This window comes from Desmodus rotundus, chromosome 2 (genome assembly GCF_022682495.2).
Source record: "Desmodus rotundus isolate HL8 chromosome 2, HLdesRot8A.1, whole genome shotgun sequence".
NCBI lineage: Eukaryota > Metazoa > Chordata > Mammalia > Chiroptera > Phyllostomidae > Desmodus > Desmodus rotundus.
Window position 1 is genome coordinate 187,070,066 of NC_071388.1, and position 68,806 is coordinate 187,138,871.

Below are 68,806 nucleotides of genomic sequence, written 5' to 3' on the forward strand. Positions count from 1 at the left end.
TATGTAGGTCACTCCAAGACTTTCCTTGAAGAGATCAGCAAGTTCATTGGCCCTACTTTTTTAGACACTTCATGGTAGAACAATCCTACAACTTTGCACAGTAATTTCATCCCGGGGTATACTCATTTTATCAATGGGAAGTCCTTACCAAACCCTAAATCCTTCCAGTCACATGATTTCAACTCCAAGGAAGAAGAACTCATGTTCTGCTTTGAAGTTGTCAGGGTACTGACCTGAGAAATCAAGGCGCTGCCTACCCGTGGACCCCACACCCTCAGCTCTGTGTTCCTAGCACTGGTAGAAGTGGGAGCTGATTTGCCTACTGATTAGTAGAAGTGTTTGCTACGTGGTGTGGCACAAAACAAGTTACCAGTTTTCTTTGGATTTCGTGGTGGGCATCACCTGGTGGCAGGCCGTGAGTTGTTTTCCCTGTGTGGAATCTACAGGGTCTGGCAGAAGTAATGCCACTGAGTGTGGCTGGTAGGGGATGGGAATGTGTTGCATGAGAGGGACAGCAATTTGAACATGTCACCTAAAATGTCATCTGGTGTGCCTGAGTGTGATATTATTATGTTACAGAAGTACATGCTTATGATTTTGTAATAAAAGATTTTTATGTAATAAAAAGGGGGCGTTCTTTGTGTCAGACCCTATATTCCATTTTCTTACATCCTTCTTTCTCTTCGTTAACATTTCTTCCTCATCCTCATTCCATGTGGCTTAGGTTTCCTTGACGCCATCCTCTAACTCCAGGGTTTAGCCCAAACTTCATTGTAGCCACTTAGAGTATTGCATTGTACTGGCCACAGTGACCAGCTTGGGAAAAGGGAAATTAACTCAAGTAAGGCCAATGAGACTCAATGTCAAGACTTTATTAGAACTCTCCACTGGGATTCTGAGGTACGGGATGCTCTAAGCCTGGTGCTGTTGGAGAGTAGAGCCAACCCAGGGGCAAGCAGAGCTGAGGAGGACGAGGAGGACGGGGGCTCCAGAGAACCACTCTTGTTAGTCCCACTTGAACTCTGCATCCAGTCATGCCTGAAGCTTTTACATTATGTGGACTGATACATTCTCCTTTCATTTAACCTCATGTGAGTTAGTTTCCAGTCACCTGCAGTTGGAAGAATCCTGCCGAGTACAATGTGACAGTGACCTCAGTTTACAGTTATCTGTGTTCTGACCCCCATGTCGGTTGCTCTTACCTTTCCCATTTTGCTAGAAGACAGAAATGAAACCCCAGTATAGGTCAAACCTAGTAACTACTGCTAATCTACTAAGTGCTCTCTGAGCAAAGCTGGATCCAAAACATTTGAGAGATTAAGTGTAAAGCATTGAACATGTAGCTCTAGCAAGTGAGATATTTGTTCATTTCAGGCTCTTTGAGCAGTCAATTTTGCCTTTAATTTTAAATTTAGGTTAGGCTATTAAAAATGTCTCCCAAACTCCATTATCGTTGAAAAGGTAAGCTGGAGAATTTCTTCTGAGTTAAAAACTCATTTGCAAGACCTCAAAAGAAGTGAGAAAAAGAATGAGGCCCACTAAACAATGTAATCAGCGCATATTCTTGGGAGAAAGGCTCGATGAATTTCAGGTTTATATTTTCTGGTTTGTTTTCCAAAAGGACAGAAAAGAGGGTAAATAATGCCAGTTACATTATTTTATTTTCTTACTCCTATAGGTATTAAAACTAGGGAAAGATAATGTTATTTGTGCGTGTGTGTGTGTTAAGGTTGTCATGGTTATTTGTGGTGCCTTAAATCTTAAAAAAAATAAAACCTCAACTGTAACTTAAGAAAAGGAGAATAAGGCCCTGACTACAGAATAACACAACGTACAATGCACAGTAGTGATGATACCATAGCTGTAACAACCTAAGCTTACGTAGATTAAAAACTGCTTATATGCCAGGTCCTGTACTAGATGCTTCATGTGCACTGTTTCGTTTATCCCTCAGAACTATCCTGCCCATCATCTTGTATGATGAGGCTCAAAGATACTACATACCTGTCCCCTGGCCTCCAGGTTGCTTAGCTGGGAAAGCCAGAATTCAAACCCAGGCTGTCTGTTTTCAGGGCTTACTTACCAAAGGATACTCTCTGGAGTTTCAATCCCTCCTTTGTTCCTAAATGTACAGAAATCTGCCTGAGGATGTTTTGCTTGCCCTACATGATGATTTTTCAAAGTTGAAGCCAGTATTAAAAGTCAGGGTGGTGGAAGGATCGTTACCATCAGAATGTACAGTTCTAGATTTTCATGAAAGTTTGGCCCTCCTTTCCCCAGAGAGGTAGGGATTATGTCCAGCTGACCCTCCTCGATGGGGCAGGTCCACATGTAGTTGTCCCGCTTCTCTGCAAGTGCTCTTCTGGTTCCCTGGGTTCCCTGCATGTGTCCCTCCTCCCATTTGTCTGTCCTTTGTCTTTCAGGAAACACAGGTCCAACTGCATCAAGCCTGCTGAATGCCTTCCATGGTCCCGTGACCTGAAAGTACCTCATGCTCTGCTCCACCCCACCTTGCCAGTGTCTTCTCTGGCCTTTCGCCTGCCCCGCTCCCGCTAGCCTGTCCTCCAGCCCTGCTGGCCTCCTCACCACCTGCCCGAGGCACCATGCCCGCTCACAGATCTGTGTGTTCATGCCTTTCTCCTGCTGTTCTCGTGCTATCAACGTCCTTCTGCTCTTTCTCAATCATTACTTAATTTTTAAAAGATTTTATATATTTACTTTTAGAGAGAGGGGGAGGGAGGGATAAAGAGAGGGAGAGAAATATCAGTTGCCTCTCACAAGGCCCCTAACAGGGGACCTGGCCTGCAACCCAGGCATGTGCCCTGACTGGGAATCGAACTGGCAACATTTTGGTTTGCAGGATGATGCCCACCCACTGAGCCATACCAGTCAGGGCTCCTCCTCATACTTTCAAATCTATCTCCAAAGTCAGTGCCTTGGGAAATAGAACCTCCTCGCCTGGGATTCCCCTTGCATACACATGGAGAATCTATGTGTTTCTTCTTCTGTGCCTCTGAAGCCCTTCACATCCTCAGCTCCTCCCCAGCTAACCACAGTTTACCTCCAGTGAACTGTGGGTCTGGCTCTCCTGCTGGACTCTGAGCTTTTGAAGGGTAAAGGCCATGTCCTACTCCCTTTGCATTCCCAGAACCTGCTACTATGACTGGCACAGACAAAGGGCTGAAACAACGTTAGTCCTTCCCTCATCCCTTAATGGTTGTGGCTATCTCACCATCTCTGAAATTGCTCTGCTTAACTCAGCAGCGCTGGAACCTGGGACATAATAGGTGTTCAATTAACCTGTGTTGCACTACTGATTGAGTGAATGTATGGCAGGCATAGCAGGTCTTCACCTGTGTCTGAGCCCACTCTGAGTTGGGCCTTCCTAGACCCTTCTTCATCCCTACTCGCTCGGGTGTCCCAGCTGCCAGCAATACTTGTTGCCTGCAGACTCTGCTCTTCTAATTATTAAACCAACGAGAAAGTCAACTTGCCAAAAATATGAAGAACTTTGTTTACTCAGGAACCCACACAGATTATAGCCAGTGATCTCAGACACAATGGAGTTGAACAAAATCCCAGATTTCCACGGGACGTCAAACTCCTTCTGCCTACCAGCTTCCTGTCCATCTAGTGGGGGTGACGTCTGACTGGCCTCCCCCTCTTGCCTGAGTTCCCTACTGGCCCAGCAGGTGTGGGTTGCTGGCACCTGGCCAGCTCCTCCATGTCCATCTTCACAGCTCCTATTGTCCCTCTGATTGACATAGCACTGGCTGCTGCTATGAGAGTTCTGCTGCCACATTTTGTCTGGTCTCGAACACTGGCGGGGACTCAACTCACTAGCATGCATACTTCTCTCTGGAACATGGTGATTTACATGGTAAACACTCCATTGGAACAGGGTGGGGAGGACGGGGTAGGGGTCCTTCTCTGCTCCCGCGCTAGGTACCGACTGCGAGCTCCAAGGTGCCCAGTGCTGCCAGGAACCCCTGGCATGTCTCCCGAGATGTCTTTACTTCTTCCTGGCTCTTCCCAGCTTCTGCTTCCAAGGTGAAGTTGTCTCTTTGCTTTGTCTTCTGAAGACAGATCTCAGGCTTCCTAGTGCTTCCAGTAACTATCTAGGTAAACTAGCCCTTTTACAAAAAAACAAACAAAAAAGTCCCTAATATTTTCAAGTCAAGATAATAATAATCTTATGACACCCATTTGGGTTTTCAGTTCTTGGCTGACACACATTTTTTTTCTTTTTTAAAAAAATCAAGCAGGGATACAGGCAACAGACTGATGGTTGTCAGAGGAGAGAAGGGTTGGGAACTGGGTAAGAAAGGTGGAGGGATTGAGATGTATAGATTGGTAGCCACGGGCATGTAAAGCACAGAATAGGGAATATAGACAACGATATTGGAATGACTCTGTGTGTGCCATCCTGGAGAGGGGCAACACTCGGTAAGTGTATGACTGTCTAACCACTATGATACACACTTGAAACTAATACCAAATAATAGGGATGTAAACTGTACTGGGAAAATACAAATTTTTGAAAATGGCAAAAAAAAAAAATTCAACAGGGAGACCACCTCCATTCCTAAATGTCCACATCACAGAAGGAGTCCACGGCCTACTCTCGTGAACCCAAACTAGTCCCTCCCTCTCACCCGGTAAAGCGCCCAGCTCCCTCCTCGAGAATGAGGCGGTTGCTTGTGGTGGCATCCTGTGCTAACTGTCCTTCTCTGAGCAGGGGCACAGACAGGCAGGCTTCCTGTGCATTCGAAAGCATCCTTCATGTTTCCTGACGGAGAGCAACTTACTGGGAAATTGCAACACTTCTTCAGGCTCTTTCCTTGGTTAACGGTACAAATGATCTTCGTGAGAAGACGCTGCTGATGCTTAATGGTCTCGGGCCCTGAAAATGTGAATGATGGTTTATCAAACCCATTCCTCCCCAGACGAAGGCTGGGTTGTCGCAGGAGGGCTAATCACTAGCCGTCCAGGCCTGCAAAGGTGTTACAGGAATATTTTTTTGTTTTGTTTTGTTTTGTTTCTGATGCAGGAACCTGATTGGCCACACCTTTTTTTTTATTGTCTGGCTGATGATCTTCTCCAAAACGACAGAAACAACAACATCCAGTCTGATTTCTGAGTCTTACAGGCCTGAAATCTCCCCAGTTGTTTCTTGTTTCAAAGATCTCTTCCTTCCCTTCCCAGTCCTCTAGGTGGGGCACTTTCTCTGCCTCTCCCTCTGCCCCTTTCCTTTGGGTAAATTACTGCTAGAAATGTCATGTCCAGGAAATATACCCATTTCTGTCCCTCACCCCTATCTTCCTGTGTCAAAGTGCGTCCCTATCTCACACAGAGGTAGTGTAACTTAATGGTGAAATGTGAGGATTCTGAAGTTAGAGAAATCTGGCTTCAAATCCGGGCTCAGCTCCTTCTGTCTATATGTGGCACTGGATTATTCCTTTAACTGTTCTGAACTTGGCATCCTTGCTAACTGCCGATAGGACACTACGAGGACCTACCCGTGCAGTTGTTGTGAAAGGACTGAACGAGCAAATGGACGTGCACTGATGGGCGCCGTGCCTGAGGCGCTGGGACACTGGAAATGGTGTCAATTATTGTTACTGGCTTCATGACGGAAAGAACCATTGTGGGAGCAGCAGGCCAGCCTTCCAACGCTGCTGTGCTTTCAGCAGCTGCTCAGTCCTCACTCACTGATGTGTGGGTTGCGGGACGCCGTGCCAGCAAGTCGGCTTTCCACGTCTGCAAATATATTCCAGATGCTTAAGACCTGCAACGGTTTCCTGCGCAATAAAGCCTCAGGAGAGAATCATCTCAACAGTGCCAATTAGGTTTTATCTCTAAAATTATAATAACGTGTATTATACCACACGGGGAGTTTTTTTGTTTGCCTCGGAGCCAATAGAAATGTTAAAATTGATAGCTCCAAGGAGGAGGGGATAGGAAAGCATCCCTTCCCACTGTGTCGCCATTTTAAAAAGCTCCCTGTAGGGTGGCAGTTACACGGAATCCTCATTAGCCCCGGGACAAGCTGAGAGATAGCAGTTTAAATTGTCCCAGCTTTTGTCATGAGGAGCACCATCAGCTTGGCTCCTGTGTCTCTCCCCTCTTCACACCCCCTCCCTTTTTTTTTTCTTTTAGCGTTTTCTTACTTTCTGGTACCACAGAATGTTCCAGACTCATTTGTATTTCCTCTGCTCCTGCCCTGGAATGAACCACTTCTCCTTAGGAGCCCTGGTTTCTTTTATTGGAGAGTGGTGCTTAGATGTAAAGAAAAAACTCATTATTGTTTTCCTTGACACTGCACACAATACTCTGAACACTTCTATGTTGCAGACACCAAAGGTGGGGAGATTTTTCTATGCCTCAGGCATTCTGTGTCACCAGGTGGGTGTCCTGCGATTGAATTCAATTCTGACACGATCTACCTGGGAATGGTGTCAGATCCTACAGGTTAAAGGCTTAATTCTACAAGACCGCCTCCCACCACACTTCCACCCCCAACCACAAGTCCAGATTGTCCCCTGTGCTGCTGACCAACTAGCTATCGATTGGAAATTCCCATGACCCTCTCCTCGGGTTTGATTGATATACTGGAGAGGCTCTCAGAAGTCAGAAAAAGTTTATTTACTAGATTACAAGCTTATCATTAAAAAAGGATCAACAATTTTTTTATTGTTGTTCAATTACAGTTGTCCCCATTTTTCCCCCATTGCTCTCCCCTGCCCTGCCCACCCCCCATCCCATTCAATCCTCCCCCCACCCCCATTGTCCTTGTCCATGGGTTAAAAGGATTTTTTATAAAGGGATTTTCAAGAGGTTTTAGTTTTAGTTTTAGTTTTTATTTATTTGTTTAAAGATTGTAGGTAGTGGTTTAAAGAAAAGACTTTGTGAAAAGCAGTCAGTAAAATGGCTACCAAACCAGTTTCTTTCACAGAAAGTGTCTCTTCCTTTAAGTGTTTCTGAAACTTTCTTAGACTTTCTTAGCATTCCAAAGAGTCTAAGTTATACATATTACTACATATTACTTGCTGTCACTTAAAATCTTGGGCAGAACGGCCCAGATGGAAGAGATGCCTCAGACAAGGCATGGGGAAAGGGACTGTAAGCTTCCACACCCTGTCCCCGGGTGCCATTCCCCCAGCACCTCCGTGTGTTCACTGACCTGGCATCTCTCCAACCTCCTTTGGGTTTTAAGGAGGCTTCGTTACATAGCCGGGGTGGGCTAATCATTGACCATTGGTGATTGAATTCCATCCTCGGCCCCTCTCCCTTCCTCAGAGGTGGGTGGTGGGGGTGGAGCTGAAAGTTCCAACTCTAATTTTAGAGTGGTTGCCCTCACAACCAGCCCCCACCCTCAGGGCTTTCCACAAGTCACCTAAGTTCTCGGGACACAAAATGAGACAAGCAGGGAAGCAAGAGCTGCCCCTGGGAGGGAAAAGATCAATAACCAGTGGGTCCCCCAAAACCAAATTCACAAGAGTCACAATTGAAAGAATTAATTCTTACAAATGTTTTTCTCCTGCTAACGTGAATTTGGGAAGGAAAAGTCAAAGTGAAGTTTTATCTTGCTCTCTCAACTGGGCATTCCCAGATGGAGATCTGGGAGAGCTGACTTTGCTGAGAATTCTCATCCTCCGCCAGCTTCTGTCAGATTTCCGGGATCCCATCTGCAGTCGCTGGGGCAAGTGGTGTGTCCCAGAAGGTCCCATCTGAGTTGCCAAAACTGTAGAGGAGAGAAATTTTTCTCTCTATCCTTCTGAGGTCTTGGTTGAGACTCCCTGTAATAAAAGAAAATTTAGCCCTGGCTGGTGTGGCTCAGTGGATGGAGTGCTGGCCTGTGGACCAAAGGGTGGAGGTTTTCTGGACTGCTTAACAAAACCCAGAGGATATGAGAACATGCACTACATCACCGAGTTAGCTCAACAGCTCCCAGTTCTCACCTTCCACAGCAGAGTATTCTGGGAGTAGGAGGGTTCAGGCAGAAAGACAAACATCACTTGGAGGATACTATTCAAAGCAGCCTCCAGACACACAGCTTGGGTGTTGTTCTAAAGAACCAAGGTTGTGGCTCTTAAACGCAAGGACGGGCAGCAGGGGAGCCACCCCGCATACTGTTTATTATCCCCGTACACCCTTAGGTTGATTGGGGATAGTTTAAGACCAGAGGGATGAGAATATCATTTTGTGCCTGAAGACACTGGGAGAGGGATAGCAGAACACAGGAGTTAGCCAACGAGATTTGGACTGGGCATCCTTCTTTCCCTAAAGGATATTAATGAAGATGTCTGTAAAACAACAGCTCACATACATACAATGATAAGAAAAATGTAGACTCTAAAAAGAGTTGGTTGAGAAATCGTAGGTGAACAGGAGTTGAGTTTGAAAGTGAGGTGGAGGAAATATTTGAACAAGAATGGGATCTCTCTTACTCATGAACTCAAAGGTTTACAAATTAGAAGCGGGTCTGTCAGGGGCTGACAGACGGAGGAAGATGACAGGGGGCTCTGTTAAGGGTGAACATGCTGGGTTCCCCACTCGAAAGGGCCACACCTGCTGGTGAACACAGACCCCCTGTCCCGCCTTCCTTCAGCTGCTTTTAGGAAATGCTTATGATGTGTCACAAAGCTCTTAAAATAATATTTACACTTGCCTAATAAACACTTTTGCTAAATTATAAGTATACCCCGAGTACACTGCATAGCAGAGTAGATTTTAAAAGCTGCAAAATCATCTCAGCGTTTGCAGGAGGTTTTTAAACCACACTTGCCTTCCTTCTGGTGAGCGCTGGGTGGAGCTCTTAGCTAGATTAAGTAAAAGTGTTGTCTAGGAAGAAAAGGAAGCTACTTTAGAGTTTGCATTTATGGAATATCTATCCATTTAGTCTCTCTCTGGCACAAAGGTCATCCAACTTCTCACTAAAAAAGAGAGAATAAGAAAAGAATTACACCAACCCTCAATCAGTAATAAAAGGAAGATGTGAGAAGCAGGGTACAAAGAGAAGAAGCAAGGATTTGGGAATGGAAAGCTGTCCTGTTAGTTATAAATTCAGCTGACAGTGAATTTAAGCATAGCTGGGGGCTACAGCCTTCTTCATATTTTAAAAACCTTGTTCCTCAGCAAGGTGAATGTCTCTTGGGCCTTCAGGTGGTTGAGCTGGCCTAACCAACAAAAAAATCTGAATGGGAAAAGGCCATCGCTCCCAGGGTCTCTCTGTGAGTTCCCTGCGGGGGGCTGTCTGCCTAGGCCCTGCACTCTCCCTGCTGCCTGCGAGTCTGCCAACAGGGCAGGCCTGTCCTTGGGAAGGGCACCCTCAAGCCACAGCTGCTCTGTCTGCGCCTGGTGGTTAGTTTGATTTGAAGAGAAGTTGGGAGTCAGTCCCATCTGGGCCCTGGATTCAAATCTCGTTTACCAGTTAAGCTTTTTTATTATTAAAATGTTAGGGATATTTGAATATCTAGACCCCCCCAAATAAAATAGCATGTGTAAGTTGATACATTTTAAATCAGAAGAAATTCTTTGAAAATTATGTAATTAATTCAGAAACTTTGAGAGTGTGGCTCAGGCATAACATTTTTAAAGATTTTATTTATTTACTTCTAGAGAGAGGGGAAGGGAGGGAAAGAAATATCGTTGTGCAAGGGATCGGTTGCCTCTCACGCCTCCAAGTGGGGACCCTGCCTGCAATCCACACATGTGCCCTGACTGGGAATCGAACCAGCGACCTGTTGGTGTGCAGGCCGGCGCTCAGTCCACTGAGCCACACCAGCCAGGGCAGGCATTAGCAATTTTAAAAGCTCCATGGATGTTTCTAATGTACAGCCAGAAGTGAGAACCAGTGATCTACACTGCACTGGATTTAGGGGACACCAGCCCTCTTTGGCCCAGGGCTTCTCAAATACGCAGGTACATAACAGACCTTCTCTGAACGTCTGCAGCAGCTGCGTAGCTGGTGTCTCTGTTTTCTTCCTCACATCTTCCTCTCCCTTTTTGTTTATAAAGCTTCTTCAAATAACCTTAGTTAATAGTGACAGAAACAACCCATATACCAAAATAATGTATTCAAAATTCTAATTTACTTTTTAAAGAAAATATTTTGTTTTTTAAAGAAAGCTGGAGGGCCCTGACGGGTAGCTCAGTTAGTTAAGAGCATCATCCCAATACACCAAGGTTGCAGGTTGGATCTCTAGTCAGGGCACAGACAGGAAGCAACCAATGAATGCATAAATAAGTGGAACAACAAAGCAATGTCTCTTTTTCTCCTTCTTCTTTCTCTCTAAAAAAATAAAAAAAAAAAAGAAAGTGGGAAGGACCTAGGTGAAAGTAACTAATTTAAGTCAATTGCATAAAACTCACCTAAGAATCTGCATTTTAACAAGTGTCCTAGGTGATCCTGCTGCAGGTGATCCCCAGCCCATTATTGATACCCTGACACAACACTGATTTCTAAGGTCCAAAGACTCAGTAATAACCAAGGAATATTTATGTTTTAAATACATATTAGCCAGCATTTACTTCATGCCTCAAATCACTGTAGGAGAATTAAAAATAAAAACTAATAATAATTAATAATAATCCCCATTACAACCTTAGGAGATGAAGTGTGTTGTTGCCCCAATTTTTACAAATTAGGAAACTGAGGCACAGAAAGGCTAAGTCACTTGCCCCATCCCCTACAGCGAGGAAGTGGATTTGCACCCAGCATTCTGACTGCAGAAGTGGTGCTCTTAGCTCTTCCCCTGTACCACCCTTTGCACCAATACATGTAAGAAAGGGCGCCTTATTCCCAGCTTGATTTTCATTGTGCCTTTCCAAGGAACCTGAAAGGAAAACAGGACTACACGACCGTGTGAAACACACAGGAAATATTTTACTAGCTTCCAGACAGAGAAAAGGGTAGAGTAAAAACTTTTCAGTAGAAATCCACAGCCCTCCTCAGTGAGCCCACTCGGGCACTTTGTAGCCCCAGTCATGGTAGCTCCTGCAGCCTCTCGGCCTCAGCAGGTACTGCCACCCCCAGTGGCCGAGCATCTCACAGAGGACCCAGGAGCCCTCCAGCACGTGCAGGGAGTGGATCTCACTGGAGTGGAAGTGGTCGTAAAGCGAGGAGCAGTCCTCAGTGAACTCCACCACCTGGCCTCTGTAATCTTCCCTCTCGTACAGTCAGATCCTGCGGGAGCTGGACTGTGGATTCAGCAATCAGTGGACGAGGAAAAGTCAGGAAACCCAGCCTTTAGCAAATAATGATACACAGCCCTGGGGGGATGGACATTTCTTTGCCTTTTCTGTATCAAATGTGACCAAGATAAGGAGAGAGAGTTCCAACGCCAGGGCTGCCGTGCACGGTTGGATAGGTCAGACATAGGAAAACTCGAGAAGGCACATGGACCGTGGTATGAATGATGCTCTCTAGAGTTTTGTAAGCCACAACCTATATCGGCCATGCCGGCTCTATTCAGTACCATTCTTAACAATTTCATATGTTTGTTTTGCTCTCTCCTTCATAAACTTATGGCGGTCTGGGGCTCTCCATATTAGATGATATAAAATAATAACACATTAAAATGAAAAGACAAATATATCACTGCCAAAAAGCATTATTTTGACTCTTAACAGCTTCGTGGAGGCTGAGGAGGGAGAAAGTCAAGTTGCTTTTCCTTAAGTGGGGGCAGACTGGGGGCAAGTAAGCGTAGGCAACTCTTTAATGTCCTTCTTTCTGCTCTAAGTCCCGTTACTCTAAAATTTTGAAAAGTGGGAGCCATCGTAAAGATTAGGTTTCAGTTCCTCATTCTACTATACGGTTGGGCAGAATAGTTTTAGGTAAATTAATAATATTGGAAGCTGAAGCTCACGAAACAGGCCTTTACGGATGGATAGATTATAAAACCTTTGGAAAAATGGAAAGGTAATCTCTTAGTTCCTGTCTGTCTTTCCTTGAGCACTTGTTCTTTTATCTGCTTGTTCCTTCCCAGCAGGTACCCATTCAACATCTTCCTTCTTCCACCATTAAATCCTCTTTTGGGGAGATTCTCATAAGGAATTCATTCTGCGGTATAAAAGACTGCTGATAATGCATCGCCGTGGCTCGTAAAGGACTTACGTGCACATTTTCTAACTTGATCTTCACGGCAGCCCGGAACACGCGGAGCGCCATTTTCAGCCTTTTCCTTTTTTATGAGAAACTAAGGACAGAGCTTGCAGCCTGTAATTAGAAGTGTCAGGACTGGAAAGGGGCAGCCTGGATATTCAGTCTGAGCTCTAGAGCAAGGCATTAAACCCACTCTGAGAGGGTTTAAAACTTCACCAAAAGTGGTACATTTTCCCCAGGACTCTGTCATAGTCTAACTGGAGAGTCCCTAACGGTGGCATTCAGGGCTGCTGGGGCGTTATTTGGGTAGGAGTGAGCTCTATAGGAGCTATTGGAGTCACATCGTTGGTTACTTGTTTGGCCTGATCAAAAGGGGGGACTTGAGAGACCCCTGATGTTTATAATAAGAGTTTATATTTGGGTGAGGGATGGCTTGTCCTGTGCCAGATGAGTGGCTTTCATCCTCATCACCACTGTAGGAAGTAGCTACTCCCATTAGCCCCAATTTACAGACAAGGAAAAACGGAAACAGTCGGAGTAGCTATCCTAAGGCAACCCGACGGTAAGGAGTTGCTTAGCTGTCACCCTGGCCTTGACAGTCTGAACCCTGTCATGCACTACTTCTTCCCAACAGAGGCAAGTTTAATTTTAACAAAGCAAAATAAGATGTCCAATTAAGAGCATTCCATCACATACTTTCTCAGCGTAAGAAACGTTAACGATACTAATAAAGGGGAAAAAAAAAACCCACAGCCAGAGAAAGAAGGCCACCATCCAACAGTACCAGTGAGTACCCGTGTGACTGCAGGGCGCAGAGGGACCAGGGGGACTGGACTCACGTGGGGGATGAAACAGCAGGAGCGCACGGAGTCGCTGAGGCCCATCCACTGCTGATAGTCCGGGTAGTCGCTGCACCGCAGGAAGTACTGGTGGCCCTGGTAGTTGGGGCGCTCATACAGCATCCAGCAGCCGCTGTCCACGCGGATGGAGCTGCAGCGGCTGAAGTAGGGCTGCAGGTTGGGGTGGTCGCTGCTGGACTGGTAGTGGTATCCCTGGAAGCTCTGGTCCTCGTGCAACAAAGGGAATGAGAGGCTCAGAGGCCTGGGCCCTCGCCTTCCCCGTGGCTGGTGGGCAGCACGCTGCGGGGCCAGTGGCTGGGCGGGCTGGGCGGCGGGTCTATATAGCAGACGGGCTGCTGTGTTGGCAGGAACAACACAAAAGGGGCCCGGGTAAGGGTGGGGGGCGGGGTAGTTGCTTAATGTATGTTTTCTATAAGGTTCTCCAGGCCTTTCAACCTGATGACCTGGGTTAAAAGCAATTTGGTGTCCCTCAGGCTTTTAAATGGAATCTATTCAATAAATTGGAACTGAGCAAAGGCACTTAACCGAGTTAGTAATTGTAATCAAATATTTTGTCTTTTTAAATTTCAAATTGATCTCTTTTTGAGTAACAACGCAGGGGAATGACCAGGTCTGGGGTCAGAATGAGCTCTAGCGTGAGGCGTTTAGATCAGAGAGCGTGTTCTCGGTGAGAGAATGTGGAATATGGGGGTGACCTGCCTTCCCCACAGAACGTTTAAAGAAGGATGGGGTTTCCTCCGAGAGAAAGTCTCTGGGCTCCTACCTGCTGCTAAGTGGGTGTAGCAGCTATCGCTGACAGCTGAGGAGGGATAGCAGGGCGTAGACCCCGGGGAAGCCTCTTTGGGCGCCTGGCTTCAGCTCTGCTCCTGGAGACTGAGCGGGCGGGGGACATCTGCAGACACGTCTGCCCGGCCTCAGCGTGTGCCCCCCACCGCACAGGCCAGGAAAGCCTTCGGAATTCATGAGGTAACTCTGGTGGTTGTGAGTCACACTGCAACTATCTAACTAATAATTTTGCAAACGAAGCGCTAAACTTAGTTCTAGCTGCCGACAATGGCAAGATAACATACAAATATGACAGATTTAAAATTCTACAATTCTGTCTTCTCTGCTTTTTCCAGTCCTGGTTGCTCTCTAGTTAAGTTTCTGGTTCCAGGGACTGGGATCTTCCTTCATTCCCCCAATACCTGCCCCCACCCCCCTAGCAGCTCCTAGTGCCCCACTCTTTTTAGAGTGGAATTTCTCAGTCTCATCCCATTTTAACAATTTGATCCCTGGCTGGTTGTTTACAATGATCTCAAAGTAAGAATCTGTACGCAAGGGCTATCGTTACTGTCACAAGAATCTTCCTGGTTCTGAAATGGAAACTCACTGGTCTCTGAGCTGTGAGTTGTGGATTCTGACGTCACTTTTACTCCTAATTGTTTGACATTAGAATTTTCTGTAAAATTCTTTGTAAAAATTTCCCTTACCTAAAATGAGTTATCTAGGTTAGATGATCTCTAGGTCTAAAATATGTTACACATTATAAAACTTCATAGTGGCTTTCTTTCCTAATTCCTCCTCTTTCCTTCCTTCTTTTCCTTCTTTCCTTCTCTCTCTCTCATTCTCTTTCTCTCTCTCTCTCTCAGCATTTTCCACTACGAATTTCTTTGCAACTCTGAATAAAGTTCCAAACAGTCACCTCAGGAAAATTCACATACACTTTGTATCCTGTAGAAATGTGTGTTGAACTACACATAATAGAACACAAAGGTTACAGTGGCATAAACACATGCAGGTGTATTTTACTCCCATTACAGAAAGTCTGAAGGTAAAAGATTGCTGGCTTTGTGTGTTGGTTGATTTTGCATTTCAACTTGACTGGCCTAAGGGATGCCCAGGTAGCTGGTAAACATTATTTTGAGGTGTGTCTGTGAGAATGTTTTCTGGAGGGATTAGCATGTGAATCCCTCCAGCTTCTGGGTCATGGAACTCGATAATCACATGAGCCAATTCCTATAATAAGTATCTTCATATATATCTCTATATTCCCCATTGGTTCTGTTTCTCTGAAAAGCCCTAATAGACATTGGTTCAGGAGCTTCACCACATCCAGGCCAGCCTACATGACATTGTGGCATTTCTGTCATATTTGTCACCTTTTGGGTATAAAATGTCTGCTATAAGAAGGAACTGTCGCACCAGGGGCAGCTACTCCCTTTCATGAGAATGGCAAAAGTTTTCCCAGAGCCCTGTCTTCCTCCCCACCAGCATTCCTCCACATACATTCCGAAGTCCGGAGAGTTTCACATGGCCACCTCAACATCAAGGGAATCTGCCAGAGATTTGTGAACTTGACTTTGCACACCATTCAGGGGATTCAAACATGTTTTAAAACCCATTACGGTACCCAGCTTCAGAATTCCTGATTTAAAAAGCGGTTCACACTACCTCTGAATCTCAGATCCTCATTGCTCAAAGATAACCTGAAATCTATGTCTGAAGCAGCGACTTGTTTAAAAGCCAGGGATTCAAGTGAGATAATGTATTATGACTGTGTTTTGCAAACTGTAAAGTTCTGCTTAATATGAAGGCACATTTCTATTGTGAAGGTTTCCTTTGTGACCTGTGGATGGATCAAGAATCCTGGTTTCCTTTTGCATCTTGTGTTTGTGTGTGTGTATACGTATGTAAGTAAAAAAATAAAAGCAACACAAAAGGAAAAACACAAGCAAACCAGTGCCAGAAACACACAGAAAATATTTTATTAGTTTCCAGATTGAGAAATGATGAAGAACTCATTTCAGTAGAAATCCATGGCCCTCCTCAGCGAGCCCACTCTGGCATTTGTGGCGCCCCAGTCGTGGTAGCTCCTGTAGTCCCCCGGCCTCAGCAGGTACTGCCGCCCCCGGTAGTTAGGCATCTCGTAGAGGACCCAGCAGCCCTCCAGTACGTGGAGGGAGTAAATTTCGTTGGAGTGGAAGCGGTCCTGGAGAGAGGAGCAGTCCTCAGTGAACTCCACCATCTGGCCTCTGTAATCTTCCCGCTCGTACAGTCGGATCCTGTGGGAGCCAGCCTGGCCCATCTGGAGATGGAAAGAGAAGAAAAGCAGACCACGAAATGATTCCAACACATTCCTGCAGTCCAACTTGATGGAGACCAGCTCAAGCCGTTTGGAAATATATGGTGAAAATTTATTAATTCTGAATATTTATATACTCCCTGTTTTCAAAGGTGGAGATTCAGCACTGTTTCAAGATCATAAAATGTGACTTAAGGAATTTAAAGGGAAATATCACTCTTTACTATATTCAAGTATTTCCCAGGACAAACTGCTAACCATGCTAATCACACTAACCAGTACACCATACCACAGAGGATCACACACCTTTAACAGCTTATTGCTGTTTTTGCTGTTTTGAAGAAATATTTTTTAATTTTTCAAGCACATGTGTTTGAAAAATAAAGTCAGTTTATGAAATGAATGACCTTGTACTGAGTTTAAAATAAACCTTGGAAAGATCACCAAATGGTTCAAAATTTCTGTGGAAAGTAGCATTAAATATTGTATGGATCTTCATTTAATGATATATAAATAGAATGAGGAAAAATGGAAAAGGAAATTAAGGACTAATTTTCAAAAACCTTAGTGCTTAAAGACACATTAATAAAAATACATGTAGCACATGGATAAAACCTCTGTGTTGTTTACCATTGGGAGAAAGTACTTGTATTTGTATTGGTTGGGAAAATTACAATATGCAAGCAGAGAGCAAAAAAGAGATAGTCTTTTAAAAATGACTCTTGTAATAGTTTCCTTTTCAACTCCTGTGTGCTCCGTTACTACCCTGCGTTCCAGCACTTACTTATTCTTCTATTAGATGTAAGTGGTTTTTCCACAACTGCATTGTAAATGATGACAGACCAGAACCTCTATTTTATACAAGCCCAGGGCACCAACACATTCTTGCTCAATAAATATTGGTTGATTAATTGGTACCTGGGTAATACTTTGTTCTTGTTCAGGTAAAACGATTACGAACGAATCTATCATAGCTTATTTTTTGTCCAAACTCTGAATTTTTCAAAATGATCACTACTCCAAACGTTTAACCTTTGCCTTGAAACTATCCATATGTCCATAGAGCCCATTCCTGATACGGGGTTGCGGACTCACGTGGGGGATGAGGCGGCAAGAGTGGATGGAGTCGCTGAGGCCCATCCACTGCTGGTAGTCGGGGTAGTCGCCGCGCCGCAGGAAGTACTGGTGGCCCTGGTAGTTGGGGCGCTCATACAGCATCCAGCAGCCGCTGTCCACGCGCACGGAGTTGCAGCGGCTGAAGTAGGGCTGCAGGTTGGGGCAGTCGCTGCTGCACTCGTAGTGGCGGCCCTGGAAGCCGCTGTCCTCGTAGAAGGTGATCTGCAAAGGAAGGGAACGAGAGGCTCAGAGACCTGGGCCCCGCCCCCACTTGCCGGGGCCCCTGCCGGCCTGGGTGCTGGGCTCACCTTCCCCATGGCTGGTGGGCAGCACGCTGCGAGGTCAGTGGCTGGGCAGGCTGCGCGGCGGGTCTATATAGCAGGCGGACTGCTGCGTTGGCAGGAACAACACAAAAGGGGCCCGGGGTGACGAGGGGATTTTCATGTTCTCTTTTTTTCTCTTTGCTGTCATAGTCCACGGGGCTCATTGTGGGTTTTGGATTCATTGTCTCGCGGGTATTTGGGTTGCTATGACTAGTTGATGCTATTGAGACTGAAAAAAAAGTCTTTGGGGACATTGTCTATTTAATAATAGAAGTAGAGCTTCAGCCATTTCCTATATAGTCTGCACTGCTATTTGTATAGGTTGGGGGAAAACCAATACGTGTGAGTGAGGAAGCAAGAAAAGCAGGGTCTTAATATGGTAAATATAAAATAATCTGCAAGAACGATCATATTACTTATGTGTCAGCACTGACTACTAATTACTGTTACTAGGAAGAAAATGACCTTCGTTGAATGCTGAGAATTTCGAATAAGTCCTTTAAGAGAACTTCCTCATTAATGGGTGTAAGAAATTGGAATGTTTACCAAGGGAGTTCACGGAATTTTAAACTTTCAGGATGGTAAACACACAAACGAAACCACAAAAACGTAGCAAGCACAGCTCTTCAGTGTTCGGCCTGGTTCTGATTTTGCTGCAGTCATGCCTGGAAGTAGACTGAGGACTAGACGCTTCGTGTAGGCTCATTGTGATTCAAAAGGGAGAATAGCTTTAAAATGCTGAATCTCAGGAAGAAGAACTAAAAGGGAAATAAAATACGAAAAAGTAATAACTTTAAACAAAACCAAACAAACAAAAACACAGATGTCCTCTTAGGTTATTATAAAATAAAACCAAATTCCTAAGAAACCCTCTCTCAGAGGATCTAGATACACCTTTGTTCCACGGGGAACAAGAGGACACAAAGCTTTTGACTTGGAGAAAATTAATGACATGAAGACAAAGAGGAGCTCCAGCTGGAATGGTGCAGGGAGAGGGAGGAATGAGCCTCTAGAAGCTGGAACTCTAGGAAGACTTTAGAAAGTATTTATTGGCCTGGAAGTGAATGGTTTGATGGACTAGAAAGAGCAATGGAGTAGCAGATGACTGATGCCTTTAGCTTCTTTCATGCTCAAAGAATTATTCACAATCCTATGTTGTCTCTTGGAAATACTTTGTCTTAACTTAGATCATAAATCTTTTTAAAGTTGAGATTTATGAATTAAACATCAACTATGTACAATATGCTGAGTTCAGCTCTTGGTATTCACTATGTAAATGCATGTGTTTCCAAAGTTACTTACATTGACATAATGAAAAACAAGCAACCAGAATCTAAAGACTAAAATCCATCATTTTAATTAAAAAATATAAAAAATAGAATAATTTCAAAAATAAATGTTAAGAACTCATCATTTTGCTCCGAGGTGTTTCTGTGGGGAGAGTGCTGGCAGATGAAAACACTGAAACAGGAGAGGGAAGGAATGCAAAGAGCCCTGGAGAGCTCACAGTAGAACATGGTGGGAGCTGACGTGTGCTACAGCTGAAATTCAGGGTGCATCTGGGGGGCCAGAACAAGGGACCTGGGGCTTGTTGTTTTCATTATCTAGGAAGAGAGAAGGCTTTATTTCAGCTGGGGGGAAGAAACAGGGAAAAAACCCTAAGCTTCTTGTAGAACTGCAAATGAATGCCTTGGGCCAAATGTGGGTTGGTATCAATGCTCTAGAGAAAATTCTGGGAGCAATAAATGTGAGTTCGACCCAAGCTCCAAGTTGTGCTTCGTGTGCTAAGGGAACATAAACTGAGAGCTGAGAACCCTTACACCTGTAGCACAGAAGCTGTGCTCTAGGCACAAGTTGCGGGGGATGGCTGATGGGGAGGGCTGATGGGGACGAGGACTGTCTTTGGAGGGAAAACAAGAGATAAGGAACACGAAATAACCCTTTGGCGCTCCTTAAACAGTCAGGCGGCTTCAAACAAAAGTGAAGAAGGAGATCAGCTCCGGTTAGAGTTTCGCTCCATGAGGGTCAATCGTTTGTGTAACTGAAGTAAATGTCAGTCTGCAAAAGGAAGTATATAAGAAATAGCACTTTCCTATTTTCTATAACTCAAAATATTTTATGAATCTAGGTGTTATTTCACTGGGATGGAGAGGAAATTTAATGTTAGTCATGGTTGGTTTTCCTCTCCTCACTTTTCCAGGCTCCATGGGTGGGTTCTGTGGGCCTAACATGAAATCGGAGAATTTCATGGGGTCAGAGGATTTCCTGGGGACTGCTTTTATGTCCATGGTTGGTGGCTGTCCCCAGTTGTCACACTGGCCTGGGAATGGGAACTGACAGCCCCAAGGGCTGCGGGTCTGAGGTACGTTTTATTTGGTTGGCACAGTGTTGAGATTTTTTCTGGTAATGTTTTAGGTTGGTTCACACTTTCTGCAGTTCCCCATGGTCCCCACCACTCCTTGTTGTCTTACAGGAGGTCGTTTTACTTATTTACGTCATTTCCCTGGCCCCTGGTGGCATTGAGCGGCAACCTCAAGTGAGAGTTTTCAAACTCTACTCAGTTTCTATCAGTTGTTACCATTTAAAAAAAAAAAAAACAACTATACATTAAAATTCTCGATCATTCTTTCTTGGTCTGAACTTGTGTATTTTGGGGTTAAAATCTCCTTTTGTGAATGTTTTCTCCTTTATAAAATTATGTACAAATAGATGGTCCTTAGTTTTACATTTTTGTTATTTTGTTTTAAATTTTAAATGTCCTTGGAATAATTAAAATTGATGATCCTATGTTGGTCCCAATTTAAAGATAATTGGTCTGGGAAATCTAAAATATTGACAACTACTTGATTTAAAGGATAAGAAAAATATGGTGAGCATTTTTATGGGGGTTCTGTGTGTTATAATGCTTCAAAATCCTATCCTAAGGTTTTTACAGAAATATTTCTCCATTGAACCCTCCACATTAGGGCCAGCATAGCAGTTAAGACATTAGACAAACCTGGGCTAGTCTCATCCTTTCCTCTTCTAACTGTGGGACACTGCACATGTTATTTCACTTAATTTAATCTTGGTTTTCCCCCCACAGGCATTGCAAACAATAGGCTTAATTTGTTTAGTATATAAGCTACTTGGATCAAGCTAATTTTTTGCACCTTTAAGATATGTAAGCCAAGTCATTATGCTGTACATTCAAAGCTCTTACAGGGCTGTATGTCAATTGTATCTCAATAAAACTGGAAAAAAATAACGTTCTTCATTAAATGCAATTTTATTATAAAATTGTCATACTCTTCTTTGTCACTTGACGTTTCCATTTTAACTGAACTAGTATTACTCAAGCATCTTCATCCTTGTCTGCTACCACTATCAATACCTCTCATCAATCTTTATCATTCGCAGAACCTTTACTAAAGTAAAGCACAAACTGACTGTAAAAATGTGACTGGAAGCTGGTTTCTCACCTTCCTCTTTCAGAATTCTAAAGAAGTAAAAAGCCATCTCAGGTTGTGTTCCAACTTCATTGTAATTTTGCATGAGAGAAAGAGAGAAAATAAATCACTTACAAAATGTTTGGATTGTTATTAGAATTTCTCCTCTTTGGAAGATTTACAAGTGAGTCCCAAGCACTTTTAGCACAAGAAACAGGAAAGTTCTTTAGCTCTGGGTCGTTGTTAAAATGTCTCCCTAAGCATGGGAAGGACATTGGAGAATTTGCCCGGCCTGTACCTGAAGACCAGTGGGCTAGGCAAGGGAGTAAAGGGGCGGGAAGGTAGGAGATGGAGGGGGGTGGTGGAAGGAGGGGCGAGAAGAAAGGAGAAATGGTAGAGAATTGGTGAGCAGCTTCTTCCTGTCCTCCTGTTCCCCAACCAAAAGGACAAAGGCATAAGTGACTGCTCCTGTACGACCCATTGTCTGCAGTGGCAAGGACCAATTTTTTTATTCTCTTCACAGGAAACTATTTCCATTGGAGATGCTATCCCAAAGCAGGAAAAACGGAAGGTTATGAGTGTAAGGACATGTTAAATGTGCTATCAAGAAAATACCTGCTCCTCCCAAAATGTTAAGGAATAAAATCACATCTCGTGAGAAATATGTAAATAAATATTCCTCCATTTATTTCCCCTAGTAGTTTGTTACAGGATGACTTTAGAGTACTAAGTGATGGTACTTGATAAACAAAAGTGATCGCATATGTGTTATTTAGTACTTGGGCAGTACTTAACTCTAAAAAGTGATTATAGACTTATCGAGTACTAACATTTTAGTATTATGTTTGCATAGAGCTCTGTGGTGGTGGGCATCATGCCATTTATTTGTTTCGGTTGCTTTTTCATTCCCAGTGCTACATTTGCTGGCCTATGGTGGGCGCTTGATAAATGGTGAAGCTCCTAAATCAAAGATGGTATGATCGCTGGTGGCTAATATTTGGGCAGAGTATGGTAAAATAATATATTTCCTATATTATATATATATATATGCTATGTATAGCATATATAGCATATATATGTGTATACATAGCATATAGCTATATGCTATACATAGCATATATATCTTGTGCTATGCACCTGCAGTCTCACTTTTAGGCCTCTGTCCTTCAATAATTATGGCATGTGTAGGTAAAGGCATATGTACAATATTCTTTGCAGCCTTGTTTGTAAAAGCAACATTGGAAAAGTCAATCACCAACAGAAATACGGTGAAATAATCTAGGGGACCTCCAAACAATGGAATACAATGCTGCTTTTTAACAGAATAAGGGATTGACCTAGATATATGTCCATAATATTGCATGTTAAAAGCAAGTTGCAGGCTAATGTTCTAAAAAATGATTCCATGTTGTTGCAGTGGCAGAACGTGTGTTTTATGAGATATCTACAAAGGGAGGGGAAACTTTGGGCAGGGTGTCCGCCAAGTGTAAACACAGGTTAGCACTGAAGAAGGGGTCACAAGGACCCCCTCCAATTCTTTATACATAGCATTTGTAAAGTAGTAAGATTACAGGAGGCTTTTACTTGAGAGGAAACATTTTTAATTAAAAATAAATGAATACTAATGAAAGGATTAAAAAATTATTTTTAATATGCAGGGTTTTGCTTATCAGCAAGCAGATTTTACTTCAATCAAAGGGCTCCAGAAATTATGGCTTTCTTCAATGTGCCTTTAAATTTGAGACTGTTTTATTGGAGTAAAAGGATTTTTATGTTTATAGTAGACTATATCATGCAAATCTATTTAAAATACTAATGTGTACCTCATTAATTTATTTGTGTTAGTTGGATGTCATGTACAGCTGTGCAGTTTCTGCCCTTCACACAGGGTTTGGCCCAGCGGCTATACTGGCCAATAATTGGCCAACCCCAAGCAGATGCTGTTTCAGAATAAGAAGGAGGGTCTGTAATGAGTCCAAAAGTTTGGCAATGGCCGGTGACAACGTGGCATTAGTTACATAATACTGTGCTTGAAAGTGAACAAAACTATAATTCCTTATGTAGCACAATCAGGCTGTTTTCCAGAGGGGTTTTTGTTCACCACTCATCTGTGACCCCCAACCACCTCTTGGGTCAAAAGGAATGTGTTCCTCTGAGGCCGAATGCCTCCTTTCTTACCCATCACCCTCTCCCATTTCTCTATGCTGACTTGCCTTGCATTCTCAGACAGGTTAGCTCCTCTCTCCACCCTCACTTCTGAACTTGCTCAAGACTTATTTTATCTTTGAGCTCTCCTAGACCAGACCCATTCCCACTTATTCATTCCTCAAAGGACTCTAGGAACGCTTCCTTTACCAGGGAGCATTTACTGGTGAATTATAATTGGCACACAATACAAGAAGCCAACAATTGCCAACAATACAGACTAAATACTTTATTAGGTTCCAGATTGAGAAAATGGTAGTGTGAACTATTTTAGTACAAATCCACCACCCTCCGCAAAGAGCCAGCCTTAGCATCCTCGGCTCCCCAGTCCTGGTAGTGCCTGTACTCTTGGGGCCTCAGCAGGTACTGCCGCCCTCGGTAATTGGGCATCTCGTAGAGGACCCAGCAGCCCTCCAGCACGTGGAGGGAGCGGACTTCACTCAGATGGAAGCGGTCCTGGATGCAGGAGCAGTCCTCACTCAGCTCCACCGTGAGGCCTTTGTGGTCTTCTCTCTCATACAGCTGTAGCCTGTGGGATCCTGTCTGCTCAGTCCACACAGAGAAAGGACAGAAGAAGCAGCCAAACAACACGTGAACTTGGTGGGTTGGGGCATGGGATTGTCTGTGTGAAAACTGAGACTCTAGGATTGCTGTGAATGGATCTGTGTTCTATTAGCATTTAACAAATACTTGCATGCTTGTTGTCTATTTCCTATCTAGGAGATGTAATTTTTAAGAGATTAAAAGTCTGGGCTAGAATTTATCAAGAGTTCAAATATCTTATTTTCCTAACTCCTGAGTACGTAATTCCTTGATTCCTAGGTGTTAAATCAATATTTGGGAGGAAATATGAAGTAGTTCGAGTGATATTATTTTAATATGAGTATTATCTCCCAAATTTATATACACATAAATTTATGGATTTATATGTATATAAATTTGTAAATTTATATGTAGAATTTAAAAAATGACATATTTCAGTGAAAGTTGGTTCAAATAGTCATTTGAAATCATAATTCAACTGATTTTCCAAATTAAGAACAATTACTTTTCCAAAGTTGGACATTAGCTTTCAACAGCCTATACTAACAATAGAGTTTTCAATTTTTACTAGTCTACAGTGGAAGTTATCTATTTCATTCATTATCAATTCCCTTACTATAGGTAAAATGAATTTCTTAGATATACTGCCTTCTTTTGTCCAACCAATTTCCCATTTGCAAATTTTGTTTTATATCGCACCTCATTATTACATTTGTTACAGACTTCTCATTGACCTACTGGTAGTAAAAATTAAAAATAAAACTGACTCTCTAAGTGAATTCTTCCCTAATAGTCTGTGCTGTTTTTGTGCGGGTATCTGGGCTTAGGCAAGTATCTAAAGCCCTTTTAATCCTTTGGTGTTTTTAAAGGAAAACCTCCTTCATCCTAACCACCCGCAATAATACTGTGAGGACCCTCAGGCACTGTGACCTCCATCCACCAAGCAGAACTCACTTGGGGAATGAGACAGCAGGAGCGCACGGTGTCACTGAGGCCCATCCACTGCTGGTAGTCGGGGTAGTCTCCGCGCCGCAAGAAGTACTGGTGGCCCTGGTAGTTGGGGCGCTCATACAGCATCCAGCAGCCGCTGTCCACACGGATGGAGTTGCAGCGGCTGAAGTAGGGCTGCAGGTTGGGGCAGTCGCTGCTGCACTCGTAGCACTGGCCCTGGAAACCCCGGTCCTCATAGAAGGTGATCTGCAAAGGAAGAATAATTGCGAATTAAATCATTTGCCCCCCCCCCCCCCCCCCCCCCGCCAAGTTGATCTTGTATGGAGGGTTTTAAATTTTTTTCCATTTTATTTAACTTGTGTTCCGCTCACCTTCCCCATGGCTGGTTGACTCAGATGAAGCGAGTTCAGTGGATGGGCCGGCAGCCCCTGGAGCCTATATAGCTGGCTGGCTGCTGCCTTAGCAAGAAGGACACAAAAGGGGCCCGGGGTGAGGAGGGGATTTCATGGATCCCTTTTACACGCTGCATTCAGTGGAAATGTCTGTGGAGTTTACCCTCATTCTCTGGTATATTCTAACGCTGTCTGTATGTGTTTTAGAGACGTCCCTATGGTTGCTTTTATTTGGATTCTTAGTGTTTTTTAAACTTATCAGCACATCAGTTTGAACTTTTGACCTGAAATGCATGTGTCTAAAATTCAGTTACGCCCCATGCATTTTCTGGGGAAAATCTACACCCTTATAGAACTGCCTCAGAATGCCGCAGCACTGACTAATTTTCCTTGATGACAGAGACCACTTTAACCTAAAATTTCTTTCTTTCTTCAATTTGCCAGTCTAATGTAGGACGCAAATCCGGGTTCTGATCTTTGCTAGTTTTGACTGAGCTGACCAGATGCTTTGAGGCATCGCTACTGACTTTGCCTTTGAAATACCTCATGTAACTAAAAATCAGCCACTGTTAGTCAACTGGTGGTAAGAACCAAGGGAAAGGCTTCTAAGACCTTTGGGTCCAAGACTGAGAAGTTTATTGCTTTATAGATTGCTTCCCATTTTCCAGGGCCGGGGGAGGCAGCAAAGTTTCATGGATTGAGAAAGTCCACTTAGTAGCTACATAACCTCTCAAAGCACCAGTTATTTCATAGTACTTATCTCATGGTACATAGTATGTTGGATGAGGAAGAAATAAAGAAAAAAGGAAGAGAAAGATGTGCTGGCTGGTGTGGCTCAGTGGATTGAGCACCGACCTGTGAACCAAAAGGCTGCTAGTTAGATTCCCAGTCAAAGCGCATGCCTGGGTTTCAGGCCAGGTCTCCAGTAGGGGTGAGTGAGAGGTAACCACACATTGATGCTTCTTGTCCTCTCTTTTACCCGCCCTTCCTCTCTCTCTAAAAATAAATAAATAAATCTTAAAAAAAAAAAAAAAGAAAGGAAAGAAAGAAAAGCCGCTGACATTCAGAAGCTGGCCTGGCCCTGGGAGCTAAGCTATGTTATTCCCTTGTCAGATGTACATGATCTCACAGAACAGCAACTGCAGGCCAGCTTACTCTGAAATCATGATGAAGTCATGACAAACTCAGCGTGCCACCCACAAAACACCAGACACCCCTCTCTCAGCTAAAATGATTAACTGCTCCTTCTTTATCAATTACACCTTTATTCTTATGCTGGGCTCCCCAAGAGTATGTTCATTGACCCTTCTCTAGACCCTTTTCTAGACCCTTCTCCAAATCATGCAACCAAAGTAGAAATCCTATAACACACTCTTTCCAATACCCTCTTATTGAGGCAGCTCGTGCCTCTCTATGGCGTATGTCCTTTCTCGATCTAACAAGTAATAAACCCAACTTGTTCCATGATGAGGGTCCCTGATGGTCTTTGACTAAAGGACATTTGCCATGTGTTTGCCATCTACTTGGCTCAAATGAGCACTGAATAAATATCTTATATTGGTAATAATGTGACATTATTAAGGATGACTTCAGCCTATTTATCTCTCTCAGAGAGATTCAATCCTCTCAAAGATGCTTGAAAAATCTTCCTGCTATGAAGCCATTCTGTGAATTAAAAAATGGTAGATTTGGAAGGGACTTTAGAAATGATCTATTGGTTTTCAAACTGTAGTATGTATAAGAATCACCTGTGCTTATTGAAATGTAAAGTACCAGGCCCTAACCTCTTGGGAGATTCTGCATTACTAGATCTGTAAAAGACTCCAGAAATATATTTTTTAACCAGCACCAGGTTGTTCTTGGACAAAACTTTGAGAATCATTACTGTGGTTTATTTCTTCATTTTTTCTAAATGAGAAAAACATATGTTTGAGCCATCCCCGGGTAAAATTATACTAGCAATTATACCAACATTCTTCTCAAACATATAGGCAGAAATGCTTTTGGCTTTGTTCTATATTTTCCTATGTGAGAGAATAGGAAAATTCTCTATGAGAGAATCAAAGCAGAAATACCAGCACTTTAAATAATAGAGCTGATACATAAGAAAAGAGATAATGATGGGAGAATGCATATGACTAATGATGAGAGAATGCATATAGCCTTGTCTCAGAATGACATCGTTTTGACATTTCTCTCACCTCTTTTCAGGTCTCTTTCCTTCTCTTCCCTAGCCCCTCCCCTGCCTTCCTCTCCTCCGTGCTCCTGCAACCCTCCCCGGACAGCAGCTGCCTTTCTTCAAGCGTCCTCATATCTCAGCTGGATTTTCGATAGTACCTTGACTCTGTCCAGTCTTGCCTGTCTTCAGAGCAAACTCTGCTAGGATACCAGGGTGATCAAAATCAGAACCCATCAAGTCATGCTGCTGCTATGAGCTGAGTGTTTGCGTTCCCCCCAAATTCATATGTTGAAACCTTAATCCCCAATGTAATGTTGAATTCAAAATCCCCAAAGGAGATGAGGCATTTGGGAGGAAACTAGGTCATGAGTGTCCTTATAAAAAGTGACACGGAACAGCTTGCTTCCTCTCTCTCTTTGCCAGGTGAGGATACAAAAAGAAGACATGCAAACCAGGAAGTGGGCTCTCACCAGACTATATGTCTGCTAATGCCCTGATCTTAGACTTCCCGGCCTCCGGACCTGTGAGAAGTACACATTTGCTGTTGAAGGCACCCAGTCTATGGCGTTTTTGTTACAGCAGACAGAACTAAGACAGCTGCTCATCTGCTTGAAATACTTCACTGACTCCCCTTAGAGCCTCCAGAAGCAAGTACCAGTTTCTTAGCATGGCATCCCAGACCTGACATCCTCTGTCTGTTCCCTAGACCTTCTGTCCAATCACACTGAACTACTTGTAGTTTCCCAAACGCACACAGTTATTTTTGCACTTCTCTAGTTTTTGAATGTATTGATCTTTTTTGCCTTAAGACACCGGTTTCACATTTTTCACCCAGAGAAATTTTACCCTTTCCTCAAAGCTCAGCTCAAGTGTCAATTCCTCTGCAAAGATTTTCTCGAACCCTTCTTTATCTTCCAGGCTAATACTGCCTATTTGGTTCACTGAGCACCTTGTTCATACCACTGTGATGGTAATTATCATTTATCTAGTTAGTTTGTTTGGATATCAGTTTCCTCCAAACAAATGAGGAGACCTCCATCAGGACAGTGACTACTCTGTCTTTTGTTTTGTGTCGTCACTAGCTGGCAAAATGAACTGGTATATTAAAGTTACTCAATAATAAATGTCTGGGGGTATAAATGTTACTCTCTAGTCTAAAGTTCATTATCATAGTAGTCCATGGGACCAATTTCAAATGCTCGGCACACACTGGCGTACACGTTCACATCAAAGTTCAGCACTGGCAACTTTCAATGTGTAGGATGACACAAAGACCCTGCATTTGACCTAGTAGTGGGCCTTTATAACAAGGGAGATGACTAAGCAAAAGAGCAAATATAGGGATGATATGTTGTTCCCCCGACCCTTTGCCCCTCAGTAATTCTAATTTTTATGTCTTCTGATACATCAAATTAATGTTACCAACAGCAGCAGCCAATTACAGAGTTTTGCCAGTGTTTGAGGTCCAGCCAGCAGTTGACCATCCACCTTCCTGCTTCCTAGTAATTCGAATAACATATATGTTGTATATGTGCTTGAGGTCATTTGATTGTCAGCCGTGTAGATCAAACTAGGTCATATAAAGAGCCTGGGTAAAGGACCAAAGACCCCATCATAGAAACAACTTGTCTCTGATGACTCACCTCTGCTTAACTCCTATGGCATTTCTTTTAGTACAAACTGACTTTTGGGTTTAAAACAACGCATTTCTTTCAGTTTAAGCAACAGGTTGTGGTGATGTTCACTTTTGCTTTGACAAACCGGCAAAGGAGAAAGTTTGAACTCCTGAAGTTCGAGAAGAAAGAATAAGACATATACTAACGTCAGGACCTAACTGCATGGCAGCTGGGCAGGGCAATCGGAGAGAGAACCCAAAAAAGAAGGATCCCTTGAGAGTATAACTCCATACAGCAGTTTTTGGCACTTCTTTATGGAATAGCTGCTACTTCAGTTTCTTTGCTTGGTGGGCCTTTCATAGATTGTTAGATAATCCAGAAGCCATTGTAGATTCAAGAGGGAAAAAGGAAGAAAAAAATTTAAAATCTGGACTTCATATTACAAGTTAAGATATGCAGGAAACACTGGTGTGTGTTGGGTGTGCAGTTTGACACTGGAGTTATCTCAAATTGTTAGTTCATGTTAATGGGCACAAGGTTAATGGAATTCTGTAAGCTATTCCTTCCATTCCACTCTTTCTAGATGTCTCCCCCTCAGACACTTTCACCCTTTTGAGGTCTCAGCATTAACTTTAGAGAGAGTAGGGAGAGAAGGAGAAAGGGTAGAATGAGGAGTTAGTTTGGGCATAATCTCTTCCCCTGGTCATGCCCTACTGTTGACTGTTCTTTATATTGGGGTTAGTGGGAGGATACCCTTCTCCTTGCTTGTGTCCTAGTGATGGAAGCAACTGATTTTCAAGAAGAAAAACTTGATCAATGAGATCCAGGAACTCTTATGTTATAAGCTTTCAATTCAGGTGTTTCAGGGTAATTTCCACATCTGAAGTCTGTGATATGACTACTTGGCAAGTAGTATGAAATTCAGTACTCCAAGAAACTTTGGGTTTCTAATTCATGTTTGATATATTATTATGGGCAAACAGAAGAGTGTCCAAGAAGCCAGTGCTAGTATTCAGAGTTTAAAGTCTGAAGAACTGAGATTTTGGAACAATGAATACAAAATAATTCAAGAATCTATTTTTCCAGGGAAGGAACTTTTATAAGGAGACAAACCATGTGCTCTAGTTTCCCTGGAACATGCCTCTTGCCCCAGTGTAATCCCTAATAGTATACTTTTACTCTCAAAAATGATTCAGTTTAAGAAACAAATTATATGTTTGCTCTATTTTTAAGCCACTTGGATAGTACCTTTGGAGCCCTTGAGGACATGGGATAGATAGAGACTCTTCACAACCATGTAGATACAGCTAAGAACAGAGAAGAGAGGAGCACGGAAGGGAAAGAAGATAAGATCACCCATGAGCAGGTTGAAGCTGGCAGACTGGCTAGAGCAGAACCATCCACTGGTGGTGTATTGTAATGATCTAAACTTCCATCTCTCTCCTAGAACCTCTATAATTAAGCTGGCTGCTCACAGTAATGCTTTATGTGAGAGATGGTTCTGGAGTTAAAGGAACTATGACTTCCATCTGAGTCAGTAGGATGCGTGGGAGGGGAGAGTGAGACATGTGGGGGAAGGCAAGATGATCCACCCAATGATAAGGTAGGAGTTCAGAGTGGATGGTGACTGGGAAAAGCATAAACCATTCATTTTCTCTCTAGAATTACAAGAGACAATTACAAGAGTCATTTTGTTAGCATTTCAAAGGGTGGGGTACTTAATTTTGAACTGAAGCTATCAGCTTCGTTGAATCACTTGATGAGAAGCAGTCCAGAGAACTACATTTAGTTACTGCAGGATGTTATTGAGAGTGTTGTTTACTCAGTACCCTCTTTGCCAGGAGCCACGAGAAAATTTTCTTTTAGGTTTCAGTACTCGGAACGATTAGGCTTGTCATGAATAATTCATTTATTTGTCATCTAGGTTCTATGAGTTGTGGAACTGATCTTGTTTCCCTCTCTGCCTTGGCTGCTGAATCCACATCTGGCTCTATCTGCAGCCAACAAAGTGCCTTAGAGAACGCAATGTGGCCTTGAACTTCACCCCGGCTGTATTTTTCTCTCTCTCTTTCCTACTCTTTCTTTGTCTTCTGTTGCACTTTCCTCATTCATTTTCATTTATTTAGTTTATTATATTGTAATTTTCATTAGTGACTTTAATCTATTCTTGAAAAATAAAGGAAACATACATACAATCAAACCCCAGAAAGTTCCAATTTCTTATTTTGCATTTAGTATAATTTTCTTATATAGTTATAATGCTTTATTCCCTATTAAAATGACAGAAGGCTGACTTTCCTTGTGTGCATGGGTCTTGGCAAAAATCCTGAAATTCTTCTACAAAGCACATACAGCAAACCTACGGGTATTATGTTTGGACTGGAAATCTCATGGAGGAATGGGGTATTGGAAATGAAATTGGGAGAAAAGGAGCAGTGGCTGTTACGATAGGTGTGCAATAGGTGAGAGGGAACAGTTTACTTACGGAGCTACAGAAAGAATCTAGATGCTGAGAATGACTTTCCTCATCAGCGAAGACTTGGGCTGTACAGAAACAAGACAGTGGGGACAACCAGGAAGGACGATCAGGAAGTACTAATTCACCATTGTAGTTGCACAACTATCCTTGTAGACCAACCACAAATGGCTTTGGCCTAAATGAACAGAACTTTCTTTGAGCTTACATGGTTTAGTCTTTAAAAGAATACTGACAAAATGTCCTCACTTTAATCCCCCTTATAAACGCTGTTTCCCCATTTTGAAAACATGTGTCATTATTTTTGCCAAGTGCCAAAATTGCAAATGAATGCTTGGTAGATTGAAAGAAAGTCAGGACTCTGTTGGTGCCAGAAACACAAGCTAAAATGTTTTATTGGATTCTAAAGGAGAAACGTGAGAATGTGAGTACTTCAGTGAAAATCCATGACACGTCTAAAAGAACCAACTTTGGCGTTCATAGCACCCCAGTCGAGGTGTCTTCTGTACTCTCCTGGTCTCAGGAGGTACTGCCGTCCCCTGTAGCTGGGCATCTCGTAAAGAACCCAGTAGCCCTCCAGCACATTGAGGGAGTGGATTTCATTGAGGTGGAAGCGATCCTGAAGAGAGAGACAATCATCTGTGACCTCTGACATTTGTCCTCTGAAGTCATCTCTCTCGTAGATCCTCATTCTGTAAGTGCCGGAGTGCTGGGATGGCAGACAGAAAGTAAAAAGTAAGTGAACACAAATAAAGAGAAATTAAAGTTCTAGTCCCTGCACCTCCCTGGTCACACCTGTCCAGAAGTTCTGAGTTCAAGTTTGCTTCCAGAACAGCCTTGTTGCAGAGTTAAAGAGCCTTCCTGGGCCGCTCCCCCCATCACCCACTTGAAGTGAGTCTCATAATTAACGGGTACAGCAAGGAACAGAATTCAGCAGCCCTTCAAATGCTACCCACCATTCTCTGGCCTTGGGAATTAAGATTTGCCTACAATAAAATGGATTGATTTAGTCCTCGTTATTAGAGAAATTCCTTCGCAAAGATGAAAGTTGAGAGTCATTGGAAAGACCTCATTTGATAAATTACTCTTGTTGAAAACAAACAAACAAACATGTTTAGCTATTCCCTGCACAACTGATGTTTTAGCATTCATGTACACGATGGCACATGGAATTACAAAGCTCTGGTAGAAATTTAAGATGACACATTTTTGTAACGTCAGTTCAGATTTCAACCTCTTTGACTGTAGCTTCCTTTCTGGCCTCCTACCCTCAACTTTTTTGTTTCCCTCAGCTGCAAGAATCATTTTCATTAAGCTCCGTTTGGCTGACACTGTACTCTCTGCCTCCCACACTCCGTTCTTCTGAGAACTCTACAATTACTGCCTGGGAGATAGTGAATCTCAAAGGAAAGTTTGGATCTGACCTTTCCACTAATTTATAACCCCAAAAGCGAGCTGGTACGTTCCAACCATGAAATTAGAACAGAACTAGAAGACAGCGGCCCCTCTTCTTCAAAGAAATAACCAAATGTAACAGTGAGCCAAAGTAAGCAAAAGTACTTTTATCAATTAAACAGACACAGATTGTTATTTCTAAGTTTTGTTATATTGGATTTCTGAGTTGATAAGGCTTGGAATCACCACTTTAAGAAATTATATCATGAACAGGTGGTAACTTCAGCTTTCTCTCTGTTCTGCTTTTTCTTAGTCTTCGTCTTTTAATTTTGGATTACATTTAAAATATAAAATCTGGGAACATGTGATTTAAAAAGAAACAGGTTACATGAAGAATGCCTTCTCATCTGAAACACCCTTCTGGAATGAACTGCAGGCGCTAGGCTCACTTCCACTTTCTGCTCACTAGTTGGAACAATCCGGTTGAAGAATGATCTTTTTTAATAGCTTTCATTTCCAAAGAGACGGAAGAAAAAGGCAGAACCACACTCACTTCAGGAATGAGGCGGCAGGAGCGGATGGAGTCGCTGAGGCCCATCCACTGCTGGTAGTCGGGGTAGTCGCCGCGCCGCAGGAAGTACTGGTGGCCCTGGTAGTTGGGGCGCTCATACAGCATCCAGCAGCCGCTGTCCACGCGGATGGAGTTGCAGCGGCTGAAGTAGGGCTGCAGGTTGGGGCAGTCGCTGCTGCACTCGTAGCACCGGCCCTGGAAGCCCCTGTCTTCGTAGAAGGTGATCTGCAAAACGGCAGACGTGAGAGCATGAAGCTATTTGCCCTGCTGAAGATGCTGCAACAAGGCAAAAGTTGAGGCTCAGGGACCCAGCACTTACCTTTCCCATTTTGGAGCGAGTGAGCTGGCGGTGTTCGCTCAGTGCTGTGTGGGACCAGGGCCATCGCCTGCTCTATATATAGCCGCCCTGGCTGCTGCCTCCGCAGGAAATCATACAAAAGGGGCCCATTTCCGTGAGCAGGGGATTTGCAAGCTCGGCGCTCCATTCTTTCTAGTAGATTCCAGTAGTTCTAATTCACTAAAGTTGTTGTTGCCACCAAAATGAAAAGAGTCTACTATTTCAGTTGACCAAAGGCATGAGCGAAATTCTATTCCCAGGCTTTTATCTGTTGGTTCCAAAGCCACGAGAAAGTCTGGGCCTTGAGTTAGAGGTGTGCCCTCCAGCCGGCTCTTAGCTGCTCCTGTTAGAGCCTCCGGGTCTGGGCGGGGTCGGGTGTGGAAGTGAGTGGTGCCTTTGGGGCCTGCACCGTTGCTTGGTGGAGGAACAAGTGCTTGCAAGTGACACTACCTGTGACCACCTCCCCTGCCTGTCCCGCTGCCTTGCTCTCACACTGCTTCCTCCAAAGTTACTTTCCTGCACCATGAAACTGTCGCATAGGCACTGTCTGGAGAGCACCCTCAGGGAGCAGTAGCTGCACACAGGCACAGGCACTTTTGCAGTCTCTGTTACTGCTTGTGTGATCTCTGGAAAGCCACTCAACTTCCCGAAGCCTCAGCTTTCCCATTTATAAAATATAAACGACAAGGAAAATCAAATGAAATAATGAACTTGAGCTCTGGCTGGTGCAGCTCAGTGGATTGAGCACCAGCCTGTGGGCTGAAAGGTTGCCTGTTCAATTTCAGCCAGGGAGCGTGCTTGGGGGGTGGGACAGCCCCCAGTTGGGGGCAGGCAAGAGGCAGCCAATCTATGCTTCTCCCGCACTTGTTTCTCTCCCTCTCTTTCTCCCTCCTTTCCCCTCTCTCTAAAAAAATAAATAAATGAAATAATTTAAAATAATAATAATAATGATGATGAACTTGAAAGCACATGATAAATTGTAAAGTCATACTGAGCTTTGTCAGATAAAGTGCTGGTTTTTTAAGCCTTTTGGTTCACCAGATTAAAACAAAGCAAAGCTTCAAGTTAATAAAATTATTTTCAGTGAGACATGTCATCTGGTTTTCCCTCTTTTGTTAAAACCGAGCTCAATTTTATTAGTCACCCAACTAAAGGACTACACACCATGATTTAGCTAAGCCAGCAGCAAACCCCAAAATCTTGTGCATATTTGATATTGGTAAGAGTCACACTATTTTGATATAATTCAATAGTCCTCCTTTATTGACAGGAGAAATGTTCCAATCCCCCAGTGGACACCTGATACCTCCGATAGTACCCAACCCTGTATATGCTATGTTTTTCCCTCAGGTACATACCTATGATAAAGTTTATTTATAAATTAGACACAGTAAGAGATTAAAAACAATAACTAACAATAAAATAGAACAATCATAACACTACCTTGTAATAGAAGTCATGGGAATGTGGCCTCTCTCACTCTGTCTCTCTCTGATAACTGATAGCCTGCACGGCTACTAACCGAATAACAGGTGGGTAGTGTATGAGGTGTGGATGCACTGGACCCAAAGGACGACTCATGTCCCAGTCGGGGCGAAGCAGGACAGGGTGAGATTTTATCATGCTACTCAGAATGGTACACAATTGAATAGTTATAATTGTTTATTTCTGAAACTTTTCATTTAATGTTTTTGGACCACTAGTGACCACCGGTAACTGAAGCCCCCCAAAATGCAAACACAGATAAGGGGGAGTTACTGTCTGTGCATCTTCATGTTTGTGATGGATTCCATAGATTCCTTCACCAAGAAGGAATCTCAATTCAAAGAATTTCATTATTTAAAGTTCTGTGCAAGACATTATTTTAAAAATAACTTTATTAAGATGTAATTCACATACCATACAGTTCATCCATTTCAAGGGTATAGTTCATTACTTTCAGTGTATTCATAGCTACATGTAACCATCACCACAGTCAATTTTAGAGCACGTTTATCGCCACAGTGAAAAGCCCTGTCCCCTTGAGCTCTCCTCCTCTCATCCACTCATCCCTCCAGCACTAAACGGCTGCTGAACTATTTGCTGTCTTTATCGATTTGCCTATTCTGGGCATTTCATGTAGTTGGAATCACATAGTATGAGGTATTATGTGACTGTCTTCTTTCACTTGGCGTAATGTTTTCAAGGTTCGTCCATGTTGTGGTGGGTATTGATGGACATTTGCGCCGTTTCTGCCCTTTAGCTGTTGTGAATAGTACTGCTATGAATATTCATGTGTAAGTTTTTGTTTGCATACTGTTTTCCCTTTCTTTTCAATATATGCCTAGGGGTAGAATTGCTAAGCCATGTGATAATTCTATATTTAACTATTTGAGGAACCATCAAACTGTTTTCCACAGTGGCCGCAGCATTTTACATTCCTACAGCAGTTTGTGAGAGTTCCAATTTCTCTGCAACCTTACCAAGACTTGTTACTTTCTGTTTTTCCCCCTGGAATTATTGCAACCATTGTAGTGAGAATTAAGTGGTTTCCATTATGGTTTGGGTTTGAAATTCCCTAATGACTAATGATGCTGAGCATCTTTTCATTTGCTTCTTGGCCAATTGTATATCTTCTATGGAAAGGTGTATATTCCAGCCCTTTGCTTAGTTTTCAATCGCCTTGTTTGTGTTGTTGAATTGTGCGAGTTGTTTATGTATTCTGGATTGTAGACCCTTACAGATATACGGATTGAAAATATTTTTCCCGTTCTGCCGGCTGTCTTTGCACTTTGTTGATAGTGTGGTTTGATGCATAAAGGCTTTAATTTCAATGAAGCCCAATGTATTACTTTTTTTGTTGCTTGTGCTTTTGGTGTCATACTTAAGAAATGTTGCCTAATAAAATGTCACAAAAATGTATGCCTATGTTTTCTTCTATGAGTTTTATAGTTTGAGTTCTTACGTTTAGATGTTTGGTCTATTTAGAGTTTGTTTTTATATGTGTTTGAGATAGGGACTCGACTTCATGCTTTTTGCACGTGGATCTTCAGAAGTCCTGGCACTATTGTTGAAAAGCTGTTTTATCCCCCACCAGAGTCTTAGCACCCTTGTCAAAAATCAGTTGAACACAGACAGATGGGTTTATTTCATAGACAGAAGTGTGAGTCTTTCTGCTTTGTTCTTCTTTCTCAAGATTGTTTTGGCTATTTTGGGTCCCTTGCAATTCCAGGAATTTAAAAATCAGCTTATCAATTTCTACAAATAAGTTAACTGGAACAGGACACTATTTTTGCTTATATTAATTTGGAAAGAAATCCCACAGGTATGTAGGGTAGCAAACATTAATACTTCACTCTGCATAGTTAAGTCTTTGCTAATTGAGTCTTGATAAAAATCCATATTGGAGTCCAAAATAAAGTTGACCATACTGTACTGCTGAATATTAGGGGACACTGGGGATACATTAATTTTTTACATTTATGTTTGTACAATAATTTAAAGATGACAATCTTTCTTCATCATTTCATCATAATTATTCTGGGACTTATTTAGTGAGGCAGGATTTAGTATCACCTGCAGTTTTCAATACATTAATTTAAGCACAGAAAGGATAAGAAATGACTTGCTCAAAGAGATATGCTAGTAGGGTAACCAATTATCCCCGTTTACGTGAGACTAGAGGTTTTCCACGAGGTAGGACTTTCAGGGATAAACCCGGGAGAGTCCCTGGAAAACCAGTCTGAGCTGGTTACTCTACTAGTGAGTTGCAGAGGCAGGATAACAACTCAGGCCCTTTACGTCTGGGTTTAACCCTTCCCCTACCAGATGACCTCATGAAGCAGGCTTTATCTTCCCTGCTTTGGGAATTTGCTTACAACCCCTCTCCCTGCTCAGCTTTTCTGAACTAATACCTGAGACTCTCTAGCCAGCTTCTTGGCTTTGGTGTTCCAGCCACAACCGGTTCTATATTTTCTCCTGTATATGGGTTCTAATCATTTTCATTATGTTCTTCCTTCCCCTCTCCCTCAGGTGTGAGCTGCAGAGGCAGAAACAGTGTTTATCTTTCTTTCCCATGATATGAATCTCCATTTACATCATGCTTTCTGGTGACACCAAATGCTGCCTAACCAACGGGAAGTCAGTAGATATTCAAAACACCTGAGCTTCAGGGTCAGGTAAGTGCGGGGGAGTGGCCATTTAGTACAAATCAGTTATTATTTAAAGATAAGCAAGAGTCACATAGTGCCAAGAACACAACGTGTCTATTTATTGCATTTCTATGTGAAGCATAACAAGGAAAACACAGCCTAGTACAATTCGATGACCCGTCTCAGAGAGCCCACTTTGGCATCCGTGGCGCCCCAGTCGTGGTAGCTTCTGTAGTCCCCCGGCCTCAGCAGGTGCTGCCGGCCCCGGTAGTCGGGCATCTCGTAGAGGACCCAGCAGCCCTCCAGCACATGGAGGGAGTACAGCTCATGGAGCCGGAAGCGATCGTGGATGCAGGAGCAGTCCTCTGTGAGCTCAGACATAAGGCCTCGGTAGTCATCTCTCTCGTACAGCCTTATCCTGTGGGAGCTGCTCTGTTGTGACACAAACAAAAGCAGAAATACGAAAATCGTGTGCATCCTTAATATCCACAAGAGCGACTCAATCAGCTTGCATCTTCATGAAGCATGGTCGTCAAGCCACCCTGATATCTGTTTCCTCCCTGCCAATCTCCGTACATTGTTTGTCTAGCAAATGAGAAAGAATCGTAAAAAAACACTCACCTGCCCAGTGAACTACCTTGTGGCAGAAACATTGAAAGAAATGGAATGAAAGGGGTTCCCCTGTAAGAAACCATCTGTCACAACCGCACTGAATGAGTCTGCAGAGGGAGCTTAATTCCCTTTTCTGTTGCGACTGCATTGAGCTGAGTCCCATCAGGCTTGTTTTTAAGTCACGTTCGCGTTCATAATGTGCAACAACTCCTAGCTGAGGCCACAAGGCTGACATGGTGCCCAGTCACTTGTACCACGTCAGTTTCTTGCCTCAAAGAAGTTCCTATTTTATGTCTCTCTTTTTGCATCTGCGAAATTTCTCTAGTCTAATTTTGGTTCCAATTCTTAAATCTGCTTACCACACCACACAATTTAGTGTCATCAGAAGGCAGAAACACAAACTCCATGTGACTAAAAAACATCAAGCAACACCTTGGTGAGGACCATGTCCCACGAAACCCCCTTAACTAATGAGTCGTCTCTGGCCGTTGTAAGAAACTAGTCAATAACGACTCATGGAATGCAAAAAGCCACATACAAGATGCAACAAGTAGCTGGTTTCTAGATCAATGTGATGACGTACTGATGATCAATATAGAGAATGTATTGAAAACAATCACCAGCGCGGTCAGAATACATCATACCTGTATTGTTTTCTTATCGTCTATTAGTGCCTTTATCATTCAAAAAGAATTATTTAGACATATTTTTTTTCTTTACTTAACAAGGCGATTTTTATTTAGAAATTAAGGATCAGCCAGAGGCTACCAAATTCAATTTTAGAGGCTATGTTGTTGTGATTTCTTGAGCCCTAAATACAATTTATCTTCAAGTACGAAGAAAGTAGAGATTGAGGTCATTCATAATCCTGCTCACTTTCGTGTGTGTGAGCCTGAGAGTCAGTCATTGCTATCCTCCCTGTGAGGGCTAGTCCTGCGTTGGGACACACTAACTTTTACAAACAGGGATTTATGGCCACGGATCAAAGATGCTTTCACATCAGTTGGTTGAAGCAAGACTCACGTAAGGGATGATGCGGCAGGATCGGATGGAGTCGCTGAGGCCCATCCACTGCTGGTAGTCGGGGTAGTCGCCGCGCCGCAGAAAGTACTGGTGGCCCTGGTAGTTGGGGCGCTCATACAGCATCCAGCAGCCGCTGTCCACGCGCACGGAGTTGCAGCGGCTGAAGTAGGGCTGCAGGTTGGGGTGGTCGCTGCTGCACTCGTAGTGGCGGCCCTGGAAGCTGCGGTCCTCGTAGAAGGTGATCTGTAGTGGAAAACAAGGTGACAGCAGGCAGTCAGCTGGCAGGTCCATCCTCAGACCAGAAGACACTCAATAGACACGGTATGGCACCTGGGTTGGCTCACCTTTCCCATGGTCGTTGACAACAACCGATCGGCGTCCAGAGTGATGAGGACAAGAGTGGCAGTTGGTATATATAGCAGGGCGGCTGCTGTGTTGGCAAGAACAACACAAGGGGGCTGGGGGTAGTGTGTGAGGGGATTTCTATGCTCGCTCTCTTTTTTTTCCATTTGTTCTCATGGGTCAGGGGGCCATCATTCTGTCTGGCATTTTTGACTTGTCCTCACTAGCTCCAGTGAAAGGAATTGAAGTCAGCAGAGCTATTATGACCTTCGAGACAAAGGGTGCACTTCTCGGCCTATGCGGCTCTCTAGCAACACATCACACACCCAGCATTTTGTAACGTTTGCCTATGGAAACTGCTGAGATGGGGTTGGTGGTTCCATCGGGGGGACTCGTGACAATCCCATGAATTCAGAATGACTTGACGTGCAAAGGGCAACAACAAGTTCTCTAACTGAAAAACAATTACATTTCCTAAATGATCTCATCAGTATAATAGGAATTTGATAAAAAGTACTTTGTGTCTGTTTCTAGAGGAAAAAAGATTAGAACTGTGTATGTTATAGAAAACTCTCAGTCATGGTTATGAATGAATGACAAGAGTATAGGTTCTAGTTTTATTTTCATTTCTCCTTTTTATTGTTTTCTGTTGTCTTAATTTTCTGTTATAAATATATATTACTTTCATGGGTTGAAAAAAGTAAAATCAATTTTTAAATATGTAACTTTGAGTGGATGGTAAAAAGCAGAGACATTTGAAAATGGGCACATTTTGTCTAGGGATTAAACACTTCTCCCGGGGCTGAAATAAATGTCCTGAAATCAGCATCATGAGTGGCCTGAGTTTTCCTTCCCTGAAGCGTCACTGTTTCCTAGAACCCAGGTGACTGCGTGAAGAGCTTTCTCTATTGCTGCCCACCTATTGATGCAGCAGCACCCTCAGATATGCAGGGGGCGAGGACGACTCTTCCCTCAGCTCATCTTTTCTCATCCCACGTGTAGGTGGAAATGGACATCTGATACCTCTGTGCTTCACCGCTGTGAACAGGCTCTGAGAGGATAGCCAAATGCAACTGTAGCAATGTGTCCACAACATTCCCGTTTGTGAAAGTCCGCAGGCAGCGTGTAAAGCAAACATGTGGATGTTAAAGGGAGAGACAACAATAGCTGCAAAATGAAAAGGTACCCTCACAAGTAGCAGAACTAGACAAAAAGAAAATTCGACAAAGTTCTGTGAAGCTAGACACCTGGCAGCCCACCCAGGGAGCACACGTCACCGATGTGCTTCTCTGTCCCCCGCCCAACGCTGCAGGCCCACCGGTAAACCTCAATTACAGTTTTAGTATGGAAAAGGCTGCATTGGTTCCTCCAAACACAAACTCACATCAAAACACAGCACCATTTTCCGCAGAAGTCAACAAACCACGTGTGTTTTTGCGTACTTAAAAAAAAGGCCAAAACTGTTCTGCAAAGGTAACACATCAAAACCTTAAGAAAAGTGTAATCTGTATTCGCATTCATAAATTGTTACTACATATGTGTACAAGCTAAGCCATATGCCTCATCGGCACTTGGGAAAGATACTGAAAGACTATTTTCCTCCTACTTCTATCTATTAAGAGAAAACCTACCCCCATTTTTCTTACAATGTTCTATTGAAATGATCTTAAATGTTTCCATATGGCAACATTGTAAAGGCACTCAGTGACAGATTGATTTTATTTCGGATTGAAGCTTTGGGAAACTGCCTCCTACTCCACCACCCTGCAGTATTCAGTGCTAACCATTTGTAAAGTATGCTGCAAAGCTAGCCTGCTCTGGTATAGAAATACTATATATTCTTGGAATTCTCCAACCAACAGTCTTCCACTCACAGTGGAGTAGCATAAGACACACACATTTTAAAGGCCAAAGGTAGCCCTGAAATATGATCCTAAGAGAAGAAAACTCAACATCCAAAAATAACACGTCAGTGCAGTTTGTGTCACGGCTAACTGGAAAGGAAAATACGCTGGCAAGTGTTGCAGTTTTCAGATGATGTTTCTTTTCCTCTCCCAGAGACTTTATTACGAAGTACCATGTTGAGCTTCTAACTGACCTGAAGAATAAAAAGATGATTTTGGTATCAAGCACATCAATTCAACCTGGACACAGACATTACCTTTCAATCTATAGGAGTTAAAGTCAAATATCAGATGCTAAGTTATTCACAAAGATGGATTAAAATGAATATAGATACAAAAGAATTTCCATGGAACTGTGTTGGGAACCGCCCTGCCTGGTTTCAGAAGCTGTTAACCCGCCATGGCTAAGACTGAGTCAGAGACCTTGGACCGTAAGCCATTAAGGAGACAAAGCTTATCTCCCTGGCAGGGGCACTGCCCCTGCCCACTTTACCCTGCTTGGCCCTGAGCCTGACTAGTTAGCCAATGACAGGTAAGATTCCTCAAGGGAGGGACGATCTAAGACAGGCATGGTTATGAAGAGGCCCACAGGGAAGGCCTCGGGGGGCTATAGATAAAGGGGGTGATGGACCCTCACCCCTCGGCTTTGACATAGCCTGAGTCCCCATTCTGTCTGCAAGAAGTCTCCTAATCTCTCAGCTGCCTTACTTCCCCTGCCTGACTTAAGCCTGAAACAATGACAGAGGTGGTGCAGTCCTGTGCTGGAAAGGGTGGATTTCTCTGGCCGATCAGGCCTAAGAAAGAATGCATAAAACCCTGTGAAACCTGTTTTGCTAATACCCTCAACTTAAATGATAGGGTCCAAGACTGAAATGAGATTGTTTCCCAAAGTTTTATAGCCCTTTAGCTAACTGATTCTGACTCAGAATAAGCCCTCAGAGTTCTTTGTTTGTTATCTATTGTTTGATCCTTACTGCCTGACAATGATTGATGAGCTTTACCTGTGTTCCTGTGCAAATTGAATCCAATAAAATACTATTGAGGGAAAGGTGTTTGGCCCTTCTCCATTGAGAAGATCGGCCACCTTTCCTCCCCAAGCAGATCATGTCTTGGTAGACTTATTCTCATCCATGGTGGCCGGTGTGTGTGTGGGGGGGGTGCGGGCCTACAGGCCTGCGGGCGGAGACCCCCCCAGAACTGTTCTGAGACATTTGGAAATAGAGTTATATTTTTCAACTAAATATGATATGTGATCTCACAGTGGATCCTGTACAGAAGGAAAGAATGTTTAAAGAAAACGTTTTGGGGTCAACTGACAAAATTTGTGTACAGATGGCATATTAGATCCAAGTACTAATGTTAGATTTTCTGAAGTTGATAACTATACTGGGGTTATGTAAGAGAATGACTTTGTTTTTTGGAAGTACACACTGAAGTATAGGGGGGTAAAATAATGTGGTGATATAACTTCAAATGGATGAGAAAAGTTAAATATCTATCTATATACAGACAGAAAGAGACAAGGGCAGAAGGAGAGATAGAGGCAGAGAGAAAAAGTGATGTAACTAATGGAGCAAAACTTAACAACTGGTGAATCTGAGTAAAATGCATATGGTTCTTTGAAGTGTTCTTGCAACTTTTCTCTAAGCTCAAAATTATTCTCAAAGAAAAGAAAATAGTAAAAGTTATACTTCATTTGACTATACCCAAAGCAAATAATGTCTTTGCCTGTCAGTGGTTGTGTATTATTCTTGCAGAATATTATTTTGAATTTCTTCCATATTGCTTTGAATTTAAACTTAAATTACTCTTCTTCCGTTGCTGATAGAGGAGTGTTGAAACCTCCAAATAGGATAGTGAAGTCATGTGTTTCTCCTCGCAGCTTGATGAGTTTTCACCCCATGTAGTGCGATGCTCTGTTGTTCAGTGTATGCAGGTTAAGGACCGTTGATTTCTTGGAGAATAAACCTCTGTCATCATGCAGTTCCCTTCTTTATCCCTGACAGTTGTCCTTGCTTTGAGGTCAGTTCTGTCTGAAGTTAATACAGCTACTTTTGCTTTCTTCTGATTAGTGTTAGCATGTCATATGTTTCTCTATCCATTTACTTTTCATCTATACGTGTTGTTTTATTTCAAGTGGTTTCTTATACAACACAGAATTGGGTTTTGTTTTTTCACCCACTCTGACCATTTCTGTCTTTTTTTCATAATTTCATTATGAAATTTCTCATACAGAAAAGTTGAGAGAATTGTACAATGGGATACGTATGCCCATCACCTGTCGATGCTGTTTGCCATGTTTGCTTTAATATGCATCAGTGCATCTTCCCACCCCTCTCCCTGTCCATCCGTCCATCCGTCCATCTTATTCTTGGGGGTAGCAGGTTACCCCATGCCCTCCCCTTCTTTACATTTCCAAGAAGAATTGTTGAATATTCAGTCTGTTCGGCTTTTACTTGTTAGGGTGGAATACGATACCCAAGCTCCTTCTGTGTGAGACCGGATCCCTCAAGCTGCCCTCTCGCCATGTCTTCTTCTCTTCCATGGTATTGTGGGTTCCTCAGCAGCGGTGGGAGCGGGAGCACTCATGTTATTGCTGTGGTCCTGGCCCTTTTCTAAGCCCTTCCACATACACGTATAACAACTCACTTAGTCCTTGTAATGATGCTCTGAAGCAGCTACTGCTATCATCCTCTTTTTAGAGATGAAGCACAAGAGAGATTCTCTTAATAATTCACCCAAGTTATTAAATGGAGGAACCAGTTTTTAAATCGAGCTCTCTGACTCCAGAGTTCCTGCTCTTAATCACCATGGTATGCTGCTGTCTAGCTCTTTGTACAATCCTGTCCATTCCAAATTCATTTCCTGGAACTCTGCCCAATATTGACACTTCCCTAGGATATGGTGTTGCTTACATCCATTTTAACTAATAACAAAGCTACTAATACCAATACAATACAAAATAAATATTTAAGACCGTTTGCCAGAATACCGCAATTATTAAAAATAATTTTTCCTTTTTCCTTACTTTATGGAGAAATTCAGTGGCTGGAAATATATAGAAAATTCTGTATCCATAAGCTATCTCTGTAATCTATAAACTAGGAAAAGACTAAGAAGCTCAAATAAATAAAATGAAAACTTCAAATAAACTGTGAAAGTATATTTTCAGGCATTTATAAAATAACTTTCTTTAATAAAAATATTTGTTTCTTTAATTTATTTCTTGGTTACTTCTAACAAATCAGTAGTAAGACATACATATGTAGTAATATTTCAGTATCACAAAAATATCACATGACATACTTGTACACATATAGCAATATTTGAATATCACAAGAAAAGTAGTTATTTCTAAGAAGTAAGAAAGGGTGTGGGGAGGAGGGGTTCTTTTACTTTTCACTTACAATTCTTGTATTGTTTGAAATTTTTACTATAAGCATGTATACACTTAATTGAAACCACAGAATAACAGCTGGTTAACTTGTGAATAGCATCTGTCAAATGCTGAAAGATAATAACGGTTAATATTTTAGGGTTCACTCTGAGCAAGCACTATTTTAACCTCTTAACATGCATAATCTCAGGAAATCATCCCAACAACCTTAAGAGTGAGGTACCATTATTCTTCCCATTTTGCAGAAGAGAAAACTAAGAAACAGAAAAGTTAAATAACTTGCCTGAAGTTACACAGTAGGCTTTAGGTTCAAACATGGAACATCTAATTTTAGAGGCTAGACTTTTAAAACAATATAAGTAAAGTACTCCCAAATATCTGTTATCATTTTGGTCCAATTTGTGTTTTTAGACTGACTTTGTTCTTTGGCTGTGTGTCCAAAGATACATTTTTTGATCATTTCTGCTCCGTGGCATTTGCTTCCCTTGTAGAGCTGCTGGCGGCATTTTTATTCATTGCTCCCCTTCTTAACTTGACACCTAGAGACACATGTAGGAACCATAACTGTACAAAAAAACCTCTTTAGAAAAAATGAGTCCACCCACAGTTTTAGATTTTCCCCTTCATGAATGCTTTGCTCCCATTACCAAAGGGTCTGAGAAATAAGACTTCCCTGATTTTGATAACAGAGGGAAATCAAGCCATAAATGCTCCTGGTTCTGTTTAATTCAACCAGAAAGATGTTATTATCATAACGACTTTGGCCTTACTTTGTGAGTTCCCCTCCTGTTTTAAATGTCTCTAAGCGGATGCAGGTAAACAGGCTTACTCTGTTTGCGGGCATATTCTGCTGCTTTGGGCGCTGTTAACATGGCAAAAGGGTGCAAGGAGAGGCGGAAAGGCGGAGCTCGGGGACCCTGAAAGGAAAACAGTCCTGCTTTGAAAAGCTGCACACACTTTGTGCTGCTAACACCTGCTACGTAGGGCACTTGGCCTGTTCACCCAACCCATGTCCTTAGACATTACTAACAGTCCCCCAGTGAGGCTCATGTTTTATTGTCACACATGTTCACACACTGTCTTCTATCCCCTGTGCTTGGTTCCTTCTCCCTGTAATACCTTTTCACATGCGAATGCTCTTCAAATAGTTCCCTTTACCTAGAATAGCTACTTTTCTGCTTAGAGGTTCTTACTTTTCTTAAAGGTTCCTACTTTTCTTTTGAAATGTAGCTCAAATATCACCTTTTCTGAGAAAGTTGCTCGAGTTTCCACACTTTCACTCTCCCATACTGTCCTCCTGCCCCCCACCCCCCCACCAAGGCAGACTCACTCATCTGTGAGTTCAAAGCGTGTTGTCACATAGAACAAATCCAATGTGTTATAGTTACAATCTGCTGTGTGTTGCACTACACTGGAAACTTCTCCAAAGCTAGAACTGTCCATCATTCATTTGTTCATTCTTTCATTCTGTCATTCTTTCATTCAGCCAACATGTGTTCCATGAGCACCTACTATGGGCCAGGCTCTGTTTAGGAGTTGTTGTGAGGAAGAGAGACAAGGTTCCTGCCTTTTTAGAGCTGAGTGGGGAGAGACAAACAATAAACTATTAGACAACCGGGGGGGTGTACATCACGGTAAGTTTCATAAATAAGCTAAACAAAATGAAGTGCTAGGAAGAGACTGGATAGTCACCTCTTCAGACAGAATGGACAGAGAAAGCCTCCTGAAGGAAGAAGCAGTGTCTCAGCTGAGACTCACAGGATGAGCCGCAGTCAGCCGTGGGAGCAGTGGAGAGAAGTGTTCCAGGCAAAGGGAATGAGAAGGTCTTCCTGGAATAAGCTTTTGCTTTTCAGGAAGTGTGTGGCTAGAGCATAGTGAGAAAGGGGAAACTTGCAGATGAGGCTGACGAGAGAGGCAGGACCCAGATCACATGGCTCCTTGTTAGTCATGGTACAAAACTGTTTGCCGAAATTGATTCCAGGGTGGAAGGGAAGCCACTGAAATATTTTGAAACAGTAGTGTTACAAGGTCCGATTCAGGCTTTTAAAAAGATCATTCTGGCTGCTATGTGGAGAATGGATTGGAATGTGGAAGGAGGGAAGCTGGTTAAACTAATTTAACCCTTAATCTCTAGTGCTTTAGAGAGTGCCTAGCACATAGGAGACATGCAAATGTTATTAACTAGTTGAACTATGATGCTAGTCAAGGCAAAAGTGGTTAACAGCATGGACTGTTATGTCAAACTGGCTGTATCGGAATGGAGGCTGCACCATCTACAAGATGTGGGGCCTTGGGCGTGTCATTTAACTTCTCTCTGCCTGTTTTTTCACATGATAATAATAATACTGGTATCTGCTTTGTAAAATTGTGGTAGGGATTAAAGAGCTAGCACATATAAAGTATTTAGGTGAGATCGGTCGGGCGTGTTCAGGGCGGTATGGCCATAGACAGTGTAAAGTATTCAGAGTCGTGTTTGGTACATAGTACAATATAGTAGCTTTAAAGTTTATAATAATAATTATTTATGTTTATCATCATCATTATTTCTCCCCTTGACTCAGTTCTCTCCCGTATAGAAGTACCAATGTCAAAAATTTGGCCACCAATTCCTTTACGGGATCCTGTCTCATCTACTAGAAAAAGTTTGACTAATTGCTGACGAATAACGAATCAGAACCAGGCAGCCTGAAATAATTAACACCCCACTGCAAGCTCATCAGTTTTCTGCTTTTTCACTGACAGAGATTCCCATTTTATATGTACAGAACTCTTATTTCTAAGGAGCAAAAGTTGATTACACAATTCTTTTCATGCACTCATTTTAGGAAATATTCCATTTCATCAATAGGACACCCTTACATGATGTGTAACCGAGGCAAACACCAAAAAACAAGGACCACAAAACAAATACTTAGCTTTCGATTTTCAGGTCTGTACAAAATTTTCCACTCTATCTTTATCGTTCAAAACTGTTAAAGATCACACTTGGAATGGTCAAGTTCCCACATGCCTGGTATTGCTTCAAAGTAGATGGAGATTTCCACAGGAAATCCCTTGAGCTCTAAGGTCATTGTGTGGTTCATACATCGGTGGGGTGTTTTTTTGTGGGGGAAGTCTTTTTTTTTTAAAGAAAGGGACCACATGTATATATTATTTCGTAATTTTTAGCAGGAATGACTGAGCAGAGACCTGGAAGAAGCCTGCGTCCCCGACAATTTTGTGGAATTGTGGTCCCAGCCCTGGGCTGCCCACCTCCAGGCCCCTTTCATCTGAGAGGTCAACTTCAGTTTTTCACTATTAATATGGGGTTTTGGTTGTCCAACATAACACAGAAAATATGTCTTAAACAACAAACGAGGGTGTGTTCTCTTTAGTGACAAAGCGGTTTAGAGCCACCATAGCAGAGGTGTTTGTCCCCAGTCTTTTATTTAAGGGGCAAAAAATATTTATTGAGAGTTTACTTCATATCCAGCATTTCAAGGAATTAAATTTAGGCATAAACTGTGGCCTCTAACCTCAGGAAGCCCACAATCTATTCAGAAAGATGACCCTAAAACAGAGAAAGTAATCGCAAGGAGGCTTTATATAAGTATGGGGCAATAATGGCTATAATAATAGCCCTTCAGGGTAATGTATGCCAGGTACAAAAAAAAAAGAGCAAATTGGCTCACATGTTGTCCTTTTTTCCAGTGGTTAGACACTCACATAACTTATGAAGTGATTCCCCTTAATAAGTCAAGTCATACCACATTCTTGATGTACTTCTGCCCTTAGAAGATACAAGACTGATATTCTCCACTCAAGGTGCCCTATTTACTGGGGAAGATAAAACCCAATGATTTTAAAGGTCACTTCCAGCTCACACATTCGATGAATACTGATAATGTGATGGGTCATGGAAACAGTTAATGTAGCTGTGTGGGGGGGAGGGGGGCAGGGCAGGGGAGAGCAACAGGGGAAAAATGGGACAACTGTAATAGAGCAATAAAAATTATTTTAAAAGTGGATGAAATGTAAATCCTAGACCTAGAGTTAATCATATCCTCTTTTTTACTTTAATGGTACTTACTAATATCTTCATTGTGTTAATGTAAAAGTATAATTATGATTGTTATGTCTCAATTCAAGTACTTATTGAGTGCCAAATTATGTCCAAAGCACATTCAGCAAAAATTTCTTCCAACCGGAAGGGGGAGGGGGAGGGAAAGAAAATGAGGATGTGGAAAGACCTCCCTTTCCTTTTTACCTCTTTCTCCAGCAAATGGGGCTGAAGAATATCTGTATTGCTTGTTTTCTTTGTTGGAGGGAGACCTATGCTTTTTTTTTTTCCAGTTTAAAGTTGAGTAGGACGGTTTATATTTATCTGAAACTATCTGTATAACCCCCACTGATGTGAGGCCCTTAGCTGACTTTTTCTGTGCGTCCAAGGTCCTCAGCAGAAAATGCCTCCCTATCAGCAGAAACAGCTCTCTATCAGGAGTAAAACCTGAAGCTCATCAAGTGGGTGAACAATGCTGGGCCCATGACGCCTTTCTGTCACCAGGTGGCAGCAAATATCTCTGAAAGGAGCCATCAAACCCTAACAGGGCCCGGGTTGCCAAGTGTGGCCAATTTAGTGGCCAGAAATTCTACATAATCTGATTAGTATTCAAAGGGCTTTCAGCTCCTGCTTGGAAAGAAGTTTAGTTGTTGCTTAGGAGACATTTTACCAGAAGGAATCAAAGGTCATTCCGATATATGCAGCAATTAGAGAACTCTTGGCAACAACTATTTTTTTTTAGCAACCCATCTCCTAGTTAAATTTTTTGAAATCGTTCAGCCCTAAGGACTGTTTTAAAAAATTCTTATAATTTGCAATATTTGAAATGCTCCATTTCCATTGAGAGGTTCTGCTCATTCCTAATTTAAGACATGCAGGAGGTCCCTCGTGGAGCTGATGTGCCTGCAAGAGAAGGGCCCTGAGCAGGGGGGTGGATCTTGGGAGGCCCCCAGGGGAAAGATGATCCTCAGAATCTTACATCTGTAGCACAAATTATATCATACCTTTTGTGATATTTCATTGTTTAAAATAGGCAAAGTTTATATTATGTTCATAATACACATGGGTGCTTGATGAGCTATTTGATTTTTGAAATTTTAGAACAGGAGTTCTCAACCAGCTGTGACTCTGCCCCTTAGGGGACATTTAGCAAAGTCAGGAGACATTTTTGGCTGTCGTGACAGGGAAGGGGAAAATGCCAATATCTAATGGGTAGAACATTACCCAGAGATGCTGCTAAACACCCCACGGGGCACAGGCCAGCTCCTGACTCCACCCCCTACACACACAGCAAAGAATGATCTGGTTTAAACCGCTGAGAAACCCCGTTTTAGTGGTATTTAGAGGAAAGCAGATACCCAACCCTCAAATACCAGAACCTTAACTAACTACAGCCACTATTTTGAGGTTACCAGGTGCTGAGCACTGAGGGCTTTTCTGGTGCGAATTCACTTCATTTCCCACAACAACCTCATCTTCTTGTCTCTCTTTTTACAAATGAAATCAGGGCTGAGAAGACTTGCCCAGGATTTTTCTGCTTGCAGCTGGTGGAACTAGAGTTTAAACCCTGGCAGTCCAGCTTTGGAATCTTTATGCTTAACCATTATACGAACTGTCTGTCACATACAAATCAGTAAGCGAGCCGGCACTCATCACCTGTATGGATGAACAAACGCAGCCCTTTGAAGGAAACACCCCCAGTGAGGATATTATCTATTTCCCTTAGGAGTTGGTCATTGTTTAGTCTCTATGCACATCCGGGCTTTGTATTGTTGGTCAGCAGTTGTGAGGACAGAGATGGGGTATAACTGAATGGAGCAAGTGCTGAATAAAGGCTCTTTAATGAATAAGGGATGGTAGGTAGAGATGGCCTGGCTTGCCTTTAAGCATCATGGTTTCCCATGGCTTCTCGTTAAATATTGATTGTTTATTAAGGAACAAAAGACTCAGAAAGAACACTTGACCCTCCCCTCTTTCCTGCCCAAGAGATTTCAGACAGAGAAACCTGCTTCAGGAAGAAGAATTTGGGATGTAGCCTCAGCCTAATCTGAATTCAGGGTGGTCAACAAGAGAGCTTCAAGCAGATACCTGTTAGCTAGATACGCTCTGGGGGCCTTGTTTCAGAGTCCCCTAGCCAGGATTTCCCTGCCACGTGTGTTCTGCTCTCCCTCCCCCATTCTCACTTCTGAAATCGAATTCCCCCCTTTCTCCTTTGTCCAGAAATGACTTGTATACCCAGTGTTGCCTTTGGAATTTTCATGGACTGATCATGCCTGTATGAATTCCCTGTGCACATGTATTAAGCTTTGACTTTCTCCTGTTAATCTGTCTCTGTTAATTTGGTGATGAGCTCAGCCAGAAGAACTCAGAAGGTGGGAGGAAAAGTTCTAGAATTTTTTAGCCCCGATATCTGACGTGCTCACCATTAAATCCCCTGCACCTACAACTACACTGAATGAATGAATGAGCAGAGTTGAAACCGGAGTGATCAAGGGAACTGGAGTCTCAGGACGACAGCCAGGTTACATATGGATGCAGATGACAGGACAGTTGATTTCAAAGTTACAACGCTTAGTAAATACTTGACTACTAAGCTGGACCCGGTGGGCTCTTGAATTTATACAAACTCACTATTCGCATTAGGGTCTGCAGGTAAAACAACACGGGAGGCAGGTGTTCCTGTAGCCATAGCCCTGCCCCTGCCCTGGCTTCCCTTCCAAATCCAGTGGGGGCATCGAAAGCAACAGAAGGCTTGGGTGCGTGCAGTGGGTTCTCCCTGCTGCCTTTTGACTCCCTCCTGCTGCCCACCCCTGCCCACCTCACGCTCCCTTCCCCTTTCCTCTTCTAGAGGTATCTAAAGGCAAAGGGATCAGTAGTTCATCTCTAAATGGCAGCCTGTATTTGTGTTCACTAAATGTTCATACATTTATGAATTTCAAAAGGGGAAGTTCATCTAGAATGCTCCATGATCAATATAAGGAAGCCCAAAGAGGGAAGGGGCCCAGGCTCCACAGCAGCAGGGTGGGGACTCAGCCCCAGGTGTCTGAACTCCCAGATCACCGCAGCTTGCTCTGCAGGGGTTTCAAAGGAGTCTGGCGGGAGGAAGAAATGCGGCTGCAATAAACTAATTTATCAGGAGAATGATCCTTGTAGATCTTGTCCTAGTTCTAAATGTTATGGCACTTAACATCCAAGGGCACTTGAACTTACCAGGTCTACATTACAAAAAGTGTAAGTAAGAAATTCTGTTAATCAGAAACTTAGGCAGCACCTAGATTCTAAGCCTGGGGCTTTATTTTCCGCTTCTACTCAGCCTTACACCAAATACATTTATTACTATGGATACAGTCCTCCACATAAGGGGAGCATTTTACAAACATTTCTTACCCAAGTAAGATATAGCTACCTCTGGTTTTGTACATTTTGATATAAAACTGTTACTTCATGCCTAAACATACAACATTATACATATAGGAAATAAAGAAATTCTCTCTAAAAATCCTTTATATGAATAGTCTCAGGTCTCCCCTACCTTGACAGCAGCAGAATTGGCAGAGGAATCCGCCCTGTAAATTTTAAAGACTTCTTCAACTGGGATGCTGTTCTGTTAACGACAACAACAAAATGTATCAGCATGCCATGACTTTCCTTTTCGTACAAAACAAAACTGTTACAGATGCAGCATTTAGCCCTGTGTCTGCGAGGCATGGGCACTAAACACAGAACTTCTGGATAAATTGATAAACCAGAATTCCCAGAATCCAATTATCTATGCATTTCATTCTAGTTTTTTTCTCCTTAAATAAATGTTTTCACAATACAATATAGAAGTCAATGTCTTTTTATTGTATCTTAAAAATGAAACATTTCATATTAATAAATATTAAACATTTACAAGCATTGGTTAAAAGGAATATAAATGTGCATTAATACCAAAATGTGCATAGAAAGTATAACATTTCCATATGTGCAAATAATGTTCTTTTCCTTACCATTAGGATTCCAGCATAAGATGATAAAATCATTGCTTCTCTTTCTCTATGGTTTGGATATATGGACCTGCCACGAAATGGTCTCTTCCTAAGAGGGAACATGAGTAAATAATAATGGAGGGTTTGTTCATATTGTTTTGACACCTAAGGCTGTGATAATAATCCATCAGTATCTCCAGTGGCCATGTGCTATGTACTTGTTTACAAATCAATATGATTAATCCACTATCAGTGAGGAACATACTTTGAATTTTGAAACTCCCTAAGTGGGGATGAATTTGTCCTCATCTATCCATGTTTTCCCAGCCATCTCACATTGGCTGACCGGTCACCGTGGTGGACAAGCATGGATCTGCCAACCAGATCCTTTCCCTTCTTGTGGCAATTTGCTTGGGGCAAACTGCCTTATTTCACTGTAAGCCTATGTGTTTCGAGGGAAGCTGACAAAACCCCTGGATTCCAAAGACTGGAAAACACACTGTGGACTAAGCTGGTCAGGCTGTTCTACCCCGACTCTGCCCCCAGACAAGTCAGGGTAAACAGAGCTATTGCAACACAATTCTGTGATTTAAAAAAAAAACCCTCTCCCCTCTGGACTGAATTTCTCAATAAAGTTGGCTGAAACTAAGAATAGTGTCCACGCAGAGGAAAAAGTCAAGAGGCAGATCTTGATGACATCTTTGAGTTTTGAGTTAAGCGCTGCCTCAGGCAGACCTACTCACGGATTTTCAAACACAGAAGCAATAAATCTCTTCCCCCTTCTTTTTTTCTTAAGTCTGCTCAAATGGACTTTCTGCTTACTATATCTACACTCTAACTGATACAGCCATCCAGGAACAGGTGTGCATTCTAAGGCCATAAAACAAACAAACAAAAATAACTGGCTTTAAAATAAACTATGCAGTTCTGGTTTTATTATTTTCATATTCTTACCAATTGAGTGTGTCTGCCTGGCACCCTCAATAATTCTGGAAAGGGGGTTATTCTATGGTTCAAACAGCTCAACTCAGGTCCATACCTGGTGAAGGGCTTAAGAAGTTATCTTTCACGGTCCTTATGAAATGCTCGCAGCCTTTACCCACCAAACTGACCATCTAAAAATCCATGGCCCATACACCATAAAACACAGTCCTATTTCTAAGGCAGAGCATTCTATGCAAGAAAGATTTTCATCTGAAAGACACCAATTAACAGAGATGGAATGAATGTAAGCACCACGTGACTTCTCCCAGGTGAGAACTGTGGGATTTCTTCAGGTTTCTCATTGGAGAGGGAAACCCCTCCTGCAGTGTTTCCAAATCAGAGTGCTTAAGGTGGAAGACATGAGATGGAACTTCCTTTTCCATTACTCACAGTCACGTGTTAAAAAAACTGAAGTATTTCAACTTACCCTTTCTCCCACTCCAGCCAAGTCAAGTCTTCTGAATGATCCAGCCATTGCAAAGCAACACTGATGGCTAAGTCATAGTGGGCCTGGAAGCAGGAAGCACGGAGAGCAAAGGAACTGGCATAAACTTTAACGGAAGTACTTCCTAGACCCAACGTCAATGGCACTGCTAAGCCTGTTCTGCTATTTTGACCACAATGGTGAGGAGCATCGTCTTTGTCCAGCAACCTGATGCTCAGACAGAAATCACTAGAGATCTTGAGGCATTCTATTTACCTCCCACTAAAGCAGGGGTTTTTGTTTTTTGTTTTTCCTGTTGGTTTGTTTTTGATTTATGTGAACCAATAAAGAAAGAACAGGTTCTTGGAAAGAATACTAAACTGGGAATCAGGGAATTGGGGCTCAAATCTAAGTATGGCAAGCAAGTTGTGGTATATCCTTAGGCGAGCAGTGATGTTCTCTGGGCCTCAGTTTTTTTAAATTTTAAAATAGAAAAAGGTGAAGATGAAGGAAGAGGGACCCAGAGAACAATCTCTAATTCCGTGAGTAAAGTGACAAAAATGTGCTCCCAGGGACACAGGGGAAGTGGTGTGGCCACATGGGGAATCCTAGGAAGCTTCAGAGAGGAGGCTTTGGGAGAGCTGGGGCTTGAAGGATGAGGAGAATTTCTGGAGGTGGAGAAGGGCCTCCCAGGTGGAGGGGCCAGCATGAGCAAAGGACTGAGGTAGACCTGATTAAGCGGCCTGCTAAGAGTCTCATACGGAAAGCCGAGGACCAATTCCAACAGCTGTCGCTATCCTCAACCTCAGAAAAGGGAAGGTAAGTTGGGCCTCTGTGTTTTAGATGGGTTTCAGGTTCTGTCTCACCAACATTCTCTAAACAATGTAACCATTTCTATGTCTTCCAGGCACTGAACAAAACTGAAAAGTGAATTTAAAAAAAAGAAGAAGAAAGAAAAGAAAAGAAAAAGAAATGGACTATGATCAGTTGTTGAAACTTAATGCAAACACGGATGCATGGACTAGCAGTGCTGGCTTCACTCATTAAAAGTGAAAAGTCCCAGCCCCACCCCCAGACCTCCTGAATCACAATGGGCTTGTAATAAGACCTCATTGAAGTTCGAGAAACAATTATCTAATTGATTTAATTTCTCCATCTAACACACGCACAGAGAAGCACTTTTAACTGCTTATTCAGCTCTGGGGGAGTCAGACAGGGAGATGGGGAGAAGGAGCGAGAGATCCTTTCTTCGTTACTGGTGCAACAACTGCAAATGGGTAGGATAAAAAAGCTGAGGGTTTACTAATTTCTTTTGAATCCGATCTTTACAACAGTTTCTTCCTGAATTGATGTGAAGTGAACTTTCATCACATAACATGAACCTGAGTTGCAACCTGAATAATCACAGAAAGAACTTTAGGGTTATTCAGTTCTTTGGTTTTCTCCAGTAATACAGGTGATAAAAAACAAAACAAAACAAACCAACCCATTATTATATTTGAGAATGACATAAAAATTAATTTTGTCCAAAAAAGTTTTAACACCATGTGTCCCATTTGCCCTTGTACCCATTTTGCTTTTTAATCTTTTCTAGGAGCAAATAGCAAAAGTCTCATGACTTGTATTTTCTCATTCTTTTGCTTTCAGTGTAATGAGTTGAAAAGACCAAATGGAGGATGCTAGATGAGAAGATGAGAAAGGACATCGTGAGGACCAGGGTTAGCCTTGTTTCTCATACGCATCAGCTCCTTGTTGCGCCCCCTCCACGCACGTGTAACACAATGTGACTCGCACCCGCATGCCTTGCTTTACCATATCATCTAGAAAGGTGAGTTGCCTTCTTCCTTTGGGGTCAAATTCATTTTCCCGAAGTCTGATGCCAATATAATCTCCCCTTAAAAGCAAGAGAGCAGGATTGAACCATTGGGAATGACACGGGGTCCGACTGCAGCAGAGAGCTCCTGCCCGTCCCACCCTCCTCTGCCAAAGACAGGAGCAGTCACTGAGGGCTCTGGGAGATCAGTTCACATTCTTTCTTTCCTTCTTTTTTAAATAAATAAATAAATAAATAACTATTTGGCTACTTTATTACCAGGATAACAGAATTTTGATTTAAAAGGCTTTGATTTCTAGCCCTAACTCGTGTGGGTCAGTGGGTTGGGCATCGTCCTGCAACTGAAGGGTCTCTGGTTCTATTCTTGGTCAGGGCACGTGCCTGGGTCGTGGGCTGGGGCCCTTAGCTGGGGATGTGTGAGAGGCAACCCATTGATGTGTCTCTGGCACATCTATGTTTCTCTCTCTCTCTTTCTCCTCCCTTCCCTTCTCCCTAAAAATAAATAAATAAATAGATAAACAAACAAATACATTATTTAAAAAATAAATAAAAGGCAATCCTGCAATGCTACAGTCATACATGTCTAATCATAATTAACTCAAATCACATTTATCTAAAAATTAAACTCACATTGTGGGCACAAAATTTATAGGAAAGCAAGGGAGTATGCTAAATCCCCACATGCAGAAACGGTTTTACAAAGTGAAAGGATTGAGACCCACTGTTTAAAATAAAAAATCCTTTGCTGCCCGTGTTAAAACTCAGGCAGAATGTCCATGGTTGATAAATTTGAAGTGTGTGATGTTCCTTACAGATGCATTCTTTGACCAAAAGCTTTTTCCTGTTAGAATACAGATACCCTTAGGAGGAGTTATGCATAAAAATACATTAATAATTCCAGTTTAGTGTATCCTTATCAGATCCTTCCAGAACAGTGATTTTTAATAAGGTGAGGATAGAATAAGGGCCCCGGAATGGAAGGGCGTGCTGCTCTGGGAAACTCAGGAAGAGGAACTGGGTGCAGGATACAGGGCCCCGGGGGCTCTGAGGAGCATCTCCACAAATCTCTCCTCCTTCCCCAAGGCCACGCTTCTGTGTCAAGGTCTTTACCACACACTTTGGGCAGGTTACCTTGTTCCTGCCTTCTAAAACTCTTTCAATTCATTAAGCTTAGACTGACAAAAATTCTTAAATGTTTTCTTTGTAATTCCAACGTACTTTATTTAAAGTACCATTAATATTATTTTTCGCTATAAAATTACATTTATATCACTTTTGAAATATCAGTTCCATGTGGAGGAATTGGCATTCCTGATTATGGTTTGTTCTTTATTATGTTGGCCTCCAAACACATACATGTAAACATGTGTGAATTCATACATAGTTTATTCTAGTGTTTTTTAAGGACTTGTTAAAAGATAATTTACTTTAGTAGGCTGAGAGAGGACCTTCGATGGGGTTTGTGATAAAGTTTTGATGAAAAAGGTATTATTGTTGTTCCTAGAAATACATGTGAAATAAGACATAATCTTTTTCTCCTCCTTTTTATATGGTCTGTTATTTTCACCAACCTCTCAATTAAGTACCAAGTCAAAGAAAAGCTAGCATAGGAGAAAAAAAATTTGTCCATGGGAAAACTTAACATTTTCTTTGTTTGTTTAAAAATAAAAGTTCAGAGAGCAAGAAGAAGCAGATGAATTACTGAGTTAATCAGGCTGACTGTAAAAGAGGCAGAGGCTGCAATTTAAACTCTGGGCCACTGGGTCCCTTTTTCAGAAATCTCCCTACATCGTCTCCAGCAGAGCTCTTCCAAAGGCTCACGCTGCCCAGCACAGCCTGCCTGGGCTGTGGTCCCAGATCTTAGGCTCTGGAACAGGGATGCCTCAGATGAGCTTGCTGCTGGCAGAATCATCTTCCCAAGAGAGTCAGCATCTGGCTTTCCCACAGGTGAGGCCTCTCAGGCTGAGTCAGAGGCCAGATCATCCGGCTTTTTTTCCCAATAGTGCAGGAATAAAATCTCCCTTAGATTTTTACCCTCTTGCCAATATCAGACCATCTATGACATGAAACCCACCAAATGCTGCGTATAATAAATGACAGTTATTCTCAATCATACTTACAAGAGCTTTTTCATTTCCTTCTTTAGGAGCTTTCTTTCCATGGCTAAAGGCGTATGCAGCTGAGCAGGTATCTGCAGCTTACACTGCACCTGATATCCGTTGGGAAGACACACAGCTTCTGTGAGCCTAAAAGCTACAGCAGCAAATCAGAGAGAATTTGAGTTAGGGATGCTATCACTCCAAATACCAGTCATGGAGTCCCAGGCTCTGGAAGGGATCCGAGAATGTGCAGAGTTCAGGCCTCTTACCCAGCAGGCTCCAGGTCAGAACATGGTCTGGAGGCCAGTGCACTGTACGTTGAGTGTATCTGATGCTTCTTATTTCTTCCAAGTTTTCCCAACACTCATCACTTACTTATCCTTGTAATAAACTAGCAAGTGAAACTGGCATGGCTTATGTCATAGCGGATGAGACCATTTGGGGAGAACCATCCCCAAATGGATGGTTTGTGATTGGAATATGTTTGAACTCTGTGCACATTCGATCTAGCGACTCCCGGTTAACTCACCCTCCTGCAATGGCTCATCATAGAGTTTTCTATAGAACCCATGTTCAACCTCTGATGGCCAGCAGCTCCTTGAAAGAACATATGGTTATGGCCCATGTGAGGCCGTGTCTTCACTTCTTACCCCAACATCGAACCAGAAATTGGAGTTCAGGTGATGGGGTCAGAAGGGTTCTGAAGTCACAAAAAGAAGTGTACAAAACAAACTTATTACTATTGAATGGGGTGCCCAGTATAAATGGCATATCAACTGTACCTGCAATGTTTTATTTCTTAAAAAAGATCGAAAGCAGATTGTGATGATTGATTTAATATGTCAACTTGGCTGGGCCACTGTGCTCAGATATTTGGTCAAGTATTATTCTGGAGGTTTCTATGAAGGTGTTTTATGAATATTAACATTTAAATCAGTGGACTTGAGTAAAGCAGGTTACTCTCCACTATGTGGGTGGGCTGCGCTCAATCAGTTGAAGGCCTTAAAAAAACACAAAGGCTGACCTCTCCTAAGCAGGGAGGAATTCTGCCAGCAGACTGCCTTTGGACTTGAATTGCACCTCGTCCCCGAGTCTGCAGCCTGCCAGCCTACCCATCGGGTTTTGAACTGCCCACGCCACCACAATCATGTTTTTGTCAGTGGAAGTCAGGCTGTTCCATGGGATCATGAGGAAAGCCTTCCGAGGACCCACGCATGGAAGACTGTGATGTGGCAAAATTCATCTGGGTGGAAATCTGCCCCCAGGTTTCCAATTTTCAATATCTCTCTGTTTCATAATGGAAAAAGTGCAGCCGCGTCTTCAGCAACGCCAAAACAAAAGCCAGTGTCCGGAGTTTCTGGTTCATATTAAAGCTTAATCCTTCAGAGCCTGCGCTGTCTGCTGTGGGCCCCAGTTAGCTGCTAGACCTGCATGATCACTTGTTCCTCCTGGGTGAGAGAGAATGCACGAATGCACGGGGCTTGTGCATGCCACAGGTGAGAGAGAGAGAGAGAGAGAGAGAGAGAGAGAGAGAGAGAAGTGGGGGGAGGGAGAGAAAGGGAGGGAGGGAGAGACAGATCACGGGCTTTTGATAGGCCCACCCCCTAGTTAGACTGACAGGCCTCTTTGGTCAAGCACTTCCCTCTGCCCCCCACCCCCAACAATTCGATACTAGAGCAGGGAAAGGAGGAGTGTTAATCCCCTTGGTGGAGCAATGCTATCATCCCCTGGAGTGTGAGGCTATAGCTTCCTGGTGAAGCAAACAGGCTCATGCTCCCCAGTTTATTAAGCTCAATGTCAATTTCCTTTGCTCCCCTTTCTTATTAATAATTAGTTAACTACCTACAGTAACAATGTGAGCCAATTTCTTAAACTAAATCTCTATGTGTATACATAGCCTCTTGGTTCTGTTTCTCTGGAGAACCCTGACTAACACCCAAATATAAGAAAAATGTTAATATTTGTTGACTTTGAGATTATAGGTTTATGGATGTTCATTATATTACATTTTTGTACTTTGGAAATTATGCATATTTTTTAGGTCACTACTCTAAAAATGCCTGGAAAAACCTTTAGAAACCTTTTTTAAAAAGTAGCTTCATTTGATTCAGCTATCTGACAATAAGCAGAAAGGAAGCAGAATGCCTCTGGGTGAAATGAATTGTTCACCCAACCAATTTAATTATTTTAGACCATTCTTGCTGCTGCTACATCTATCTGCCTTGGATGGGATGTGAAAGCGGGGGAAGAAAGTAGAAGCATTCCACTGGAATGGATTAACCATTCAAACAGTAATATGCTCTCTATAGGGGAGTAAATTCAGAGTGGGTACTGCAAGCCAGACAGGTGGCCTCACGGCTGAGAGAGAGAAAAGCACTGGCCCTGGGACAGCCAGCCTCTGGGATGTAGTGTCCACTTCACCAGTGACTGGAGTGGCCATGGTCAGGCCTCAGTCTCAGGTGTTGTGTGAAAAATGATGAGCCTGGTTAACATCACCAAGAACACCTTTTACCCTAACGTTGCACAACCCCGTGAAGGACAGCATATACTATCATTCTTCTAATTCAGTAGGTTGAAAAACAACATTTGTTGGTAGAACATTTGTCCTACCTCAGTTCCTTAACTGGTGGTGGTGTGTGCGTGGCGGGGTGTAGGAGTGGGGGCTCACTTAGCTTCTATGCCTTTTTAAAAAGCAAAAGACTTAGTATTTGTTTGAGCCCACTTTGTTTTGTCATTCTGAGCCAGCCCTTCGAATTTCTGACTTACAAATGATAAGATTTGCATCTCTTGGTTGGTGTGACAGCTTCTGCTTAGACCCCCCTTCCCTCTCCCCTACCATTCCATGTGGCGTAATATGCAATGTTTTAAATCTTTAAAATATGAGCATCTCCCACCCCCACAGCACTAGGCTAGAGGTCCGGGGACCCTGGGAGGCTACCAGCTGGCTGTGTCACTGTGGGTAAGTGAACCCTCCTCTCTATGTTTTTGTGTTTTCTCCTCTGTAAAAGAACATTGAATGGTTGGAGAGGTCTCTTCCAGCTGTTAGAGTTCAGTAACTGACATGCATTGAGTAACTGCACATGGTTGAAAGAGGGCCATTTATAGAGACTCTATTCAGTTTAAATATGAATTCACCCTTCTTTTCTGTCTATGGAGCTTTAGCAAAAACAAGACTCTGGCTGGAAATACACACAGAAGAACTACTGGAAAGATGTCAGGCGTCTCAGGCGTTAGCTACATCATTAACACCAACCTCCCAGAAGACAGAGCCCCCATATTCTATAGGAATATCATTCCCTGGGGAATATCTGCACCCTCCCTTCAGGCCCCCGCTCTGCATCCTTACATCAACGAGGCAGATCTCTCAGACTGCGTTCTATTAGGTGATCAGCATTTAACAAATTTCCCTTTCAGAATCTCTCACCAACCGGAGACTGGTTCCAGGGCTTTTGTTCTTCCCTGCTTCTGGAGGCCTGCTTGAGCTTCTGCTCCGGCTGGTGCTCACAGACATCAGGAAAACATACTTTTTGGTGGTTGCTAGGAAACAGTGACTGAATGAAAATAATTTGTTTTTTAAATACACCCCAGTGCCCCAACCGGGAGGGAAAAAAGTCATACGTTTGGGACAGAATTGTGATCCTGACCTGGAGTTCATATATATATATATATATTTTTACCTGAGTAGGTTCAGTTTCTCATCTAAATGATTAATTAGAAAGCAGAGAGGATGTGAGAAATCCACCTCCTGCAGGGTTTTTTATAGCACTTGGCTGCAGACCCAGGAGTCTACTGGCCGAACAAGGATTTCTGGGGAAGCCAGAGCATCTCTGGCTCCTCACACACTGAGGGTGATTCCACTTGGTGACTATAGACACGGTGGAAATCCTGAAGAACCGTCACCTTGGGGCAAGCACCCTCTGCTCTGGCCCTTTCCTTCTCATCACAAACACATCCTCCCTTGCTTAAAGCTTGCTGATGGCTTCCCGTTGCTCTTAGAATATGATCTAGACTCATAACCATAGCCTGTAAATGAGTCTCCTCCATGACCTGGACAGAGGCAGTGTATTATTCTGGCCCATCTAGGCCGGGGTGTCTGTTAGAGGTCCAGGCCAAGTAGAGAGGTCAAATGTGGGGTTCCGGGTGACAGCGCTACCTGAGGCCCCAGTCAACAGCTATGTGCGTGAGGAAACATTCCAGATGACTGCAGCCAGAGCCATTATCTGGCTGAAACTGTGTGGGAGACCCCGAGTGGGAATCACCAAGTGACAACTGCCTAGCTGAGCCCAATGTAAAGCCATGAGAGGTAACAATAATGATTGTTGTTTGAAGCTGTTAAGTTTTGAAATAATTCATTAGGCAACAGCCGATGACCAGAGCACCATCAGTGAGATCTGGGTACCTCTGTGGTCCATCTCATGTATGAAATGAAGAAAATAATAGTACCAGCTCCACGATGTTATTGCAAGCATGAAGCAAGCAATCAAGTTAAGAATCTAGGGCAGTGCTTATATGAGGTTAATAAATATTAGCTACAAATATTATTATTGTGTATCTAAACTGTAATCAAACAACAGACAAGATCTGGAATAGCCCATTTCACAATGTGTCCATTCCAAAGCGACACTAAATGACTCATCCCTTCTCATCCCCAGAGACTGAGAGTGAGCACCAGATCTTGGCAATAGAGTGGCTTCTATATTGAGCATATCCTTGGATGACCTCTGTCCTCTGGTGTGCCTGTGGGGTAAAGGCACATTCTAAATATAAATGATGCTTCTATTAAGTTATCCCTTCCCTCTCAACCCCAGAGGGAGTGCCCTTTTTCTTCTATGTGGATAAAAACCTTCAGGCTAAAAGTATTTGTGGGTACTAATTTGCTCCTTGCTGTCAAAGAAGATTCTTTTATGGGAAATCTCTGTTGTTCAAACAACATTTGAGCTATTTTGGAAGTCTATTGGTTCATACATAGCTTTTTAAAAGACCTTCTTTCTTTTTTCAGTTTTAGCACTAAGTGTACTAAATCAAAATATCTTTAAGGCCCCCTTTACACTACACTGTGTTATTATTGTGTTTAATTATCCTTTACTACCCTACTCTTACTTCCAGACCACATAGTTACTGGCAGCGTCCCTATGAGTTGGGTCAGCAGACCATCTCTGGAAGGAGGAATCGGCAGAAGGGGAATCAGAAATGGCCAGGAGGAGCCTGGGCTCCTGACCACCCCCAGGGAGTCTGACTTGCCCTCAAGGACTGGGTCCCGTCAGAGACCAGGGACAGTGCTGACTGCAGCTGCTGGGCCGTGGCCAGGGTGTGCTGTGAATGGAAGCCCTCAGGCAGCACTGGAAAAACACGGAGAACTTCAGACTTTGGAAAATGCCAAATCATTAACTGTAGGGTCCAGTCCTTGCCCCCGATCTGTAGGTTTTTTTGGAGCTTCCTTTGGAATCTGATTCACTATGGCTAAATCAGCCCAGTCAATCATGTGTATAATACTGAATCCCTAGAGAGAAGGAAAGGAGAGAGGAACCTGATGCATGGGGTGGGGCTGGAGCTGGGGATGCTGAGGGAAAAAGCAGAGGTCTAGACCCACACCCACACATGCACACGTAATGGAACCGTTTCTGCATCATCAGCCTGAACTCTGCGTTATCACAAAACAACGATAAATCATAGCCTGGGCTCGCTATGTCTTCCCCTGCAGCCATGACAATATTACGATAATATATATCCTGTGGTATCTATGGCCTTTATCATTAAGGTCTTCACATCCAAAGAGGCTTTGGATGCAAACATGCATTTTATCTAGCAGATTCTGGGAAAATTATCCTGGAGTTACCTGAAAACTAGGACAAATATCCCAGCAGCTAGAGAATCGAGAATTCCTCCCACTCTCCTGACCCTACCCCTGGAGTGCTTAAAAGAATGAGGGGACGACAGTCTCCATTTAACGATTGGAGAGAGTCTGTTCAGAATTGGAAGGGAAAAAGCTGAAAAAAAACCCAGACCTTAAGAGTGGACCTCAGAGAACATCTACTAAAAAATAACTGTCAGTGCCAGCAAGGGGCATAAAGTAAATCGGACACCTGCTATTGTACCCATTAGGAATAACTTGCAATTAATCATCCTCATCCTTCTCTTTTTAGGGTGGTTATTAGGCAATTAAATCCATGTAAGTTGACTACATCTGGTGGCTTTTTCCTAACTCCTTTCCTGGCTCTCAAACATTAGCATTCATAAGAATTACCTGGAGATTCCAGGAGCGCCGCCTTCAGACTCTGATTCAGTAGGTGGAGCCCAGGAATCTTCATCTGAATGACCATGTGGGGGTTTTCAACTGAATTCTCCAGTTGGGTGACCTGCACAGCCCTGGTGAGTCTCTTATAGACGACCCTCACTGGACTCATGTTTTGTCTTGATCACTGAGAAAAATGGTAGTTCGGCCTCTTTTCTGCCACTTACTTGCTGACACTGGGCAAATCGCTTTTATTTTCTGGGCCTCAGCTTCCTACTGTTAAAAATGCAGTGATAGAGTATAGAAAGAATGAACTAAAAATTCATATAAAGGACCAGAGCAACCAATGTGAATTCCCTCAACCTTTACCCTACTTAGAAATTTAACACTACATTGCTTCTTCAAATTGTGTTCTAGTGCCAAACAACAGAATTATCCAACCTTTTGAAACACGGTCCATTTGCAAGCTTGCAACTTGAGCCTGGTAGAAGGTTAATCTTATTTACAGAAAACCTTGTGTCGAGAAAACAATTTACTTTCAAATGGTACGGACGTCAGCATGAATCCTAAGGTCATGAATTTTGCATAAGTCTCAGCCTATACATTGCTTGTCCATAACTCCCGTTTACAGGGGATAATTCTGCATATATATCTCAGCCACTCCAATGTGCCTGGACTTTGTCACCTGCCTGGTATCTCAGGACTCTGCAGGGATTCATTCTTCTCTTTTCTTTGTATTTCTTTTCTAATCCCTCCTATTAACTAATATATTTCCCTAGGTCAACACAGATCAGAATGAGAAAACTATATTTAAGACATACACGGAGGGGTAAAAATAGGTTTATTGTTCACATGGGAAATAATGCAATAATTAATAAGTAATAATACAAGAATAAAATGTTCCACATACAACTGTAAACTTACTTTTGACCCACCCTGTATTTGAGACTAAAACTTCAAAAGTGCCTACTCACTTTGTACTTGAATAGATCCTCTATGAGAAATTGACATAATTATTGAAATAATAAATGGATTTACATTTGTTTTATGAAAGTTGCCTTTATAATTTATATATTTGGGCCTTAAACGCCAGTCTGGAATTATATATCACCTGGCTGGTCCCCCTCCTATGAGCAGTATGTAAGTGGTGGAATATAAAGCTTCAAGAGGGCAGAAGTCAAGTGTAACTCACCCAGTGTGCCTATTGCCTAGGCCAATGCCTGGCCCAGTGGACCCTTCAAAAACATTTGTTGGATGAATGCATAGGTTTGGAGATTCAAGACTTGAATTTCTCTTAGAATTTCATTCAATTGTTTACGATGTGATACCCTTTGTTACCTTACTCATAATGATTTCATTGCCTTTGTTCAAGGTGGTAACCTAATTGGATGGCAAAGGGTGTCAGTTTCAAAGATGGGAATGTGATTAGCCTCATACAAATGAGTAAAACATTTATTTAAAAATATTGGGGTGCCTTTTAGAGTATCACTGACAAGAGTGACAATGATAGTTTTTCATTCACCTTGATCTCTTTCTGTAACAGCTACCTGACGGCCTACCTTCATGTGAATTAGCTTTTCCTCTGACTTCCTTCAACACTGACCTCTGTCTCTCAGGTTGCTTCTTCTTTGTCCCTCGCTGATTCTTCTACTTGCTTCCTAAATGTGGCCAACCATTGACCATTTACTGTTCTCATTTCGCTTTTCTTTCTTAGAGCATATCTACTTTCAACACTCAACTACTGGCTACATCTCTGGCCTTGACTTCAATTCTTCATCTTCACACGCTGCTTATAATCCCTCTAATTCGGTGTTCTGACTATCTCAAATTCATTGTCTGTAACTGAACTCATCTTTGGCTTGCAACCAGCTATCTTTGGGACTCCTGTAGTTTTGATGGTGGTCCCTTAAGTGTTTCACTCATCCAGACTTAAAAAGACTAATCTTGAAAATACATTTCCTTCTTCAAATTTTTAAGATTACCAGTGAAATCTGACTGCTGAGTGGACAATGTGGAATCTAATGAACTGATTCCAAAGACATGTAAAATAGCTTCTACTGATATAGGAGTTTACTGACTATTGTATGTTAACCCTAAAAACCAAGTTGAAAAGGAAATTAAACAAAACTGATAGTAGAGCACCAGGCTATACCATGCTTACTTGTATTTCTTCCTAATATTTATCATAGACATAAACTCAGTATGATAGATATAAATATCTATGCAATACATTAAATAGTTGTTAAGGCTTTTTAGAGGTTGGTAGAAATCTAAACTTTTTATACAGTAGATTAGGAAAAAATGTTTGGGTGATACCCATAAGATGCTGGATGTTTCCTTGGGACACATCTATTGGCATGTTTTCAGGTTAAACAGATTCTGGTAGCAAGAAGGGGAGGTTAAATGAAAGGTGATATAACTACCCTCAAAAGTCCAATGATAGGCCATTCTTACATATAGATTCCACTGTTCTCAAGTGTTTCTGGGCTATTTCCCCCACCCAGCCCTTTGAACATATGGGTATCATCCCACTGCTTCGTGGGCTCCACGGTTTCTGATGAGAAATCAGCAGTTAGTTTTACTGAGGATCCCTTTCCTATACATGATATGTAGCTTCTCTCTTGCCGCTTTCAAGATTTTCTCTTCATCAATGGCTTTTGACAGATTCTTCTTAGTGGGGTATGGTAATATCTATTGTAAGATCAGATTACCTCATAGTTAGAGCAGTGGCTTTTATAGTTTTAATTTGTGGCTTTGAACCCAATGACGTTTATATCAAAGAAAACATAAGCTACATAGAAGATAAACCCATTGACTTGATTCCTATAATGTTATTTGTAGGCAAAATGGTGGCCTGCTATACCTCCAAGGTTACTAACACTTTATATAATTAAAATAACCACCTGCCAACAATTTCAAGTGGAAAGGCTTATCTCTTCTTGAATTCGAGAAGGTTTCACATGCACCCCTGTGTTTCTTATGGGAAGCTTTGAAAACATTCCAAGTGCAGTTGAGTATCCAAATGGATTAATGTTTCAAGTACAATGCAAATGATAAAATTTGAATACCACTTCTGTACACACAATCAATGGTGATTTCATTGCTGGAGAAAAAGAAAGGTGTGAACTCAAACTACTTCCCGAAACAGAGACTTGGACTAGGAATAAATATGTGAGGAGGAAAATCTCATCCTTTGATGTATCTTAAATCTCCTGCTGTGCTCAGCAGGGAGTTTGTAAAGCAATCACACCAGACCTGATACTTTTCCAGTAATTCTCTAAGGACATGGAACACATATCACTGAACCAGTGAGTTAGTCACAACTGTGCAAAAGGGCAAGAATCAAAACACTGATTGTACAGATAAAGATGTTGCTTATCTCACATAGCTGTAAGACATCTGAAGAATGTATTCATTAAAAATAAGACCCAAGTTAACTCCAAAGAAATTCTAAAAGGCACTTGCATTATAATAAGAAAGAATCTTATAGAACACTGTAAAAACCCCAGTGACTCAAACCCAAGCTATTTTCCTTTTGGCACTGGTACAATTTGAGTACCCAGTGTAGCTAGCTGACTTGTAAGAGAAGTACCCCCTTGTACAGGTTGTGGGTCTTACGGAACACTGACATCCCAAGAGAGAGTCCAGATGAGAGGACATGCTTAAGTCTATTTATTGGGTGAAGTGTGCTCAAAAATATAAGAAAAAAAAAAGAAAAGCCTCTTGTGTAAAGAATTTGATCCAGATGGAAAAACCAGATTAAAAGTTTGGGGTAAGTTCCAAGTTGCAAGTCTTCATGGAATAGTACAAGGTGTGGTAATTAATTTGCAGGAAAAAACAAGTCATCAACACACAGGCTATGTCAAACAAGAAAAATAGAAACATGTTTGTAAAAAATACTAATTGAGTAATTCTAGTACATGCAGTCATTGTAACCAGAAAATATAGAAAATGTTAAATGGGTGAGAGCAGCTCTAGAACGTTAGAATAAAAATTCAGAGTCTAAGTTTTCAGTTTCTATCATATAGTCTAAACATTCTACTCGGGAAATATGTAGTATCAAGGCCTTGTAGAAAATACCTGAAAAGCTTCTGAAGTAGAAAAAAAGTAGGAGAAAAATTTTTTGCCTTGAAAATAGAAAAATATGCCTTGGCCGGGTAGCTCAATCGGTTAGAACATCGTCCTGATATGCCAAGGTTGTGGGTTTGATCCCTGGTCAAACATACAAGAAATCAACCAATGAATGCATAAAT

At 42.5% G+C, this 68,806-nt stretch overlaps 5 protein-coding genes and 1 pseudogene across 5 annotated transcripts; all 6 read right to left on the bottom strand.

Annotated features, from left to right (window-relative positions):
• Positions 1 to 10,930: 10,930 nt before the first annotated feature.
• Positions 10,931 to 13,929, bottom strand: LOC112307935 (gamma-crystallin F-like; annotated as a pseudogene).
• Positions 13,930 to 15,695: 1,766 nt separating this feature from the next.
• On the bottom strand, positions 15,696 to 17,512 carry LOC112307877 (gamma-crystallin D). The gene is made up of 3 exons (XM_045198383.2): positions 17,455 to 17,512; positions 17,126 to 17,368; positions 15,696 to 16,033 (listed from the first exon to the last, which is right to left on the bottom strand). The coding sequence occupies exons 1-3, from the start codon at positions 17,461 to 17,463 to the stop codon at positions 15,752 to 15,754; spliced, it is 534 nt and encodes a 177-aa protein (XP_045054318.2). The 5' UTR covers positions 17,464 to 17,512; the 3' UTR covers positions 15,696 to 15,751.
• Positions 17,513 to 23,372: 5,860 nt separating this feature from the next.
• On the bottom strand, positions 23,373 to 25,008 carry LOC112307918 (gamma-crystallin C). The gene is made up of 3 exons (XM_024564091.3): positions 24,968 to 25,008; positions 24,600 to 24,842; positions 23,373 to 23,648 (listed from the first exon to the last, which is right to left on the bottom strand). The coding sequence occupies exons 1-3, from the start codon at positions 24,974 to 24,976 to the stop codon at positions 23,373 to 23,375; spliced, it is 528 nt and encodes a 175-aa protein (XP_024419859.2). The 5' UTR covers positions 24,977 to 25,008.
• Positions 25,009 to 31,627: 6,619 nt separating this feature from the next.
• LOC112307913 (gamma-crystallin B) lies at positions 31,628 to 33,597 on the bottom strand. Its single transcript, XM_024564087.3, has 3 exons — positions 33,545 to 33,597; positions 33,208 to 33,450; positions 31,628 to 31,968 (listed from the first exon to the last, which is right to left on the bottom strand). Exons 1-3 carry the CDS (start codon positions 33,551 to 33,553, stop codon positions 31,693 to 31,695), a joined length of 528 nt encoding a protein of 175 aa, XP_024419855.2. The 5' UTR covers positions 33,554 to 33,597; the 3' UTR covers positions 31,628 to 31,692.
• A 4,254-nt stretch (positions 33,598 to 37,851) lies between these two features.
• LOC112307873 (gamma-crystallin A) lies at positions 37,852 to 39,680 on the bottom strand. Its single transcript, XM_024564046.2, has 3 exons — positions 39,672 to 39,680; positions 39,328 to 39,570; positions 37,852 to 38,124 (listed from the first exon to the last, which is right to left on the bottom strand). Exons 1-3 carry the CDS (start codon positions 39,678 to 39,680, stop codon positions 37,852 to 37,854), a joined length of 525 nt encoding a protein of 174 aa, XP_024419814.2.
• Positions 39,681 to 41,659: 1,979 nt separating this feature from the next.
• Positions 41,660 to 58,445, bottom strand: C2H2orf80 (chromosome 2 C2orf80 homolog). Its single transcript, XM_053919415.1, is given in 11 exon segments — positions 41,660 to 41,758; positions 44,312 to 44,345; positions 44,579 to 44,621; positions 45,388 to 45,429; positions 45,432 to 45,509; positions 45,800 to 45,887; positions 52,542 to 52,613; positions 53,002 to 53,089; positions 54,392 to 54,474; positions 56,201 to 56,282; positions 58,343 to 58,445. Coding segments are annotated over 11 exon segments (750 nt in total). The 5' UTR covers positions 58,384 to 58,445.
• Positions 58,446 to 68,806: the final 10,361 nt, after the last annotated feature.

What these genes read in the sequence shown, in the direction of transcription:
- LOC112307877 (XM_045198383.2), bottom strand. An exon ending in CTTGCCGCCTCATCCCCCAC is followed by an intron (nt 16,034 to 17,125) that starts GTGAGTCCGCAA and finishes TTCCATCTCCAG; the next exon opens with ATGGGCCAGGCTGGCTCCCA.
- LOC112307918 (XM_024564091.3), bottom strand. An exon ending in CCTGCTGTCTCATTCCCCAA is followed by an intron (nt 23,649 to 24,599) that starts GTGAGTTCTGCT and finishes GTGTGGACTGAG; the next exon opens with CAGACAGGATCCCACAGGCT.
- LOC112307913 (XM_024564087.3), bottom strand. An exon ending in CCTGCCGCCTCATTCCTGAA is followed by an intron (nt 31,969 to 33,207) that starts GTGAGTGTGGTT and finishes CTGCCATCCCAG; the next exon opens with CACTCCGGCACTTACAGAAT.
- LOC112307873 (XM_024564046.2), bottom strand. An exon ending in CCTGCCGCATCATCCCTTAC is followed by an intron (nt 38,125 to 39,327) that starts GTGAGTCTTGCT and finishes GTGTCACAACAG; the next exon opens with AGCAGCTCCCACAGGATAAG.